Genomic DNA, 72,089 nt, shown 5'->3' on the forward strand with positions numbered 1-72,089 from the left:
AAACGGATGATCAGCAAAGCCACATGACATTTAGTTCATTACAACAACCAGTCAACCAGTCGGCTGCATGGGTTACAAGGCTCTGAGTGGGATTCTGCCTGGTGTCAGTCAAATCTCTAAACAGTGAACTTGACAGAGCAGAGGTCCAATGGTGGCTTATCCTTGGTGTCCAATGTCACCATTCCAATCCGGACAGCCTGATTTTTGGAGGAAAATTCACACCTCATTAATTCAGATAGATAAGTCAAATATTCATGTGCTACAAATTACGCGGTAATGAAATTTCAACAACTATTGAGCAGTGGTTAAAGTTTACAATTAGGTGCTTCCTGAATGCATTTCTTTGTTTTCCCATACGTAATGTCTGATGGGATATTTTACTTTTCTTTTTGCTCCATGAAGGAGCAGCGATGCCTCCCAGCACATCCCTCACTGCAAGGCGGAATCTAAACTCCTGTAACGGTGAACCTAAAATAGGTGGGATCTTTCTAAACGTTCCATTTTGATTTTTCAACACTTTTCTGAGTTGGAAAAGTTGAATATTCCATGATGAAGTTGTGAGTTAGCGACTTGCAGCCCTACTGAAGAGTAGCTTAATTCTCTGAAGTAAAGAATGAAATACAAACGAAGGGGTGATGATGAAGATGGGAACGAAGCTTCAGCAGCTCAGAGGCCCCCCAGGTGATTCCCTGCCTGGCCTTTTGTTTACCTGACGGGGTCTGAGCTCTTATTGGTTGGCTGTGTGATGAGCGGTGCAGGTGGGACTTCAGATGGACACCGGTTGCCCCAATGGGTCTTTCAGAGGCTTCATGTGATGGATGTAGTAAAGGAAGGAGGATAATGAGCAGAGGCTTCCTTTGACACCTTTGTTCCCTCATTTGATCCATCCATGCGTGTGTGTATGTTAGCCTGGTGCGACACACACATACGCACACGGCTCCTCAGTTTCAGCTGCAGGACTCATTAGTTTGTCAATGAATGAAATGGGCTAAGAAAACAAGAGCATGAGGTGAAAAAGAAAAAGTCTTCGCTTCCCTTCAAACCGAAGGGGAGGAGCAATCGATGAATAATAATGAAGATAATAATGCTGTAATGCTAACGATATGGATGCCAGTCAGACGTGTGTGTGCATGTGTGTTTGGTCGTTGTGTCTACATCTTGATTCCCTCCTGTTGGCTGAGCTGAGACAGAGTTTTCTTGATTCGCAGAGCGGTGAGCCGGGCGGCACTGTTGGCATACCAACACTCCCTCATTATCTTTGCCATCACCCGCAAGGCCTGCAGAGGACAGAGACGACACAAGATCAGAAAACTTCATTACAGCATCAAGTCGCAACAGTTGTAAGTGTTGTGCAGAATTAGCCTTTGTCTTCATATTTATTTGCTTACTTGAAGTCGTCCAGAAACCAGGCAGTAAAGACATTTAGAACACATAAGAGCCCATCATAAGGAATGCTGATAAATACCACATGTTCTCAGCTGCATCAGTGATGCTGATGATGTTCCAGGCCTAAACTGTTTGTCAGTCTGCTTTCACTCTGTTGTTCAGTTCATTTGGTCCAAAACAAGAGACAAAAAAAATGATACCTGAACAGACTTCACGATCAGCAGATTGTTTTATCATAAGTTTGTTTGAAATTGTTCTAAAATCACATATCTCCGATCATAAAATCCTGTGGTTGGTTCGTTTGCTTTCACACCACAAGCGAGCTGCACCAGAGTCCGCTTGACAGGAGACCAAGGCACACCTTTTCAGCCTGGTTGTTTGGTCTGCACCGGAGTCTGACAGCTTTCACACCCACCCAAACGAACGGCACTAACTGGGCAAATGCACCAGGATCCCTTTAACAGAACCAGGCAGGTTAGGTGTGAAAGCACCCAAAGACTGAACATTAATACACATGAATACTCACTGCTCTCCAGTCATGTCAACAACTTTTAGGCCACTGTTTAAAGAAGGAGAAATGCTTCAAGACAAAGGATGTTCCAATCTCAACTTTGATCAGTTATTTTGGTGTTTCTGTATACTGTCATAGATGGTTGTCTTTCTTTTTGAAGGAAAAAAGACGTGAAAAAGAGAAAGCTGGTCTCCTGAGTGTTCACTTAATCTGGCGGTTAATCATAAGCAGTGTTCAGTTTTTAATACTTTAGTATGAAGTGTAGGTGTCTTTAGGCTCTTCTTTTTAGGACTTGTCCAGTTTTCATTAAATTGTAGATGGAACATTATTTTGGGAAGAAAAATTCATTTTGGTGTTAACCAGGAGGTTTCACTGAGTACAGTCATACCACATTTGTTTCTATAGGTGTTTTTTCTGAATCCAATCCATACCATAAGGATTTAATAAGGTTGTGTTTAAATGATTAGGACTAGAGTCTTCTGATCTAAGAGATTTTATACTTCCAAGATATGAAACTGGTGAAAGTAAAAGTATTTCACCTGATATTCATCAGCTGTTTCCTGACACATCGACCTGTTTCTGATGACGGTTTTAAAGAAAAACCTGAAGCTTGAAACAGCTGAACTCTTTCACTCAATTCTCTTCCAGTTTTCTTTCCTTAATCATTGCTTGGTTTGATCTCGTACATTCTATGAAATGTGGTCAGATTTAACTTTTTTTTTTTTTTTTTGAAGACAGTCTTTGCTCTAGCCTCACTCAAGTGGTGACTACTGCTAATGGGCTTTGAGCCTCCAGAGTTTACACTAATTCTTTCGCCCTCGGCGAGGCTGTAAACAGCAACTGGTATGTATGAGTCAACATGTCTGTCTGTCTGTGTGTCTGTGTGTCTGTGTGTGTATGTGTGTGTGTGTGTGTGTATGTGTGTGTGTATGTGTTTGTGTGTGTGTATGTGTGTGTGTGTGTGTGTGTGTTTGTGTGTGTGTCAGCCTCAGTCTCTAACACTGCCAGTGCTTCATCTACGGAACTTCCTACAGTGCTCATTAACACAGACGACACATTCCAGTCGACCATTCATCAGGTGGATTAGTGCCAACCCTACACTGCCTTGGACAAGCAATCTGCCACACACATACACACACAGACACACACACATGCACGCACACAGGCCTCACATTACCACAGTCAGCGAGCTGAAGCTCATTTCTTATGTAAAGGCTCTCAGATTCAAATGCTTTCAGACACAGCTTCATTTACCTTCATCTGCCATTCTGATTTATGGGTTAAATGGTGGAGTGGTGAGCAGACTGAAAAAATCCCTCCTGAGACTGCCACTGTAAAAACCAACGCCTTGAACACAACACCTCTGCAAGACTTGACTCTGAATGAGTGCTTCTTACACTAGGGAACCCTTTCTGTCAAGGATCTTCAAATAGGCCCACTTTAAACCCAATGGAGTCTAATTTGACCACATTTAGTAATAAGACCCAGACTGTAACAGTTATTGGTAGGGGTGAGAGACATGGCCATAAATGTCAATTCAGGAAAGTAATTGTTCTGTAAATTCAATGATAAAATGGTTTAAAATAACCATACTACATCACATTTCATAATCTTTTTTTTTTTTTTGAACTTCCAAATATACAAAAACAACTGCCTGAGACAACACCGTTGAGATGATAACAAAAAGATTCACGACAGTAAAACAAACTCTCTGTCAAAATGGAAGCTTTAAGGTCACACTGCCCACCCCAAATATATAACAGACACACTAAAGCTATTTTCTCATATGAATTTTGGACAATATCCCCAGAAACATGTCTGGACATTGTCCATAAGTTGTCCTTTCACACATGCAGCACATTTGTCCGTGTTGAATGTCACTCAGCGGAAATACTCCATTCAGCTTAGGTAAGGGGTGGTGCCTGGGTAGAGCCTGCAGGAGGAGGACGAGGACTCCGCAAAAATGACTGCTACACTACACTACAGCTACACTTCATGCGGCGTCATCAGCCCGCCCACGTGCTTCCTGTGGAGCAGGACAGCAGCGCACACACTGTGAGTGACAGTGTATCAATACGGCTTAAGGGATTAGCTCCCGTGGTGAAAATGGTATTGCCAAATCTCTACCGCTGGACTAATTTGCACCGTTTCTACAGTACATACCATCACACTGCTCAACCCTGGTTATTTGTACAAGTGACAGCACAGTATAAACACTTGGAAACTGACCAGGGCTCTCTGAGGTCAGTGTCATCTACAGTCTACCAGTGGCTAGTTTGACACTGGGTGTGCATGCACACACTCTTGACTGCTTGGGTGCATGCACGCATGCAAGCTTAACTATTGTTCACCCTACTTGATATAGAATATAATATATGCATGTGGAGATACAGGAGGTGTGGGAGCAGGTACAGACATATCGGCATGCTTATAATGTCACAGCTAAACTCTGTGATTCTTCAATTTGGTCAAATATGCAGAGGGAAGCTGACTGCTACACACTCCATCATTTCCTATTATTGTGATAATAATATATTGAGCTTAGTTAACAAACACTCCCCAGGTCTGCATCTGCAGGTACTGCCAAGTTCCAACTTGTCAAACCTGTCGGTCTGTCTGGATGGGTATAATTGCTGCGGTCTGCGGCTCATTGTGCATCACTGTTGTGTGAACATGAGTGTCTCTTTTTGTGTGTATGATACATGTGAGTTTACCTCCAGACCAGACAGTGAAACCAGATCCCAGCCTGATAGACTGTCTGAGCAACAACACGTGACAGTATTGATGCAGAGGTTGGCCTGATGAGGACTGCAGGAAAAACCACAGGGTCTCCAAAGTCAACAGATATTTTCATTTTAAGAGAGTACATGCAGATAACACATTTAATGCCATTCAACCACTAAGCAGTCTCATCTGAAAATGCTCTGTATGACTACTGCCCCTCGATCCTCAAAAGAAAAAGGACACCCGACCCTTTACTGCTGCGCACAAAATGCAGGGGTGGGCCCAATGAAGCTGAATGAACCCATCTGAGGTTATCAGGAGCATGTTTTTTGTATGATAAGTTGTATTTCTACAACTAAGTAAGAAAAAACCTCATATTATTATACTATTCATCCTAAATAGCGCACACACACACCTGTGCGAATATATTAGCAAATACCGGTTATTGGGCTGATGGTGGACGGTTGGGAAATTTACAAAAACTGCCCAACCCTAGTGTGGATAAATGGTAGTTGTGGTTAAAAAAAAAAAAAAAAAAAGCCTTGTGTATTAAAATGAAAGACCAACCAAGATCTTTACCCTTCAAAGAAGACAGATCACAAGATGCAGCCAAACAAAAAAGGTGGCTCTGGTCAAAATAGACAACAGACTGTGAGTTCTAAAATGATATGATGGGCATTTATATCCATCCAAGAAGTGTGTGTGGGCAGCAGAGCTGGCTGCTCATAAGAGAGTCTGTGTTTATAAAGAAGTCTGGAGGGGCAGAGACTGTGTGGTCCACTCTGAGTCAAATTTGTGCACATTAATTACTCATTTGTGCTCTCAAATCAATTGTTTGTGCACTTAATGTCTACTGACGCCTTGAGGTGGGGAAAAAATCCAATTCACCGAAATCACTCAAGTAAAGTGATTTTTTTTTTTTTTTTTTTAACAATTCCTGAATCTATCCATCTGTGCAGTTTCCAGTGGCTCTATTCATTTTGGCCTAACATTTGATCTACTATTTTTGTTACTGCACAAACCTGATGAAGAGGAGCAGCTAAATGTTGCAGTTTACTTCTAAAAGTATTCTGTGTACCACTTCTATATGCAGTACAGCAATGATGCTGCTGAAATAAAACCCAGACAGACTGACTGACATGTGATGTGTGTTGTTTTTGGAAGTGTGACTCAGCATCTACAGTTTCTAGAAGTGCATGATTCAACTTTTTCCATGGTCAAGTGTCAAAAATAATAGAATATCGCTATGCTTATACAGTTGCACACAAATAATGTGATAGCATCAAATTGGGAGATCAACATACCTGCACAGCCCCACTGACACCTAAGACAACACAATGTTGTTTAATCCAAAGTACATCCACAAATCTGTCAAAAATCTGCATGAATCCAAACAGCTTGTCCATGGCCTGACAAACATTACTGTTCTGCACTGCATTAGGCTTCACTGCGGTTCACAGGCTGCAGCTGAAGCTGAGCAGTTCTACTGAATCTATGTGCAGTGTTCCATCATAACGACATACAAATACACAGGGACGAACGTTTGATAGCCTATGATATCAATATGAAACAGTGAATTCAGTATCATTAGCATTGATTCCAACACACAGCTGTAAGACACACTGTGTGCTACCCACCAGCTGATTAGAGAAGACAAATTTACCTGGAACTTCAGTTCCTCCATCTGCAGTAACTTGACAGTAATTCGAGAACACAATTCAATTGTTTCGATAAATTTTCAAAACTGACTCCAAACGCTGGCCGAGCCCGCAGGGGAGACGAAATAAGGGCTGTTTACAGAGAATCAGACACACTGGGCTCAGGTTAAAAGCACTGGGGTATTCAGTTGTTTTTTTGTGTTTATAGATTAAATAGTTCAATAGGTGGAGAGCTGTGCTTTTGAGACAGACACTGACTTGTATGGGGTGTATTTGAGGGGCAGAGTTAAGGCTACTTATCTGCAGAGCTAGAGCTTATCTCTGTTGGACCCTATCAAATAGTTTGTAACCATTAGCCACAAGTGGTGGTCTGCAGCCAACAGGAGATACCATCTCACGTTCACTGAGAACAGAGGAGGCAGCAATCACTTCCTGTGTGTCTGTTAAAATGAAGGAGCAACCTGCAGATACTCTCCAAACCTCATGGTCGCGTGTCTGCCTTCACAGCCTTCTACGGAAATTTAACCAAATCAGCGCAAACGTAATTGTAACAACTCCCACTGCAGTCAACAAACCAATACCGCAAGTGTGTATGTGAGTAGTGGCAAACCTGAAACCAGAGACAGTATGAGATACAACACACATGCTTTCTCCTCCCACACGCTGAGTAGTTGCTTCCTCTCTGGGGACTGTGGGAATGAGCATGTGTGTGTGTGTATGTGTGTGTATGTGTGTGTGTGTGTGTGTGTGTGTGTGTGTGTGTGTGTGTGTCATATGATAGAGCAGTGTTATTGAGAAGGACTCATCAGCTTCGAGGTTCAGACTTACTGCTGGATATAACTGGCCTTCCTAAGCTGAAAACAAAGACTGAAAGGGACTGTGGCTCTTTGCTGTTCTAGTTTTGGAACTAGTCTTTGACAGGCGGTGTGTGCCTCGACGCAGTACCAGTGCTTACTGATGGTAGCAGTCAAGTTAAAAGGTAATCTGGACGAGTGCTGCATCCGAAAATGTGTTTTCCTGCAACATCGTAGCATAGATTTCTTCTACATATGGCTGATTGGGCTGATTACTATCAGCTATTTTGATACAAAAATATTTTCATCATATTTTTCGAATAAGTTTGATTCATATTACTGTTTTTTTTCCAAGTCAAAATGGTGGAAAACCAACCATGGCAGACATGGCGGTTCAAGAGACTTTCTTGTGGAGCACATTGAGCTGGTGTCCCACGTCAATTGGACTTAACGGTGTGAAGGTCATTGCCTTTCTAAAGTTCACATTTTTGTGCCTTAATTGCAGCACCACCAATTGGCCAATTGGGCTCATATCTCTTGTCAGGCACTTGCACATCATTTCCAATTACTGATTTGAGTTTCAGGCAGAAAATAAATCAATACAGTGAAAAAATAACAACAATCATAAACGGGCACAAACACAATAGAGCTCTGCTGCTTCAGTGCTTGAAACCCAAATTATATCAAATAGAAAGAATATTCCAAACAACACTGCAGCTCTTTAAACTAAATAATGTGTAAGAAAGCAGACAATTCCCAAAAACATGTGGAATGTGCAGATCTGTTCATCACCAGGCCAAACGAACAAGTGAACAAATTAGTACTGAACATTGCTCAGACTAAATGTATTGCATTGTATTTGGTAGTAGGACTGTTCTTGCTAACACCACTGTGCTCCACGTGTCTACAGATGGGACATCAGCTGAGCAGGTCAGTCAAACCAAATTACTGGGGGTTAAATTGGAGAAATTACTGTCATGGCCTGACCATATTGATTGCATTGTCTCCACGATGAGTGATGCTCTTAGGTCACTTGTTCTGTCACATGTGGAGTACTGCCTGCTTATCTGCTCAAATGCTCCTGAAAAACATCTGAAGATGCTTCAGTCTGTAGAGCACAGAGTGCCAGATGAGATCCAATAAAGAATAAAGAATACATTTCAATTCCCACCATTCTTTGGGGGCTATAAACAGGAAATATAAGGTTGCCATGGTGTCAATTAGTTGGGAACTTCAGAAAACTGGAGTTATATGATCGCTTTTTTTCCTATGCTCTTTGAGTGGCTTTATGGACATATATTCATGACTGACTCAGCAGATCATGATTCTCAGGAGGTGTAAGTCACTTAAATAATCAACAATATGTCATATCCTATGTGTGGGTTCAGATTTTACTGACTAATGACTCAGATAAATATGATTTTGATGCAGCTTGTGACACTACAGGTTTTAAATGTCACAGCTGCATCCGCTGACTGTGCAGGCCACACCAGTGGGTCAACCTAAATAAGTTACTTCCTGTTGTTTTTAAAACACGAGCGTGCACCTGTCCCTTTAACATCATGCAGTATCTTTGCCCCCTGTGATTTATTGAAACAGTGCAACAGATTAGGCTTGTTCGGTATACCGGTACTAAATTGGTACCGGGGTACTGAGGCATTTAAAACGGTACTATACTGTGCTTGGATGGGACCGGTACTTTTTTTTTTTTTTTTTTTTTTTAGGTCGCCGCGTGACGTCACCGCATTGTAATTTCAGCCGAGGCGAGCGATCCGGCGAGTGAGCGAGCGACCGAGTGAGCAGCGTGAAGCTGCAAACGGAGCAGGAGTCTAAAGACAGAGAGAGATTGAAACCCGTTTATACGAAGACGATTGCGAATGAAAACGACAAAATATTTTATCGGAAGTGCCTTTCGTTTACACGGCGACGGCGCCGTCGAGGTCTGAAACCGCAAAAATCTGAAGACGCCTTCCAGAGTGCAGAGTTTTGAAGACGACTCGGGTTGCATCTCCGTCTAAACGGCAAGAAGCGCAAAACCACGTCGCGTCACGTCACGTCGCATAGCAACTACACCTTACGTCACACTCAACGCGCCAAGCCGGTAAAACAACAACAAACAATATGTTTGACTACGTGGATCCCACCGATGTTCAAGCTGTGCTAGCAGCTGTAGTCAACATACAAGAGTCATTTCAACAATTGTATAGAATGTATACGGATACTATAGGCGAACAGAGACGTGTATACAATTGCATGTGTCAAATTTTGGATGCCCCAACACGTCGTAGGCGCTCTATCACAGTACCACCTAGCGGCCTGGCATGCATATCCAATCGAATTTGCCCACTTTTGCGTCTTCGTATAAACAAACAATTCCTGCTGAGAACGCTCGTCTAAACGCGGATAAAAAATTGCATTGCATTAGAAAAGCATGTCTTTGTGGTATTTTATTTTATTTACTGATGCATAGTTAGATTTTCCAATAAAATAAAGTCAATAATGAAGTTTATTGTGTTTTCTTTTTATTTGGAAAAGTATCGAAAGTATCGAAAAGTATCGAAATACATTTTGGTACCGGTATCGATACCAAAATGTTGGTATCGTGACAACACTACAACAGATGATGTTATGTTGTGTCGCATCATTTTCATGTAGTTAGCATTTAACTACTGTAGGTAAGATCTATATGAAATGATCGCTGGTGGATTGATATATACATATATATGAAGAGTTCATTTGCACAAATGGATAAACATGATTCTTAAACAAATCAACATCTATTTGACTGCACAATTAAAAAAAACATTATTTATGGAAATAAGTATTAACAGATATGTTTATGCAAATGAATCCTCCATTTGTAGAGGACACAATCTGACAGATGGACTGAAGCCTATCCATAGTGTCAGGCATTTCCATTAAGGGGAAGCAGAATTGGAAAAAAACTGAAGCTCTTTCCACTGCGCTGAAAAGTCAGACTCAAATACAGTGACACTGGTCCTACCTCACAGCTCTGCCAGCGGTTGGGAATGTTGGGCCGAAGCTTCTGCTCACAAACCACCTTCCTCATCTCCTCCACTGATGGATCTGACTGAACCAGGTCATAGTAGGGCAGCTGGTAGTCCTCATGGATGCCTGAAAGAAGAATGATGTTAAAATGGTTCCACATTAAGGGGGTCTGCATGCCACATGTATGCATCATTTTGTCTGATCGTGCATCTTCCTTCCATCTATCCTTCCATCTAGATATAGTGGTATGTCAATATTTCCAGAATTAACTCTCTTCCTCTTTTGCTCCATTCATCCATCACGGGCCTCCATTAATCTGTCAACCTCCTCTTCTTCCAGCCAATGAATCCCCTGCCTTTGATCCTCACCTCCCATTGAGCAGCGGCTGGCAATCTCCCAGAAGACCAGGCCCATGGCGTAGATGTCAGCTCGCTTGAAAGACTCAAAGTGTTTCATGTTTATGGAGTCGTCCAAGACCTCTGGCGCCATATACCTGAGCAGAGAAATAATGGACAGTTATCAGACTATTTGTTAGTAATTCTGTCTAGGACTATATACTACAATCACGACCAGCAACGCTCTCTTTCAAGTGGTGCTTGATGCAAAATGAGTGATATTCAAAGGGTTAGGGTTAGGGTTAGGGTTAACCCTAGGGTCTAACGCAAACAAAAACATGAATTAAACAACTGCTGCATTGTGCCAAACTGTCGTGTTGCATGACCACTGACTGATTTCAGATGTGTCCGTTTCTATCATCATCATCCTCCCCTCACTCTTCTTGTCATGATCTGCTGTCACCAGATAGCAATAATCACAGTGATGACTTCAGCACTTTGATGGAGAAAGGTAGAAGCTACAAAATGCCTTTTTTTCAGTTGCATCAAAATAATGGGTCTTTATCTGTAACAGCCAAATTGATTAATCTCTTGTGTGAAAAGCCCCCGTTTTGTGTTCTGTTTTCAGTTTCCACATGTTCTTTTATGTTAGAGTGTGAATTTTTGACAGACAATGTGCTTTAAAAGTCAGATTTATAGTCTGTTAATGTGAGTCCTGCTGCAGGTGTTCATGAAGTTTGTGATTTGTAGTTGAGCATCAGATTTCATTCACTGATATCACCACTGCAACACTGCAGACAGTTCTTGCAGTCCCCATGTGGCATCTCCGCTGACGCTGTAGCCCCCTGTAACCTCTGAACCTATGCACATAGCCACTGTAGGTATGGCGTGGCCACTGAAAGCAGACGTTTAAATCCAGATTAATACAGAAATAATGACAGAACAACATACAAATGAAACTGTCACTGCTTGATTTGATGGTTAATTTACGATTAAGAGCAACATCTGTATCGAGCATCAGTCGATCGGATCAAAGTTTACTTTAAGATAAGTCACAATTGGCAGCCAGTGGAAAGCTCTGTTGACGGTAACTAAAGCTACATTCTCACACTGAATGATTTCAAGGATGAAATATTTCTGAGTTATTTAAATATTTGAGTTGCTTTAATACAAACACAATATAGAGCATCTTTGAAATCACAAACAGCCAACATTTAGAAGCTGCTTTTATGTGTCTGCTTTGGAAAACATTCATTTATCTCTAATAGTAATCACTATGGGAAAATGAGGGCCGTGTCTGACATCTGAGCCACATCACCTGAACTGACTATTCATTTCTTAATGAGTTTCAATCTCTGCTCACACAGAAAAACCACATAAATCCATAAGAACTAAACCTGATGGGCACACAGTCTCTGATGACTGTAATGAGATGAATTCAACAGTGTAATCAAATATCTCCCACTCTGGGCCAAAGAGAGCAAGTCTTAATTGAATTCCTCAACTGAGTGGTGTACAAATAATGAATAGAAGCCTCCATTCGCAAAATGTTGGCTGACATACATTAGAAAGAAAAAGCCTCATGCTGAAAACAAAAGGTATTCATCAATACTTGCTAAAAAGCTCAGAGGAAGTCAGGAGGTCAGGGAAAGTGTTGTATGTGGTTAACAGCAAGGGAGCAAGTTAATCAAATTAAAAAAGAACGCTGTCCTATACTCGACCTTAAAAAATCTGAACGTATAAAAGAGTTTGTGTTTGAACAAAATCAGCGCCTGAGCATGATCATGTATAGTGTAGCTTGAATTCATCACGCATTAGACCTGTGCTTCTCACACTGGATGACTACCACCTCTGGAGGCATAGAAACACTAATGAATGTCACTTGGAAAGCTACTGTATCTCTAAATGTACACGTACAAAATGGACCATGTGATACTCAGACCACTTTCACACCTGTAGACTGACGACATACAGTCCAAAGCTCCTCTTGGCTTGTAACCACTCATTACATACAAACCAGAGGGGGTTAACACACAGTCACATTGGCTGGCAGGTAGCTCAATCATTGGACTGTTTTGGTGATGTCATCCTGCATCATCAGTGCCAACATTGACCCACAGGAGGACATTAAATTAAGGTCAATGACAGCAAGTCATTCTGCACTTAACTGAACCTCAAGTGATTTGTTCGTGAGTGGTTAATGTTTCACATACTGTGTTCACATGGTTACCAGGCAATCTTGAATAATCATATACAACAAAGATTGAACACGTCCACACTCAGCAGATGGATTCAAACAGAATTTAGCTAATGAATTCATGTTACAATCACATATCTGCTATCAAAATCCATTTGCTTTGACAGCACAAACAAACCGCATCAGAGTCCCTTCAGTCGTGGGGTGAGACCCTCCTCTTCAAGTGGTCTGCAGCCAGTTACGTCTGCACCAGAGCTCGATTGATAGCTTTCACGCCATCCCAAATGAACCAAATCAATTTGGCAGAAACAAACAGGTGCGAAAGCACTCTAAGGCAAGGTGTCAGGACTAATCATCACAATACATTAACCTATTTCTTTGGAGAGCTACGCTCACTCTTGACCTTGGAAACAGCAGCTGAGGAAACTCTCTCTCAGCAACGTCCATTCAGATATGATTGAACGCTCCAGTGAAGCAACTACACTTTGAACCTCAGCTTTTAAGCAAAATGGAAAAGGACTCCTTCAGGTGCTCAGAGAAAAAAGGAAATCTGAACATCTACAATTTCACAATAATTGATCCAACTATGATGGAAAGCATTTGATATGATTTAAAGCTCCAAAACAGCTCCTGAAGGAACCTTGTTATGAGGCTCTCAGGAATTTCACTAGATTTTCTAACCATATCTAGTCTAGTGCAACTTTCTGTTTGGATTGACTCTTTGTTAGATGTCTGGCATAGTGGTAGAATTGAAAAAAATTGCTGGGATCAGATCATCAATATGTAACATGGATTTCAGGCCAGGCCAGAGCTTGTGTCTCCAGTGACCCGAGGCTTGCTGAATCATTTAGTGGCAGTCTAATTCGCCTGCAGCGTCGAACCACCACACAAAGGAGGAGGAAGAAGAAAGTCCTCACCCTCAAAACTAGAATTACTGCCTTAGGGGTGTATGCTTCAACCAATCAATCTGCAGTTTTTGTTACAATATATGTTGGAAGGACTTTGAAAGGATTCAATCAGGTTTTTGGTGAAATGGAAGTTTTTGCTATGCTGACATGTATGATTGCAGGGAATAATGTCCAGTGAGAAACATGCTGTCTTCACTTAGAAACTGTTTTTTCAGAGGAGTCCAGAGGACTGATAGAGAGCTTCATCACATGGTGCAACAACAATCGACTGAAGCTCAACATCAGCAGAACCAATGAGCCTGTGGTGGAACTACAATGATTCAAATATGGATGTTGATACAAAGAGTTTTGGTCAAAAACATGTTTTGTGGTTGTCAGAGGGACCTTTGACCACCAAAATCTGATCAGTTCACAACTGAATGAACAGGCAGACAAACATAATGCCTGGGGTCAGGGCTGCCACTGGAGCAGAGGCATAAAAAAAGAGGGAGAGAGAGAGAAACAGAGTGGGAAGAAAGCCATACTGGTATCACTGTGGGAAAGAGGAGGGGAAAGAGTGCCTCTATGTCCTGCTCACGTTCCAACCCTGCAGTTTGACAAGTCAACATGATAGAACAAGAAATGTGCGGACAGACACTTGCAAAGGAAAGTGAAAGAGGGAAGCTGCCTGCTGTCTGGACAAAAACTAGCTGCGTAGAAACAGAGGAAGTAACTCATATTTGCCAGTATCATTTATCAGCTTTGATTTAGAAAAAACTTTCAGTCAAAAATCAGACTATAATTCAAGCGTGGTTTTGTTTAACAGTTTCTGCAACGCTGTGCCAGAATCAAAGTTTCATGCTACAATTAAAACACCCAAATATTACATATATCATGTTATATTTTAACCACATTTTGCAAGTTTGTGGTTTTGAACAGTTGATTGGAAATGACTGAATGCAGCAAAGTGTCAGTGTTTGGTTTCACACCTGCATATACTGCATGTCTTCACACAAACACACACGCTGTGAGTTCTACTGGTCGTATCACGATAAGTCAAGTGAAATTCTAAATTTCTCGTATTGTTACAAATCCTAATGTGCAATTAGCAGAGGATTCATTTCAAAGCCTGTGATGTCCTCAGGTCCTGAGTAGCCTGGTCTGTCAGCATGAAGACAGTTCGAGCTGAGACTCTCTTTCGACTCTCTGGAATGACTCGGCAAACCAAAAGTGACAAGATGATTGATCTGAACCAAAGATGAAAACCTGATAAACCCGAAAGCTCCAATAGAGTCGCCCCTTTGAGTCTAAACAGCCTGTCAGTCTAATGGACCGACTTCTTTATTTACACCCCTGATTCACTGTGGTGACCTGTTTCAAAGCTCAGAGACATGCTGTGAAACACCATCAGCACTCGCTCACAGTGACAACATCGCACCTGCCCTGCACAGTGAAGCAGAGGAGAGATTATCCCAAAAGGATACTCATGTCAAAATGAAAGACAGCCAACATGGCCAATAGGGCTGAGCCAGAGGATTCAGGTTACCTCCTCAAAGAACCACAGTGGATAGAACAAGAAAAAGAAAAGGATATCCAATCCCGAGTGACCTGCTTGACATGACGAAAGCCTCTTTGCCTCCTGTGCATCACCCAGTTACCTTTTGGTTCCCACTCTGTGGTTTGGAGCGATGTCGATGGTGTCGGTGGCCGAGTCGTGGCGGACAGCTAGACCCAGGTCAGCGATGCAGCAGGTCCCGTTCTTCTTCACCAGAATGTTCTTTGACTTCAGGTCTCTGTGGGCAATAGCTGGCTTCCCTGGAGACAGAGCGCATGCATTTAACAAAAGCGCCACACTCACTGGAACTTAACACGAAGAACTGAGCATTTGATATGTGAGGCATACGTATGTGAGAATACTGAAGATAAAAAAGAAAAGGGATGAAGAGGATAAGGATTTGACTTTGACACTTGAATATCATAACATAGCTCCTTCTGAATCAGGGCTGAGTATGATGTCAAATTTCCATCGTCGCATCTTTTTGAATTTCCGTTTATGACTGTGTTGAGCAATTACAAGCAGCAACAAACTATTAGCACTAGATATGCATTATTCCTGTACCTAAGGCTACACTCAGGTCAACAGCAGCCCTGTGTTTAAGACGCAGACCTTGCATTAATATGAGGCAGTCCGTTGGTGCAGTGGGACTCGCTCCCACTTTATTGTTCAGTTTAGTTTTCTTAAGATGCAAATCTTCTTGTCAAATAAGGTGATATTTATTGAAGTGTATTATTAGTATTATTGACAGAAAAACATTAAAACTATCAAATGAGAATATGTGTGTGTGTGTGCCTCACCTTGCGTGCCGACTATCTCCATGTGGAGGTGGGCAAGGCCGCTGGCTGTGGACAGGGACAGTTTGATCATGCCCTCCACAGTGACGGTGTAGCGGTTCAGGTAGTCGAACAGGGAGCCGTGTTCGTGGTAATCGGACACGAGCCACAGCTGAGTCCACGTCCCGTTGTCTACACACAGAAGAGCAGGAGACAAAGCTTTTGTTTTGGTTCTGCTTATTCCAGAAATAAATGGTCTCTCTCATGTCAGAGCCTCTACATGTCTTAGTTTAGCATAGCACACACTGTTGTTTTCAGAATGATGTCGGCTGCTCAGATATGCCATCGATGTGGCGACATGAAAAAACTTTGTATTGTATGGTATTTTTTATTTTTTTGCCTGTAGGTCCACAGGTATTCAAAACAAATGCGTGCATATGAAGAGACAGAGAAGACACATTCTGAACTTCAGCACTGTCACAAAACAGACTCATGGTGTAATACTCAAACAAACAAACAAAACAAGCAGCAGTTAATACTCAAGGTTCGGACAAAAACACTCTACAAACGTTGTGAGGGTGTTTTTGAAGGTTGCATCACGACATCATATCTTAACACCACATGTAGATTTAGACCTGCAAAAGCTCAAGGTTTACAGTCAAACTGTAACGAACACTCAAAATCAATTTGTTCCTGGGCCACAGTGCTCCTCTGTGTGTGTGTGTGTGTGTGTGTGTGTGTGTGTGTGTGTGTGTGTGCTGCTGTTAGACTGTGTGGTAACGGCCTTCACTGTGAGCAGCCACTCCTCCACACTGTCTACCAGCCTGTCTATTCACCGTAAACACCCGCCTGCACTATCAGCTGCAGAGCCGCTTTTTTGCTCTGACAGCTCAAGGTTCACTTGTAATTAGAACAGACCACAGTCATTTGCACATAATAAGCTCAGCCTGATGAAGATCTCCCTTACAGAGTTTAGACTTGATATGCTTTATCAAAATTGAATTCTCACTCGAGCCTCTGCTTTCATCACACTTTCATTTATTTCTTCGTGCTGTTTGTCTTCTTCCTGCCGGCTCCAGTGTGATTTATATTCTAATCTTCCACGCTATATGCTAACCTTAACCCTGCTCCCTCGTGTATATGTGCAGCCTTATCTTAATCCTGCCTCTCAGGGCTCTTCTGGAGATTTCTCACCTTTGTTGTCAGCGGCAATGAAGCCCAGAATGTTCTCGTGTCTCAGCATCACAGTCTGGTAGATCTCCGCCTCGCGGAACCAGGAGCGTTCCTCGCGGGAGGAGAAGATCTTCACCGCCACCTCCTCGCCACGCCATTTACCCCGCCACACCTCCCCAAAACGCCCCTTTCCGATGCTCTCTTGGAGGATGATGGTCCTGGCAATGGTCCTCTGCACCAGCAGCGGCAGGCCTGCAGAAGAACAGACAGAAAGAAAGCTGACAGCAATGCAAATGGTTTATTTAGGGAAAAACCCTAAAAGAAGGAAGGTGGAAAGAGGGATAAGAGGAAGAACTATGGAGAATGGAAAATGTCACAGTGTGAGTGTGTGTGTGTGAAGTGCTGAATGTGGCATGTGTTGTAAATTGCCTTGAGCGGCTGACTAGAAAAGCCATATATAACCGCAGTCCATTTACCATTTAGCTCTAATGTGTTGTATAGGAGGCAGAAGACTCAGGAGCCAAAAACCTCAGGTTAAACCTGAAATGCTGAATCAGCAGGGCTCTGAAAACTCATAATACTCGTAGAATGCAGTTGGAATTTTTCAAGAATAAAACTGAAGCAATATGAGAAGATATATTCTATTCAAAATATTCTGAATCAATTATTAAAAGGAAAAGGTTTGAGCTGTGAATACAAAAGTTCAAATGAACTGATAATCCAGAACATCAACACCTGCAATAAAAAAGTCATTAGAAATCCAATCGAATGATATTGAGTAGCAGATATCAAAGGCAGTGAGATCCTGTGTCTTCCCATGAGTCATCATGAATAACACGAACAGCACAGGAGAGAAGGAGAGCGCCGTGTGCACATTCTGTCTCCACCGGTTCATTCTACATGCTTCTCATCCTTAACTCTCAAAATGGACGACTTTATGGCCACAACACTGCAACTGCATTCTCAACAGCTAAAGAGCAATGTCACTCCCTCTATCACGACAGGTGTTTCAGCCTTATCAAAGCCTAATTAATACACTGTGCAGTCATCCACAATGTAATGCTTCCTTGTACTTCTGGGACTGATTATTGTCAAATTCCGCCTACAGGGTGACAACATTTTTCTCAGGAAAAAGGCAAACAACTACAGTGAGAATGAACACGAGGACCAGAAAATAATATAATTGACAACATATGTCACCGTTTAATATCACATTATCAGCATTACTGCTTCTTCCTCATAACATTCTGACTTTGTTATGACAGTTTTCCAAATCTCCCTTTTCCCTTGTATCAACTGTGGTCCTAATGCATATTTATTATTCTGCCATTACATGGATTAAACCACAGATGTTCTGGTGGGAAGATGCTCCACTCTTTCTACCAATGCACTGGTGCTTTATCTCACACTTTCCTGAGCGGTGCATTTCCTCAGGATATTTACGACTCTAGTAGAGATAGCAAAGTTTTTATCTTCTGCTCAATAACTCCAACAACATCACATTCTGAACCAAAGCCACTCTGCAAGTTTGTTTAAAGTCCAGCAGAGTTCTCCTGCAAATGTATTTGGCCAGTTACATTTCCGACAAGTAAACACGTGAGATGCTGTCACTACTGAAACTGTCAGCTCCCTAGTTTGGCAAACTGCTGATGAGGAAAACAGAAAATTACAGTGGAATGAAAATCCTCCTCCAATTTCAACAGGCACCACACACATATTCTGACTCAGCAAAGTGATTAAAACAGCCCACACATTTCTGCCGACACACACAACACAAACACAAACACTGTATCAGTCACACACACAATTGCATATTGCTCAATATGGTGTAAATAGCTAGAAAACTGAATCCAAGCCTTTCCTTGGCAGCGTGGTGGAAGTGCCAGTCTCCACAGAGAGGTGCTAATTTATAGCTAGCATCAAGAGCCGCTTTTGCCATTGCAGTGTGCGTGCGTGCGTGCATGCAAGCGCGTGTGTGTGCGCGAGCATTCATACAGTTATGGAGCCTGAATCTGGGCCAGCCTGTCATTATTAGACTTCTACTTTAAGATGAGTGCAGCTGCAGGGTCTGTACATGTATGCACACACAAACAGGAAGAGGACGGTGTGTGCTTTCAAATCTGGTTACATACTCACACAAACTCGACAACTCTGACAAAAAACTATTCATCAAAGTCAATTTGCAACATGGAAAGATACAAGCCTAACGGGTATAAACACAAACCCTGCATCATGACTACAGTAAAAACATTGCAGAATTTTTTTTTGTAAGACTCACACAAGTGAAACCTTCAACTTTTGTGAGAGTAAAAGGACCCCAGGGCGCAGCATCGTACCTGATCCAGAGCCTGAGGTGGTCATGTCGTAGATGAGGTCCTTCAGCGTTGTTCCAACAGTGATGAAGGGGTGGTCCATGGAGGGGTCCTCTTCATTGGGCACCCTGTGGTGGTGGTGATGATGGGCCCCGGCACCCCCGGCACCCAGACCCCTGTGGCTGTGGCAAACATAGAATGCCAATACCAGCAGCAGGCAGAGCACACACACCGGGCAGGCGATCACCGCTGCGAGAGCAACAGGGCCGAGAGGAGGAGTCTTTACTGTGGGGACTGCAGGACAGAAAGGAGACAGAGGGTGCAGAGTAGATTAGAAACTATGACAGACCTAAAGTTATATGTGTCCTGTGAGAGTAGAGAGTTATATCTGGCTCTGAGATCAACATGTGAGCGAAAGTTATCAACATGTGAGGACGCAGGTCGTTGGAAAGGTCAACTTTGAGCATACTGATGGCTGGCGAGTGGTAGGGCTTAAGTGCTAGCCACGAGCAAGGACACTAACTGGCCAAGTGCAGGGGCACATTCAATCTGCTTGGCTGATGGGAAATTTGGCCTGTAGCAAACACACGACACACTCACAGAGAGAGAGAGAGAGAGAGAGAGAGAGAGAGAGAGAGAGAGAGAGAGAGAGAGAGAGAGAGAGAGACACACACACACACACACACACACACACACACACACAGTAACTACAATGCCTTCATCTATCCACTGAAGTTAACATATGTGATGGGATCTGGGAAAACCAGTCACATGTCGAAATTTTACCTTTTGGAGATTTTAATATCACCTAGAAGCCTATTTCAAACTCTTTTCAAAGCTGTTTTCATTATTTTTATATCTGGTTTGCATCAAGTGTTATGATCACTCAAAGTCAGCTGATCAGTCGGATTTTTTGGAGCAGAATTTTGAGGAAAAACAGGTTTAAAGGCAAGGACACAGCATTGCTTCCAGCGTTTAGTAAACTGGCGGACAGAAAACAGTTTCAGACGGTGTCTAAAAAACTTATGTTACAGTTGTCGTTCTGTTTATTTGTCTCCAAGTAGTAACTTCCCTATAGAAGCTAAATCAAAAGCACAAGTAAAACATGCACTCTGTAACTTTGCTGGCTTCATCTACGGCACCTTTTCAAGCAGTGGCCCTGAAAAGATGTTGCGTAATGGCTCAGATCAAAAAAAATGACAGGGCCGTTACAGAAAGAGCTGCCATGCCTCTGTGATATTTGGTGTTTGGAGTGGTGGCACTTCTGCTGCTACTGTCTATCACAAGCAAGAAAAACACTTAACACCTTGACAATAAATGTTTGACTTTTAAATACTTTTAAGCCTTCTTTTTTGGAAGAAACTGAATTCAACACTTTTTGAAGATCTGCAAATATTCTGCCAAGGCTTTTTCTCCTCTTTTGTCCAACACCTGCAAGATGAAAAGCATAATTTAAAACACATTTTGAAACACAAAGAATATCTTCCATGCTTCCAAATGGTCCAATTTCTTCTTTTGCACATAGGATAATAAAATGAAAGTAACAAAATGCTTTCACAAAGTACCTTTTCGTTCATTTCTTTAACTGTGTACTGCTGTAGCTTCTACCTTAATGTGAAGAAATGTAGAGGAAAAGAAATCTTCTGAGCCATGGAACGGAGAGTGGAGAGATGAAGGATGTACTGTAACGGTAATCTGGCAACATATCAGTGTTTATTTAAAAATAGTGAAAACCATATTCTAAAAATTAATAATTGGTCAGTGATTTGAATTTTGTCTGAAACATGTATGTGGTTAATTTTAATTTTTCATCCCCACCGTCTTGAGCTCCTGAACTGCTCACAGTAGGAGGTTGTCCCAAACAGAAACTCAAACTTCAGTGCATGGAAAATCCTCAGGATGAACATTCAGTTCGTAGAACTTGAGCAGAGGGAGGTTGTTGCACCTGGCTTTGAGCTTGTTGTTGCTTTGCAGCTCATTGATTTCATGTTGCAGGTTGTCAGACACATCAGCTGGTTCAACATTACACAGCGCAGCAAATATCTTCAGTTCCTTTTGTTCACTTTTCATGTCCTGAAACCTCTCGCCAAATGCCTGAAGGGGTTTTAACACTCAGCAGCATATTCAGATGTCATAGGAGGCTGCGTTATTGCAGAGTAGGAAAATGCGTAGTGTTGCCCTTTTCAAGTTGCACTTGGCAGAGCTGTAATTTCACATTTGAAAGCAGAGAGCTGAGAAGCTCACTGAGACCTTGGAGCTTGAGCTTCAGCTCTGAGGGGTACTTGGTAATGTCCACCAGGAGGGCCAAATCACACACACACTTGCTTGCTTGCTGTCCAGACTCTGGATACAATGTGGATATGCCAAAAAATGAATTTGGGGTGAGAGCCTGAACAAGGGTTAATTGCACTGTGATGCGTAATGTCATTTTATTTTTGTTTAAATGGATTTTTATAAAATTGGTATTGAAAAAAGTACTGCTCAGGAATCAGTATCAAGGTAAGGTATCAATATTGGTATTGAAAATTTTTGAACAATACCTAGCACTCTAATATTGATATCAATATGGTGGCCTCTAAAATCCAGTCCTGGTCAGGCTCTGGTCAGGCACTTTCTTAGCTTAAGACCAACGCAGTGACGAAACAGTGTGTGCAGTCCAGTCTGGACCAATGTATCAGCCAGGAGAAACATGCATGCACTCTGGTAACCCAATATACTCAACAAGCAGCATATTCCTTTCAACTAATGTCCATTTTTGTCATTTAACTCCTGCTGAATATGTCCCTGGACAACAACAATTAAAACCTATGGTTCACTTATAACCAGGGGTGCATATAACTTTTATAGTCAGGCACTAAGGTGAGTACCAGGAGATGGCTTTAGGCACTCCCTCTATACAAAGCATGGTCTTCATAAACACAATCAATGCTGCCAAGCATTTTCCTGTTCACTTTAAATGCATCCATTCTGTCACAGTCTTTGTCAAGTTGCAAGGTGTTTTATGTGATGTCCTCTGATCCATCAAAGAGATCCAAAAAAAGATACAGATGACTGCAACGTTGCTCTTGACTCACTGATCACTGATAGTTTGTGCAATGCTCTGCATGGTATGGACATGAAATTCACACCTAGCTGCTTCAATAATGCAAAATCCTCAGCATATGAAACCAAGGATGTGTGTTTTGCCTCATGAAATGCTAGTAAAAAAAATCAATACAGCAATTACATTAACAATAGCTTGTGGCAGATCTGTGTGGGACTTACTCTTTCCGTGTTCATCAAATAATGGATGATTGAAATTCTTTGAGTATAAATCAGACCTGTTTTGACTGCTAGATGTGAACATCAATGATACGTCTTGCTCCAGATTCCGACGCACTCAGCGTTACCTTCAAGTCACAACACATCTTGGAGCTACTTCTTACTTGGAGCACAAAAATTTGCTCAGGTCTGGTTTGACCACTAATGTCTGTTTTTTGTGGGCTTCTCTCACAATAGGTTACTTCATTAGGTGTATTGATGACCAATGACAGTTGCTGCAGTCTTCTTCTGCTGACTTTTGTGGCGGCTGGCATCCATTAGTGTTGCATCACCATCATCTGCAGGATTGTAACAGCTTCACAGTGCTAATTATTCACAGAGTCCATCCAAAGTGATCCCAGTCAAAACAGGATGGATGGAAATCTGTCAAACTTCTGAAGAACACATTTCATACAATCAAAACTGACTAAAAAGCTGGACACAGATGGCTATTGAGTGACTTTAAACTGGCTAATGTTTGCCAAATGTCAACTAGCACACGCTATGCAAACATTGCCAATAATGAACAATTGCCAATAATGTAAAAAAATTATTCACATGCCAATAATGCAGTACCTAGCCCTCAACGTAGATATCTGTGTAACTGTGTACTGCTCAAATGTTCATCACATCATAAATGTATTATCATCTCATTTTTGTCACAACCAGGCGCTCACTTAAAGACAGATGCCAATGTTCGGTCCATTCTTCTTATTTTCAAGTACCTATTTTGGTGTCCTTGACAGCAACACTTGAGAACCAGGTAAAAAGAAGCCAGACTAAGATGTGCTCTCGTATAAACTCCCTGTAATACACAGTACCTTTATCAAACTTCAAATGATCAATGTTGGTTGTGCAAAAAGTGCTAAAAGGAAAGGGGTTGACTATTTATTTTTATTTTTGCCTGTAGTTTGTTCTACAGTAAGGTGATTAAAGTAGTGATCTCACTAAATATTACTGGTCTATACAGTATGTTCCACACATACTGACCATACAGATCAACAGCAGAGAATTGGAATATGGTGAAAGAGTGATTTGAGAAGTCTGGATTTGTGATTTGCGTTTTTTTTTTTTTTCTTTTAAACTCAACATTGAAATCACTATTAAAATTCACTGGAAATGCTGTGACTTCAGCTGCCATCAGCAATGAAACTTGTTATTTGTTATTATTTGTTACATTTGTAGAACCTTGGGGTGTAAAGCTGTATAGATACATACTGGAAAACAAACACAGCAGTCAGAGATGTGTTTACATCAATACGCAACCATAGATCCAATTCAAATTCTTAGTCAAATTTGACAAAATATACGTGTCTGTATCGCTCATTTCCTGCTGTCCAGTGTCGCTACATATATTCCTGCAAGTCGCTTCTTGAAAAAATCCCACACTGTAAGAAATGTCAGACTCTACTGTGTCCACTACCTGAAATCTTCAAACTGTACCAGAAGTATGAAGAATGTCCAGTGGCATGTGCAACGTTTCTCAACTGTGCAGAAGTATGGGAAGCGTTCTTCGTAGTGCGTGGTCTTTCTTTCTCCTAATGCCACTTGTTAGTGATGTTTATGTACAATCCAAGCGCTTTGGGAGAAGTCAGACGGAGTGAAGCCCTCACAAGTACATTAAAACAAGTGTGTGTGTGTGTGTGTGTGTGTGTGTGTGTGTGTGTGTGTGTGTGTGTTTTTTTTTCTTACCTGGGAAGATTCCAAGGTTAGGCTCTTTGTTGCAGTAGTCCGTGGTACAGCACATCGGGTAAATGCCGGTGTCATGTTTGACAGACGGGGCACAGATGAAGGGCCGGTCTCGTGGGATCAGTTCGTTTTCGTGTACACACTGGCGCTGTTCTGTGGTCAGCCGGGTGCCTGACTTGCGGATGGCGACGAAACAGACACCATCAGTCGTGCAGCTGGAGTTGGCAATGCAGCGGTCACAGTAACACTGGAGGGCTGGAGGAAGAAGGGAAGAGGCGTTAAAGCGTTAGAACTGAGGCTTGCAAATGTCAAACAATAGGTTGCGTAGGGTTACAGTGTTTTTCCTGTACTTTTGTCCCATTTTAAAGACAAATCAGTAAAAAGCACTACAGATGACTCTTCTTTTCCATTTCTGATGTCTGAAATTTGTTTTTATACAAAGTCAATTGTCATTTTTTTATGACATACACTTAACTGATCCATGAAAGGCTCCAGCCTGAGTGCTGCCTTTTCACACTGTGCTGAGCTCAGAGTTACAAACATTTTCTCATACACATTACATTTCTTTTATTTACTGTGTGACAAAATGAAACCACTGGGCAATCATTTCAGAAATAACCAACTTAATGTGCACTTTTCACTGAATTCCAAAACGCAGGCTTCTTAACTCCACAGTTCACTGCTTCCGACCCGATGTGTGTGTTTGTGTGTATGTCTGAATTTGTGTGGGTATTAGGGTGGGAACTCTGCCTCAGGGAATATGAGAAGCCACATCTTTCCAGTCACACTTTAACACACACGCTGACTGACTCAGTTTTCTCCAGAAGTTTGCTTTGTTACTGGCAGGAGAGACAGGCGGACACAGACACACACACACACACACACGGCTGACATCAGAAACTTCACAAGAATTTGATGTTTTAACTGAAAGTGAGGCTCAGGCCCTTCAGTGATCCTTTCCATAAAATTCTCCCAGGTCTTAATATGAATTATTAATATTAATCTACTTGCTCTTAACAACAGACAGCCGAAGTCCTGTCCAATTTCTTGGCTAGACTTTGTCAGAAAATGTGCAGAGTTTTCTTTAAATAGCTACATTTAGTCAAGTGCTACACTATGTGCTATCAGTGAAATCCTAAGAACAATACAGTTACCTTGCTGGATTAACACAGAGTTAACTTCTGAGCATGCATATCATAACAATGTTTGATATATCCGTGCACCATTTAAACCTAATGCTGCAGTATCCTCGTCTTTGCAGACATCAAACTGTCCCAGGTGAACAGGGGCCACTTTACTAGATGTAAAAGCTTATGTCTGCTTATCTCACATTTACAGTTTCATTCATGCATTTTATTCCAGTAGTAATGGAAATGTCACACTGTGGGGAGCCAAACAACAAACACTGTGGCTATTGTGAGCTACGTCTTATATTTTCATTTCAGTCACCGTAACATTTTCTCTTCCAAGCAGACATTGACAACCTGTCAAATGTTTAACAACAGCCTTGAAGCCAGCTGTCATTCCAACAGTTTATAACATAACATTCATACTCCTATCCGACATTATCTCAGCTCAATACAATTTCCTCTCCTGCATTGCTGATGATAGCTAACTACTACACTTGAGCATCCCACAGTTCGAGTGATGCTACTAACAGTCAGGTAGACAAAAACATCCTTCAGGGGGTAGAAATGTAGATTAAAATGTTCAGAACTCATTTAAAGACATTTAGAGAATGTGAAGCATGTGTTGTTACCATGGCTGTTTTTTTTTTTGTTTTTTTTTTCTTCTACAGATGTTGGAGCCACAGGTTAGGCCGTCTTTAATCACCTTTCAACACTTAGAAATAGCAGGCCAGACACTAGCAGAGTCAGGAATGTGCTTAATGTAAGGAAGTCTGCTCAGCAATCCCTTAGGCTTCAAACCATTAGCAATGATGCTACGGAGTGCTATGAACAAATGAGGTCACACTCTCTCTTTTTATTTTTACTGCAGGACAAAAGACAAAACAGCATGAGGAAGACAACAGTGAATACAGGCTGTTTACCAGAATTCCACAGGTAATAGCAGAACAGGGTTCTGTTAGCTGTTGTGTGTTGTGTTGGCTTGATGTTGGTGTATGCAGGTGTGTCTGTGTGTGCGTTCTGAACACTCACTCTGTGTGGTGGATAGATGAAAGAAAGAGGGGATGTTGTAGGAAGGGAAATAGGTAAAAAAAAAAAAAAAAAGAAAAAAGCAATAGTTGCGAGCAGTAATCTACTGTTTGCATTATTCAGGTTGATTGTGGTCTCCCAGTAAGCAGAGCGTGGGGCATAATGGGATGTGGCAGCCCAGGAAGACAAGAAGACAAACAGTGTCTCTGATTTCTTTCCAAAAGTGTTTAACAGGTGTGCAGTGCCAGGTGGTGTGAATATAGCAAGAGCTCCGTGCGCAATTTGCACAGAGTGATGGATAGGTCTTGTTCTCATTTTATTGACGGTGTGGGCAGCGTTTTGTAAAACTGTGATATTATTCTGTTTTTGTGTGTGTTTGTGTGTGTGTGTGGGGGGACGATCTAGGTTGGTGACTGTCATGTCACATTTTGTCTGAATGGCTGATTTAACTTTCAGATATTCCAGAAATTGCTTGTTCCTGAAGGTCACTCTCTCTCCACAGTGCCCTCACCCCCAACACAGAGGAGAGAGCTGCGAGCCTGGTGTCATTATGCAGCTCAGAAACACATCACGCATGGCTGACCAGGTTAAAGCAACACACACCTTCTAAGACAAGATGTCTGAATAATTAACAGGGCAGACACACAGCGTGGAGTTAAGGCACTGAGAGTGTCTGACATCTACACACAAAAACAGATGGTATTAACAGTATGAAAGGTACACCAGTGGAAAGCTGCCCTATGATGCAACATCTTCACAGTGGTAGTGTAAGGATTTACACACCATAAATTAGTCAGTAAATGCCAGTAAAAGTGTCCATTACATTATTACATAGAAATACACGAGCGGTCTGAGAATGTTATAACATTGCCCAAGTTTTAATGTAATAGCAAGCCTTCTTGCCAGTGGAATTCATGGAATTGTCTGGAGGTGAATTCCAGACAAAGTCAAGGAGGCGCAAATAATTACAACAGCAAAAGCGTGTGTGTGAGTGTGTGTTTGTGTGGAATGCAAGTGGTGGTGGTGTTTCAGGAAGAAGGAAAAACATACACAACAGATCAGTGGATGACAGCAGACGGCTTAATAAAAGCCAGCTGACACAGGTCTCCTCTGACTCAACCTCAGAAGTCAGACAAGTCTGCCCCACACGCACTGTCTCAACTACTCAAAATTCCCCATATATTGTAATATGTATTCAAAAGTACCTTCTAACAGGAATTGTTGGTTCAATGTCCTGCTGTATGTCTGTAACATAATGGTTATACTCACTGACCCAGTCTATACATTGAAGGAGCTTTGGAAGGCCATAATCCTAATCAAAGTCATCTACCCAGAGAGAGCACTTGTACCAGGTACATCCTTTGTGCTTTGAGCTAAATGCTATCATCAGTATGCTAACAAGCACACAGCAACAACGCTAAGTGGGTGTACCCGCTGATGGGAATGTCATTAATTTTGCTAATAGCTACTTTCCAAAAGTATCACAAAACACAGATTTTTAAGCAATGATGACACCAAAATGATTACAATTCATCTCCAGAGTAACATGAATGTTTGTGACATATTTCACAGTAATTCGTCTTAACCCATAAATGCCAGCGTCACGGTGGCGTTAGAGGAAAAGTCAGAAAGCTTTAAGGAACAACAAGTAAAAGTCATGTATGTCTGAATGACTCAGAGTCATCACATCGGTGGCTTGAGGAAGTCGCTGTCAGATATTCCATGTCTGGTCTCATCTTGTCCTCTTCAACAGTGGGACAGGAAAAGGCCTGTGTGGATCTCTGGGAAAGATGCACAACAAAAAGCTTCACAACACAGACAGGATGGAACACGCACATTGCAGTGATGACTGATAAAGGCTGGACCTGATTAGGGCTCTTCCAGCAGATCATGAATCAGTGTGTAAAGAAGACACGAACCAGACTGGCAGGTCTCTAGATGCAGACAGCGGCTGTCGGTTTGAGTCAACAACACAGACCAGTCAGTGATAATGGAAAACAAAAAAAAAAAAACCAAACACGCACATTACTTCCAATGTTTGAACCAATTATTCCGGCTTCCTCTCTTTTTCTGTTTCTCTTCCATCATCAAGTTGACAGAAGTGCAGCTGCAGAGTTTTCAGGATTTTTCTATTAAAGGGCAGTCACCTGCAGAGACTTCAAATTTCAAAGCCCAGCCACAGTCCAACTGAATGCTTTTATGAAACAACTGAACAATAATTCAAATAATAATGTCCCCTGTCCCCCGAGGCTGCAGTCTCCTCCTTTTTATTAAAGCCTGGTCCAAAGCTACACGGGTATTTTTTAAAATATAGTCTTTTCCTCCTTTGTTCAAAATAAAAAAAACTAAATAAATCCACACAAGCAGTGTTTGCAAAAAAAAAAAAAAAATGTCCGTCCATATGACAACGCAAAAACACAATTTAGGTGCTATCAAGAACATGTCAAACCAACAGGCGGCGGCATGATCCTAACCCCAAACCCACGCTAGCCAATGAGACGCCTGGAAAAAAGCTATTACTGGTAGGTCACCTGCAACCAGAGGTGCATCAGCGATGATGGTGACAGGGTCTGTGCTGTGGGAGTGTTGGGTTATGTAGCCGTGACTCCATAATGCACTCTGATGCCTCTGTTCCTCAACCACCACAAACCGATCACTTCCTCCTTCTGTTGAAGTGAACAGTTGTGTCAAATTTGAAGAAATTCCCTCAATGTGTTCCTGAGATATCAGATGCAATAGTGGGTTTGTGAGCTTATCTGTGAGTGAGGTGAATCACTGGTGCATTGCTACTCTACTACATGGTTGTAGTCTATCTCGTGTTTAAAAGTCATGTCCCTGGCTATGTAGAATCAATGCATTCAACATCAATCCCCACAATCCTTTGGACATGGCCACCATATTGGTACAGGGAAGCTGTGCCTTCCAATGCATGTTGACGCTGGTCTGTCCATGATTAAAATCATTATAACTCGCTGAATTTTCTCTGATTTTCAAGCAATCTGGATTGTGACAAATGCCAATGCCAGATTTATCCATGATACAGGAAACTTGGTTAAATTAAAAATGCGGGTTTTCATCCCAAAAAGGTTCATCTGCTGTAGACAGTAACAGTAATATTTCTATAGTGTAACTTGGTTTACAGAAAAGATTTATTAAATAAAATAACAACAAATAGACTTAATTACAACAAACACTAAAGCTAATTTCTGACAGGCTTCACAGTTGTGTTTTTAATTACACGTATAGTGAAACATTCATATTTTGCTCATTTAGATTTTAGTCACACATTGTGTACAAGAAACATACAGTGTGCTGAGTTAAACACTGTGGTAAAATAATATTACAGTTTCATAAAAGTCCAAAAAAATGACTCAGGGCTGCACGTTCACATGAACAAGATGAACAATATAAATTCAGCTCTAATCTCAAATACAGTCAATGGGTTAAAAGACTGATGATGACAGATAAATATCCTTTTCAGTGATATATAACTTTAATAAAAATGTTTTTTAGCATAGCTTAGTATCAGGACAGTCATGTTAGCTTAAAATAAGAATAAGTTACTGTTTGTGTAAATCCCTAGTAACAAAAAACCATAGTAATGGTCATTTGAAGTGTAATATATGGATGTTTTGTATTGTAAGAGGTGTTATGTCCCTGCAATTTACCATTATCATTAAGTAATCATTATCATTACGGCCAAATACAGAAAATGACCCTGTGTTCAACGCTTATGTTCATCAGTCACATGCCTGTTTAAGTGATGAATTGCACGACTTGTGGTTGTTTTTAGAGATGATAACAGATGTTTTACACTCATGCTAAAATTCTGTGGGCTCTTTCAGCTTCTTTTGCACCAGTGCTATGTACAAAACAAGTAATATACAGTCCTGTTAAACATGCAATCGTGTATTATCATGTTGTCTGAAATGAGGATCATCTGGGAGAAAAATGTGTGTTGCATGATAGAACATCCATATTGAGGACACTGTGCTTCTAATTAAGTCCTATAAATCTACAAGATTTGACACTTGAAGACATAGGACTATGTTGTAATAAGGACAGTTAGTGTTAAATTGGGCACTGGAACACACACACACACACACACACACACACACACACACACACACACACACACACACACAGTGTGTCTGATATGACAGGCACAAGGCCAGGCTTTTGCAATATGGTCAGACAGAATGTGGACGACTAATCTGAGATGCTACTTAGAACGACGCCAGACAGACTAAACAACACAACATGGACCAATAGCCAGTCTCATTGTTCCCAAGGCTGCTCTGGCCTATTTTAATATGAAGAGTGTTTGCATGTGTGTGTGTGTGTGTGTGTGTGTGTGTGTGTGTGTGTGTGGAGTAGAGCTGTAGTTAGTTACACAGCAAGTATCTGAGTTTCTGACTATCAACGGGTCAGTGAAGTGTGAAGGCAGAGTGCTTGTCACTGTGCGTGTGTGTGTGTGTGTGTGTCCAGTATGCCCATGTATTACTCAAGTTGTGGGGACAAAATACAGGTCCCCACAATTTAAATCATGGCATTTTAGGGTAAAGACTGAGGATGGGGTTACGGGTTAGGTAAGGTAGCAAATAGTGGTTGTGGTTATGGTTATGGTTAGGGTAAGTCTCCAGGAAATGAATGTAAGTCTATGTAATGTCCCCAAAAGTGATGAAAACACCGTGTGTGTGTGTGTGTGTGTGTGTGTGTGTGTGTGTGTGTGAACAGAATTACGCAAGCATGGAATTTGAGTCATACATGTCAATATACATGTCAACTCAACGAAATCTCCACTGTTTGCTGCCCTGGCTTCACGATGGTAGAAGAGCTCTCCATTGACATCAATACAACAGAAACTCATCTTCCATCACAGACTGAAAACTCACCTGTTCAGACTGAACTGTGGCACATGAAAAACAAATCAAGCATGTTTAGTGAAGCAGACGTACTTGCATGATTGTCACAGTTTCAGAGTCATACCTCCTGTTTGAATGCACTTATTGTAAGTCACTTAAAAAGATAAAGCAGCTAATGTAATGTCACAAAAACATTTTAAAGCAGACACAATTACAGCTGTTGCAGTGTTTTAATCAGGTCAATGCTGATCAACCTCAAGCTGCCCGAGTCAGCCACAAAATGCAGCATTCAGGTCATGTATTGTGGTTGACTGAGCCTCATACATCTGATCAACACCAAGTTACCGGGGTGTTTATTAATAAGGCCATTTACAATAAACTCTGAAGAAACAGCAAAGAGGCTTATAGGTCTGGGCGTGCAGGACAGCACCTTTGGCACTGTACACTTTCAAATCGGTAGGACAGGCTGAAGATGTCAAAAGAAGGAAACAAACGAGAGGACAGTACTTATCCCTGCACACTAGCCTTCACAGATTTTTATCCCAGAATTAAACGGAACCGAATTTGGACTTCGCTGTTGGGATTTCTCGCATCATTGTCTAACTTGCCATCTCCATCTTTTGCCGTGGCAGGTCGGACCTCCACCCACAGCGACTGACCTGGCATTTGCAAACAGAAGCCTTTGAAAACATGCATAATTCTATTTTGAATCCAGTGTTCTAGAGGCTAAAGCTTACAACATGCCAGACTGAGCCTTTTTGCCAGCTACTATCTCCTCTTCATGTTCAAAGTTCACTAGGCTGTGAAATACACTAGTGCAAAAAAAAAAAGTGGCATTGGCGAAAATGGGAAAGTAGGCCACTTGTTCATTCTTCAAGTGAAAGCCAGAGAACTTCAAACAATTCAGCAAATGGCTCTATCTTCACTTCATTTAGAATCCTGAAGCTAACAGCCATTTTCTACAGGAAGACCAAATATTACTTCAGGCTAAAATTCTATCAGCTGACATAGTTTTACCAGTGTCCATGAACACCTTATAGCCCATTTTACTGGGCTGTGTTAATATTGTTGATACGAATACATCTGTGCCAACATTCAACAGGTTTACTGCCCATTACTCGCTTTCTTTGTATAAAAACAATGCTCTTTCACACTGTTGGACCAAGTGCGGGTGGTATGGCTCAGACGTACAGTTCAGAGTTTGAAAACAAGGACTGATGGCAATCATTGATGTGCTTATAGAGGCCATATTATGTTCATACTCATGTTCATACTTTACATGTATCTTTACAGGTTTACATGCTTTAATAAAAACAACATATTTTCCTCATACTGCTCTCTCTGACTGAATTGCTATTTTAGCTCTGCTGACCCGTTTACATCCATGTCTGGCCAGACTAATAATATATGTTGTGAAGACTTTGGAGGAATTAAATAAAAGAGATTGAAAGTATTTTTGGTGAAATGGAAGTTATCGCTGTATTGACATGTATGACTCACTGACAGTGAATAATGTCCAGTGAGAAACATGCTGTCTTCACTTAGAGACTGTTTTGATAGAGAGCTTCATCACATGGCGCAACAACAATCACCTGAAGCTCAACATCAGCAGAACCAATGAGCTTGAGGTGGAACGACAACGGTTCAAATATGGATGTTGCTGTGAAGAAGCTACAAAGGTTAAAATTTGGATGCTTCATACACATCTTCAACCCGGCAGCACAGGAGATCTTTACAATCAGCACAGTTTGAAAGTTTGAAGGAGGACACCCAAGATGAGTGTCAACAATTTAGCATCTGAACAAATCTCTGTTCCCAGTGCTGGTCCTGAATAATGGGCAGGAAAGTGTTTTTGCAGATGATGTCAGAATGATGTTGACCTGACCTTTTGGATACAAAATGTCATCACGTCATCATTGTATCCAATTTGACATTTGTGCGAAATTTTGTCATAATTAGAGTGTGAATTCTTGAGTTAGGGCCAAAAGTGTTTTTGTGTGGCAACAGTGACCTTTGACCACTGAAATCTAAGCCGCTCATGCTTGAGTGTGCCAAATGTGAAGAAATTCTGTCAAGGCATTCCTGAGATATTGTGTTCATGAGAATGGGATGGACAGACACACGGATGAACATCCTGAAAACCATAATGAGTACATGTCAAAATATCTTTGGGCAAGATACTGAACCCAAACCTGTCCCCAATGCTGTGCCATCGGTGTGTGAGCGTGTGTGAATGAGTCGAATTAGCTGAAGTGGTTGATAGCTTGTAATGAGCTTTGAACGGTTACAAAAAAGCTATTGACAGACTAAAGGAGAGAGAAAACCCCAAAATGCATAATATGGCCTCTTCACGTGTAAGCAGCATTTAAATGTTCCACATAGTTCAGATGGTGACAGGCCGGTGTACTTCAAACACAATATAGCTGATTAATCATTTATTTCACTGACAAAAAAAAAATCGACTCAACAATTTTGATGGATCGTTGTTTAGGCCATTTATCAAGAAAAGGTGCTCAAGGTGCTTATTATTGAGGATTTGCTTCTTTTCATTGTTTTACGCACAATTTAAATATCCTTGAGTTTTGGACTGTTGGTCAAGCAAAGCAACAAAACATGCCACTTGACAAAATGCTAAGAAGTTAATGAGTTAATGAAGAAACATTAACTAAACAGTCAATTTCCACTTGATTCCAGAGCTTTCAGGCTTCTTGTGGCCTTCATCCCTGGATGAAACTGGGCAACTACATAAATGACAGCGCAAATGCTACATGATGATGCGTGTCATGAGAAATCTAGTAACTGATCCTTGAGTCAAGGATTTTTTGTCAAACTAGTTTTTCCACAGCAAGCATGAACCTTTAAGACAAAGAATATTTAATGTTACTAATTATAATCTAGTCAATTAACTGTAAAATATCATATATCAAACATCTTTTTGTAATCTCATTTTTGAGTCAACATGGAATCCATAGAACATGGATTTGAAAGCAAATCAACTGAAGGCTCAGTCTATGTGGAACCCGTATAGCAAGCCAGCGCTGCCTCTCATCATGTCCACCACATTGATCCATGAAACACCATTTTATAGTCATGTTATGCATTGTGCATTGTTGGCTGTGTAGTAGCCAGGCAACAGAGGAACAATACATTATAAAGGCGCTAGTCAGCAGTTCGGGGCCGAACCACTCCCTCCATCATTCCTTTTTCTTTTTACTTCCTCTCCTCCCCTCCTCTGAACCCCTTCCTCCATCTCTCTCATTCTTATAATAGAAGGGAAAACGCTGAGGCAAGCTTCAAAAGTAAATAGAATAAAGGAATCTACAGATGCAGACCGCGCGAGTCAATATTTCAGGATACAAGCATGAAATAAAGTCAGTGTAATCTACCTGGCTGTGGTTATGCTTTGCACCACAGACTGCTGTGGGATTGAAACAGTGTGTGCTTAAATCGAGTAGGCAAAGACATTATTCTGGGAGGCTGTGTTAGCACCTAAGAAGTTCATGCAAATCACTTTCTGCAGTGACTGACGCTGGGAGATGCAATGCTGTATTTTTAGTGGACTACTAATTTCAGAGCAGTGGGCCTTAGGAGCAATGTTCACCACTTTCCAGAATATAATGGTCGATCAGACTATTGAATGTTTGGAATACTGGGCCGTCAGAACACTGTCATGGCACCACCTTGAGGGGGACTGATGAGTGATTGATTACCAGAGACATTCTTTCAAGCACAATGTCATCTTTATGGCTGCTTTATTGAATCAAGCTCAATCTCAATAAAACCAGTGAGCTTGCAGTGGACTGCGATGCTTCAAATATGGACGTTGCCACCTAGAAGCAACACTTTCTACAACATGGAGGCTTCACACACTTTCTACCAACAGCACAGAAGATCAATGCAATCACCGCAGTTTCATGGTTGACACCCAAGATTGGTGTCACCAATACAGTAATCGATAAATAGTGGTTTTTGCAGAACATTATGATGTCACAGTGAAGCTGATCTTTGACTTTTTCGATTAAAAACTGTCATTATTTTATCCTATTAAGCATTTGTGTGGACTTTTGTCAGAATTCGTGTCGGGCTACTTGAGCTTCTGCTGTCAGTCAACCTCCAATCTATATTAGACGATACACCTACACTAACTAATATAGAAAAAAACTGCAAATCTGGCTGCATCTGGAAGTTGTGGTGCAATAGCAGCAGGTGCATCAGCACGTGTATCTGCTGAAAAAGAACAGACTGATTTAGATGCTCCATTTCTCAAAAACTAAAACACATAGCCAGCCATGTGTCACATAACATCAATTAAAAACTATATATTGTTCATGGTACCAGAACTCAACTTACACTTTTCGCACATGATGCAAAACAAACATCTGAATATGAAATGCCACCCAGCTCCACAAACTGCAGTTTCCCATTAACTGTTAAGGTGTCTCTCTGTGAAATCTTCATTTTCAGACTACTTGACACATCACGGGAACTAGTTCCTGCTCTGGAGACAACGAAGTGAAACCAAATTATTCTAAAAAGGGCTGCTCTTATCTTGCCTTTTCCCAGCTGGCTCTCCCTCTGGCTTTTGCTCACACACTTTTCATTAGTCTTATCAGGGCAACTTCAAGAGCTCTTTTAATGATTATCATACCTCTGTGCAGGTCACTCCAATCTGCTTCAAATAAGGCAGAACAACTCATGACAGTTTTTCTCCACAGGACTCTATCTTGAAGCACGAATACTGAGGAGCAATTGATTTTAAAGGTTTGCCTGTTGCATTTTAAACTTCATAGGAGGTTTGACGACAGTAATTAGAGCTGTGACCCACAAGAATTTGTTTCAGTCTAAAGTGAACATGTCAGTAAATTTCTTCTGCTATCATGAGAACAATTCTGTCTGTAATTTAGTGCTAAATAAAGTGAAGTACAGCCGCCACACTGAGCCTCATCTTTTGTGTTGGTTGATATCTTTCAATTGTACAACACAAATGGAATAAGAGCACTGATGAAAGCCTGAAACTCATTACAAATTTTCATTGTGAGATTTGCTCCTATGGTTTATACATCCTGATCTTAAGATCCAGCCAAAATATCAGACAGTAAAAATGATCATAAGGGACTTCAGCTTGAGAATCCAAAAAGGCTTGCCTCCACTGTCATATGCAAATGCTACCAGCGCTACAACCACTTGGGAAGGCAGTGACACATTTTATATTACTAAGGGCCACATGTGCTACACCCCCACTACATCCTACATTATGTGGTAACACATTCGAACCTCAGGCGTCCCTTGCTTTTCCCAGAGCTTTCGACTGGCAGTTTAGATTCCCACAGTCGTTTTCAACTGTACAGCCCTATGATTTCCACAATTAAGAAAACACGTATGGAATGATGGAATTTAACAATAAAAACAGAATCGCAAAAATGCAATGAGAGAGAAAGAAAGACAGACAGAGAGAGAGAGAGAGAGAGAGAGAGAGAGAGAGAGAGAGAGAGAGAGAGAGTTTAATATGTTGAAAGTTACAATGCAATGTTTAATATGTAAACCTACTCCTGCTTTGGCAACAACATGTCCTTGTTCATGCCAATAAAGCAATTTGAATTTTAATTTGAATTTGAGAGAGAGATTTCGAAAACGCCTTCATAAGCACGCTTCAGAGAGCTCATAGCAACTCTCGGAAGTGCAACCACATCAAGAGATGCAAGACGTGAGGTTGTTGACGACTTTGTGGCTGTATGTGCCTCGTCAGGTGTTCTGGTGCATTTGCAAAAATACTGAATCTTAAAACAAAGAACTCAGAAAAATGAAACCGGAAAAAACACAGAGTTTGAGAAGTCCCCATCTCTCTGCCATGCATTAACTAAGAGTAAATTTACCGTGAGTCTACCCCGTCTGTGGCACTCAGGCCCAAGCCAATTGCTTTCTACATTTTACATCCTAAGATGTAAAACTTTTAGAAGCAGCCTACAAATGGACAACAATGGAGCTGTGTGGCACAGAGGAACAAGACATATGTTATCATACAATTGTACTTTCATTATTGGTTTATTATATTGAAGATAATATGCAAAATTAACATTTTTATATTGTAAGTATAAGCCATGGCAGCATTTTATCACTTTATCACAGACCCAGATTCCCAGAGCACCATAGTTTTAACACGCTATAGGAGCTACTGCAGAGACAATGCAACTAAATATGGTGTAAATCAGAATTATTATACACAACACTAATTATCTGTTCAGCAATATAACTCATTTGCTGTAGTTCACCAGGCCTGGTTCTACTTGAGCTTTCTGCCTGTTAAAAGGAAATGTTTCCTCGCCATTATCGCCGAGAGTTTGCTCATGAGGTAACTGTTGAGTCTCTGTAGATACAGAGTATGGTCTGTATCTGCTCTATATGGAAATTGTCCTGAAACAATTTCTCCTGTGATTTGGTGCAGTATAAAGAAAACTGAATTGAGTTGAATCTAATTTTAAGAGTATCTTATGAACAAATTAACTTTAGGAAAGAATCACCTTGAATTTACATAAAATGAAGAAAAAGGAATCGGCATGCGGAGGTAACTGGAGGATGCAGAAGACAAGGCATCAACTTTGTAGATAAACATTATTTATGACACTACTGGGAAGCAGAGCATGTGAGCAGAGTGGAACGGTGACAATTTGCGATCCTCGCACGTGGAGCTGTTCATTCCCTCCACTCCCCCACTGAAAGCCACTGTGCTCAGCATCACTCCACATTCAACTCAGATTTCACTCGCTCCACTTAAATCGCTCGTCGTTCACTCGAAAAAAAGAAATAAGATGCATTCATTCGCGAATAAAACACAAGCCTGGCACATTTATCATTTCATTGAAAAAACCACAGCCCAACAACAATCAAACTTTTCATTAATTTTATTTTTAAGTGAGAAAAAAAACAAACCATATGTTATTAATTGAAAAGGTTATTTATGCTTAAACAACAAAATTGTTTAACCCACCCACGAACAGAATAATAAATGCAGAAAAAATAAAATCGCATTATGGTCATGTGACTCCACCATCCAGTCAAGTTGCATTTACAGAGCCTGTTTGTAGAGCCTGCTGCATTACCCTACCAAATAATAAATCATCAACACATTTTTGCCACAACTATCTGTCTGCCAGTTATCACTCTTATACTGTACAATGGAGGTCATCAGCATGTAATGTGGAGGCAGTACAGCATTATGGCAGAAGGATCTGTGGGCTATGCTGCAGTTTGTATTAAATCAACTGTATTACTAACTATTATACTGCTACTGGAAAGCTTCACATGTTTCAACAGGATTTACTTCAGAATCCATTATAAGACAAAAACTGGTCAGTACAAGCTGACAGAGTCAGAGGAGGGTACGCCCTGACCTGAAATAAACCTGCTGCTGCAAACAGAAACCAGCTTCAGACCATCAGTACTCATGTTAAAGCATGGTGTCAAACATTGACACTAACCTTCGAGCCAAATGGTAAGCACTGTAACAGAGAATGTGCTCGGTCTAAAACCAAGAAAACTGTCATACATGAGCTCAACAGTAATGCAACTGAATAGGCCGCAATACTTTTTGTGACACTCACAATGTTCCACTTTATTGACACTGTCAGTGGTACTGATTCCAATCTATCTGGTGTATTTGATAGCTCAATGTGCAGGGTCAGAGCATGCCTCAGATCAAGCACAGCAGCTCTCCATAGATAATGTTTTGGAGTGGTTTTCATAGTATCAAGGTTGGTGACCTCTGGTGTATTATAAAGAGATATCATTTTTAAAAGATGGGCTATCAGCTTACCTTAATTCAAAGAGGAAAATCGTGTACAATATGTCAGCAATACAGAGAAGGCATAAGACTCAAGACTTCAAATACCGACTCAATAGTGATTCAAATTATTAAAAAGGTGAAAATGTTGAGGTATATTTTAGAAAAATCTACTAGAAATAAGCCATGAAAAGGGGTGCAGCTGCCCCAGTGATTTCTGTCGATTTTCACCACTGCGCAGCAGAGGTATGGTGACTGACCTCCATACAGCCAACCTGTGGGTTCCACTATTTTAATCACTCAAATACTTCCAACACATCTGAGCTTTGCCAAGGCACTGCTTCTTGCAATCTTGGTGGTTCCATCACTCTGTAGAGGTATTGTTCTTATTTCAAATTAAAAAGCCTACACATCCCTCCTGATGTAAATATCAGCAGTTTGACAATAATCTTTGTCCATTTTCACTTTAAGTAACCAGGAGACCATAATGCTCCCTTACAGCGGAGCGACACTGTAAGAGCTTGACTAACTGTGGGAAGCTGACAGGAACACAACAGCTGCCAAAACGTCCGAGCTAAAATTTGTGTTTCTGCTTCTGTTCTGGACATGAAATACTTGGACATAGACTAATTTGACATTAACTGACTTAACTTTGTGATTTGCATGTGCTTCCACTATGCACACGTTTGTCATTGTTACCATGAAATTTCCTGTATTTATCCCTGTGTGTGTGTGTGTGTGTGTGTGTGTGTGTGTGTGTGTGTGTGTTGAGGGGGGGGCTGGTCTATGGCTGGTGGTGACAATTTTAGGAGCACTAGGACAAAATTTAAGAACTCCACTTAAGTGAATGTGTAGTGTGATGCATTCATTTTTTCCACTTTAACTGTATTACTGATAAATGTGTGTGTGATTTGATGATATGTCTTGATTCTAAACTAGACCTGGGTAGTAGAGCTTCCATACGTCTTGTGTATGGAATGGCTGTATCCTCACTACGCTGCTTTTTCAGAAACCATTGGTCACCTCTCTCATTCGCGTTCAGGCTCTCCCTCTTCCTCTCCTTGGGGCAGATCAGGTCTCAAAGGTAAAGTAACCAAAATGCTGTATAGCAACAACAACCACATACATATTGAGGAAATGGATCAGATCATTGATTGCAGGATGCTTTGTTTTCTTCTGCGATTACTTTTTAAATTGCTGTGGCAGCCCACTATGACATTAGCAGCGGAAACACAACTCCATGTTTACATGATATGGTGATTAGTTAGAAAATTGAAGTCAAACCGTCTCCAAAAATGATCTTAAAATGTAACCTCATGGCAACAGTCTGAAGCGCTGCTGGGAGGCATGTAGTCTGCCATCACTGACCATCTATAATTCCTCTAAATGAACCTGATGCCATTCTGGACAATCTGATTAGGGCTAAATAAGCCATTATCCTAACATTGTTGTGAGAGGGACAAGGGAAGAGAAAAAGTGAAGGAAAAAAAGACAGATTACTGTGGCCAGGCTTTATGCGGCTACAGCCTAGCATGGAGGAAGCCCCATGGCCCCGGGAGATGCTCAAATGAAAAGAGAGGATAACGTTTAATCTAATACATCGACTCACAGCAGAGGGCAGGAGGGAGAGAGAAACGGCAAAAGACAATGGCTTTATACTGCACAAATCAATAGCGATTAAATTCCACAACCCCTACGCAAAAATGATAAAGTTACACATACCTGGGCAAACACACACTCACAGCCTTGAAATGTCCAAGGCAGTAATTGAATTATCTACCATTCAGCTCTGAGTCTGTATGCAGCACAAAGAGAGGAGGATGAAGTTCTGCACAGGAAAACAGAAGGTCAATGATCATCGGTCCAGTCATTCAAATCCTGGTGTAAGCACAAGTTTGCTCATACCAGAATTTCAATCGCAGAGCAATTACTCACGTTTTTATTATCAGCGCTTAAGTTAATTTGAGTCAGATCTACAGAAAGCTAATCTCTGTATTGAAAGTAGCCAAAATGGCAACAATGGAAACTCCAGTGGGCACAATTCACCAATGTGCTTCAGACAGCAGGCCAGTGAGGTAGCTAGGCACCATCTACATGATCCAGCCATGACAAATTATGAGACTGTGGGAAAAAAAACACCACAAAAACAAAATTTCAGTGTTTAGGAACAACTAACAAACTGGACGTCGCTGTCTCTTGGAGGAGAAATTAAAGTAAAACTCCCTTGAAACAGAGGCTGTGCCCAGTTGGCATCCATCTCTGGGTCTGGTAAACATATTAAAAACAAACAATCATCGTGAAAAAAACAGATTTTACACTGTTACTACTACTATACAATTTTCTCTCTCCATGATTAAGCTATTTACAACTAAAGTGGTCGACTTGTCCTTCTGTGTGGAGGAAACTTGTTTGTGGTGATAAATCTTAAGAAATGTGCCATCAATGAAACAGAATGGAGTCTGCACGCTGTAGTGAGTGAGTGGGCTCCACTCGCAGTAGAAGCTGGGACTGTACTCTGCGAGCCTTTCTGCTGCCAGACATACAGTATGTGCATGTCTGAAGTGGATTCTCAGCAGACCGAATGCTGGAAGGTGTGGGAGTCTCGCCATGTGGTGTCAAACCACAACGGTCAGCAAAGTCACTTCAGCTACTTTAATTCTGTTGAAACCAGGAGTGAGACCAATCACACATTTGTTCCACCATCAGTTAGTTACTGCACACTCAAAGTTCTGCCATTTGCCCCCCCCAGTGTTTCCCACCAATTAAGGAGACTGTGGCGGCCCTCCACAGTCTCGTTTGGGCCCGCCACAGTCTCGTCCCCACCCCCCCCACCCCCCCGCTTTCCACCCTCCTCCCCACCTAAAAAATAATAATAATAACCAGATCCGTCAGTCAGCCGATTACACAGCTGTAGCCTACTCTGCTCTATAGCCCGCGAGCGCGCCAACAGGTCGCGTTCATAGACGGTCCTACTGTCTGCTGCATTTGGCACGATCCGCATCCATACAGTCTATGATCCATACATGACAGCAGGCCGGGACGGCATTTCAAGATTGTGTGAGGTAAGTGTAACTTCCCTTTTGGGCAGGTATCAAGTTCGATAACGGAGCAGTGTCGGCCATGTTGCTGATCTCATTGCACCAGTCAACTTCTAACATACCAAACAGAGTCTAACTTTCCGCTATCCCTCGTGCTGATTTCCCGGTAGCTAGCTACTTGTCCGCTATTTCTCCCTCTCCCGCTCGCGCTATTTCTCTCTCTCATCCCTCTGACGTTTGTGCTCTCTCTCTACCCGTTTATAAAAATTAACATGAAATTAATTATTTAATATCTCTCGTCGGCGAGAAAGAAAAAGAAAAGAAAAAGAAAAGAGGGATCCGACAGCACTGAGTCAGTGACTCTGCCACAGCCTTATCGGTGAAGAGGGGTGAGGTTATGGCTTAAAAGCTGTGGGGGGGCAGAGGGTGCGGCTGCCCCGGGCCCACGGTTATGAGGGGGCCCATCGCAAGGCTGATGCCGAAAAAACAAAAAGGGAAAGTCGGTCTCTTACTGCTGTATTTGTAAAGATATAAGTGTAAAAAAAAAAAAAAAAAAAAAAACGGGGAGAAAACAGTCTGAATCAGAGCGTTTCTGAAGATTAAGAGGACATGCCACCTCTCTTGCACTGTCTGGCGATCTCTCTCTCTCTCTCTCTCTCTCTCTCTCTCTCTCGCTCGTTCTCTCGCTCTCTCTCTCTCTCTCTCTCTCTCGCTGTGCGTGTGTGTGCATCTGACAGAAAGTGACATCTGATTGAAGTGCGGGCGTCTGACCCAGGTTTGAGCAAATTATTGGTAAAATCCACGGCGCTGACCATGGTGCAGAGTGTGTCAGTAGTGTCACAATAGTGTGACACTCAGTGTCAAGCTGCCTGAGTCTTAGCTGACTATTGGTGCAGCATACATGTGCCAAGGTTATGGACAGCAAGTGTTCTTTGTTCATCGTTTTGTTTGACAGTGAAGATTGTTCACATGATTGATGTTAAGTTTTGTATGCTCTAAATGAATGAACGAGTGAGTGAATGAACAAATGAACAATTGATTGAATGAGTGAGTGAATGAATTAATGACTTTGTGTCATGGTTTTTTTTTCAAGATTAAATTTGAAATATTCCTGATATGCCTTTGTATGTTCTTAAGGATGATACCAACCTGTTATGTTCATATACAGCAATTTATATTACATTCAGTGGTCTCAAAATGCCCTAAAGAGATACATCAGGCTTGAAAACGTACACACACACCCAACCCCGAGGGTCAGAGACCCTCCCACCACAGTCTCCTAAAATCCTGTGGGAAACACTGCCCCCCCTTCATCAAATTTGAATGAATGTTGGTGTGTATGTTCAAGAGGTAGTGGAGGATCTCTCCAGTCACTTTAATCAGGATTGCTAAAAGGCATCTTGAGTACTACAGTATATCTTGAGTATGTGACACACCCACTGATACCAATCAATACGGCCCTTCAGGTTTTGGTTAATACTTGCCTATTGGTGAAATTCTATATGAAGATATGTGCCCAGATTTCTGATAAATGGACAAACCGTAAATGAGTCCATGTCTAAATCGCTTTTGACCAATGTCGCTCATTTATGAAAGAAATGTGTATCTCACAATGCTGTGTACCCTTTTCACAATACACACATAACTGGTTTTCAGTTTGTGCTTGAAAAAAAATCCATCACAGCAGACTTTCATGGTCCAAGAGGCTTTTTTCTACAGCACACTGTGCTGCACTTGTATGTCAAATTTCAATTGGTCAATTGATGTGAGGGACATGGCCTTTGCAAAAATTAATTTTTGGGGCATAATTTCAGCTCAACCATCTGGCCGATTGCTCTCATATTTCTTGGGAAGCACTTGCACATCATTTCCATTTATTGGGCTGAGTTTCATGATTCCAGCTCACGGCAATTTGACTCGCTGCAGCAGACAAGTAATAATAATAAACTGGCACAAACACAGTGCCCAGAGGGACCAAACCCTCAGCACATACAGCCACAAAGCCTTCAATGAAGACTTTAACAGAGATCATGTCGAACATCTGCTGATGTGGAGAGAGAGAGAGAGAGAGAGAGAGAGAGAGAGAGAGAAAGAAAGAAAGAAAGAGAGAAACTGGTCATCAATGTCCATTTTCCACAGCTCCCGACACAGAGAGAGCACCCAGCTCATGCTTAGCACTGCTCTTTACTAAAACCTTGTCATTCATCAGTGCGGACGCTCACATCTTCATCATTATTGCTAAAGTTACCATTCTTGTGTCGACTGCCCTTCAGTCTTTGTCATTCGTGTGTCTGACAAAGAAGGCAACATCCTCTCCTCATGTGATCTCATTCTTGCTTCAACCGTTTCGCCTACATGGTAACAGTCAAAGTAAAACACACAGACCTTCTCTTTCAGAATTAATGTAGGCTTTATACTCGAAGTCACGGGGTGAAAGACTAAAACTGGGATTTCAGTAGGGGTCCACTTCACACTTTAACCAGTCTCAAACCTGTCTGGTTGAGGGTGATGTAATTTCAAGGAAACAAATACTCTACATTTTCGAGCACTAAGACACCTCACCTCCCTCCGGGGAGAATGTTTCTCTGTGTCAGTTTGGAACAAAGTCCAGGCTCCACAAACACAGCCCAAGCTTGACATTAGGCACGCTGAAGGAGAATCAACATGCTCAGTGCTTTGCTTTCCCTGGGATCTGTAAGAGCTCTGCTGTTAGACATTTCAAACGCCTGTCCTGAATTAAACAACAGTCCCAACTGAACTGTCACCCAGCTCACATCACAGCCTCACTTCGTCTGACTGGGACGCCTCTGAAGTTGACAAATCTTTTGAGGAACACATCTCCCTTGTGATGAAGATGCTGTCATGGACATCTTTGTGAAATGGAATGAAAAACAAACTTGCTGGGTTTTTTAAAATATATATTACTATTAAAAAATAGAAAGAAAACAAATCAGGGAGGCAAATTTCCGTCAAAGGACACAAGGGAGTAATTTTATCACATTTATTAAACATAGAATGGTAGACTGAATGCCCTGAAAAAACATTTTAACCTTTTTAAAGTGAATGTAAACTGTCCCAAAATCAAAATGTTGTTTCTTTACCATATACTATCATGGTTGTTAGCCGATAGTGACATAGCTTATGTAAAGCAATTTGTAATCAATAAGAGCTAATTCAGTTTTTGTTATCAAAGTACAAGTACCTGAGCAGCAGCAGCTTCAGTACAGAACTGGAGTAAATGTACCTGCTTACTTTCATCTCCGACAGAAGTTTGGTCCAATATTAACACTGATGTTAAGAGTTTCTAAAATTCAATTGAAACTCAAAGTACTTTTAACTCCAAACTGTACAAGTTCATTCACGGTAAACTTGCTGTGTTGTCACACTTAACTACAGTTCACGGTTTAATGTTGTACTGTTTCATCTCTCATCCCTACTGCGTGTTTAGTTTTGTTAGCTGTTAGCGGCAAGCTCTATTAGCTCTAGTCATCCCAAACACAAACACGTTACTTGAGCCCTGACCTGAGGTACACAATGTCATTACCTTAACTTCCATGCAAAACGGTGATGTGCGTCCTTGCATGTCTGGTGGAGGCAGCCCAGCCATCTGCCACCATAACAGCCAAACTCCACTGATAATGATAGCTTGTAAAACATCCTACCCCCTAATGTACATGTCATCTTAGACACCTGCTTATGTGTTTACATGGCCAAGAAAATGTCTTTCCCCAAACGCAATCTAGCTATCTAATCTATCTCAGGTTTTTCTAATCCACAATTACAGAAACAAGATTTGTCATTTACATCACCTCCAATCACCTTACTGGAGAAAGGTGAACACAATGAAAGATGCTGTCTGGTCAAATAATTGGCACGTGGCACACTGGGCCAACTACTGTGTGTAACTGACGGATTGTGTAACGTGTCAGTCATTTGCTGAGTGTGGTGGATGAGGATCCTAATGACAAAGGCATAATGATGTCTTTAAGAAAAACGAGGGGAAAGGTGCAGAGCCTCACCTTTCTTTAATTCTCTGCCCCCTACCAACAACAATCTAATTCACCTCAGGCATGCTATTATCTGCTTCACAAGCAACACCTTGGTGAATGTGCAGTCATATGAACACATCACACCTCTCTCCTCACCCCAGTCGTGCTCTGAATTAACTACTTTTATCACCATGGCAACCATAGTCTCTGCGAATACATTGCTCTCTTGTATGGCATTAGGCTTAAAAAATCATGTTGTTATTACTACTGGTATTATTCTTGGATTGAAATTTAAATTGTAACACTGTGGAAGCCTGATTTAATAATAACTGATAGGCTCACTGTTTACAGGTTTGTTTCTACCTTTCCAATCTTCCTGTGATGAGATCACTCAAGAAAATCTGCAACAAAGGTGAAAAGATTACCTCTACATCGTGTAAACTTCCACACATTCTCCTGTTTCTTTGAAACAGCAGCACTGCTTCCCAGAATCACAGGAACTGACCGTGCATTTGACTGCATCTGTCTCATTGATTGTGAGGTTGACAGTAAGACGAGCACACAGCTATACTATAAAGGCTGCAAGGAATTCTACGTGGTACTTTGGCATTTAATTGGACAATGAGGTGCACTGCTAAATATCATTGATAAACTCTGTTGCAACGCTATTTGTAACTGAGTGCCTCATGAATGAGACAACTTTCTGATGCAGCATTATTGTCATTCTGAACACAGTCATTGTCAAAGAGAGTCTATAGTGGTACCTAACCCTTGATAATTCATTTGCAACAATGTAGTCAAGTCACCTCCACAAATAGAATGGAATTCTGTGGGAAAACCTGAGTATGTACATGTAATTTTTATTTTAATACGTGCATTAACACATTTTAAACATATTATCTTGCTACTGCAACAAATTAATTTCCCAAAAGTAAACAACAGTGATCCATCCTTATGAGCAACAGCAGGTTCTGCATAAATATCACACATTTCCGTTTAACGCAATTTTGTTAATGCTAAAGGCCAAAAGGAAAGCGAATACACCAACACACACACACACACCCCCATAGGGGTACATGTTACCATCCACATGTTGCCCTTCCCCCACTCCATTCCTTAGATCTTTGTGTGTGTGTGTGTGTGTGTGTGTGTGTGTGTGTGTGTGTGTGTGTGTGTGTGTGTGTGCGTGCGTGCGTGTATGTGTACTTGAGCGAGGCCAATTTTGGAAAGTGAGAACATTTTGGCCAGCCCTCTGAGGGCCATTTGAAAGTTAAGACTTGGTTTTAAGGGTTAGGTAAGAATTTGATTTAGGTTAGGGTTAGTCTTTTAGTTGTGGTGGTTATGGTTAGGGTAAGGGGCCAGGGAATGCTTTATGTCAATAAGTGTCCTCACAAGGCTAAAAGTACAAGTGTGTGTGTGTGTGAGAGAGAGAGAGAGAGAGAGAGAGAGAGAGAGAGAGAGAGAGAGAGAGAGAGAGAGATGTGTGATGTGTGCTGACTCCCCCTTATTCAGCGGGACCTTTCAGCTCCCAGAGTCATTTCCATAGGTCATGGCCCCATCCGCCCCATCCACCCTAGCCCCCATCCACCCATCTCGTTCCATTATGGCTGGCCCTTTGTCCATACCAGATGTGCTCTCTGTATGTGTGTGTTGGATGAAGGGGCCCACTGCCTCAGACCCAGATGAACCTCCCTTCATACAAGCACAGAGCAGACCAGAAAGGTTGCCATCTGCCCTGCTGAATTATTTGTCCTTGCAGGTTGAAGCTGGAGTCACAGCTCAGCGACATGGTGTAAACCAAACTGTGGCTCACACTATAACAGATAACACGCTGTCCTTGACATTGGGCAAACTGGATATCAATCGCCATTTTTGGAACTGGAACTTAGCTAGGAGAATGTAGAGGTATCCTGAAAGCTTGACAGGGAAGTAAAGCAACATGCCACACTTTCAGTACAGTCTGCATTAAGCCGAGTTTCAGAAAGGCAGGAGCAATGATGCCAAAACTCTGTGCTGAAAATGTAGAAAATGGCTGTAGCACACTGGGCCATAGCTGCTTTTACTGTGTTGCATTTGCAGAACATTTGGACATATGTATTTCCTGACAGTTGCATTGACTGCAACTCGGCCATATGAAAACAATGCATGCGCCCTGCTACTGGTCTGTTTCTATCACATTAAATGAAATGAAAGCTGAGGCAGCTTTTTGTTCCTACAAAACAAAGAGGAAGGTATGGATGGCCATACAGAATTAGAATGGGAGGAGGAGGAGGAGGAGAAGGCAGTACATCTGTCTAAGCTGCTGGTCTTATACATATGCAGCATCTTGATCTAAAGGTTAAACACCCTGTCCGCACCCTGGCAGCTGCTCCAACCCAGACACACGCATGCACACATGCATGCACGCACACACACAATAAGAGAGTTAAAGGATATCAACTGCCAAAAAAATGATATTTGTGAAAACACTGTAACAAAGCAGACATATCTGAAAACATTCTATTAATATATATTATGACATGGGAAGTGTCTGCAGGTACAACAACAGAATTCATGAATTCATGTTCAATGCAGTGATTTGTGTTCCGTTATGCTTAGCTTAATAACTCATTTCATTTTAATGGCAAATTAGTCATTTATTCCACACCCTAAGACCGGTTGTTCTTTGTTTAGTCTTGCCCATCAGCTTCCTTTTCCTGTCTTCGTATTGTTTCTCAGTCATCGGGTGGATTACACTGACAAACAAACACGTAGCTACCCTTTTCAATCCATTTTTGCTGAGACAAGGCAAAAGAGGATCAAGGAGCTCTAACGGTTTCATCTTCATTTGTTTATGTTGTTTAGTTTCTGAAGCACAAGTTGATTCCAATGATATAGTTTGGTCATATTTCAATTCTGGCAAAACCACTGAGCACACAGAGGGAATTTGGGTTGATGACGATAATGAATATGGACATCACTGTCCTCACAACCCAGCATGCATTTCTCCTTTTACACAGCATTGTCTATGCTGGACAGTCCCAACAGCAGGGCAGTCTCAGATAAATGCCTACGTCACTTCCAAGGCACGCACACACACACACACATGTAGAGAGAGAAACCCTCCTGAGTGAAACAGGGATAGTGGAAGAGGCGGGGGTGGAAGTTAATGGAGGCCAGTGAGGGGATTGCTGTTTGAAGCAGCTGACTCACCGCTCAGACTCAACCGGCTGACTGTCTGGTTGGCTGCTCCAGTGCCTGGCCCCCCGTCCTACATCCACAGCACGGCTGATTATTACAGGCTGCTCGGCTACACCACCAAAGGCTACATCCAAATCACCCCTGTGAGAACCATTTCATAATGTGTTTGCTGTTCAATTTTACTTTCCTGTGCTCCATGTTAAACATTTAATTAATGACTCGGAAATGCCAAAACATGAAGTAAACGCAGTATGAAATAAGAAAATTATGGGAGAAATGTGAGGTGTAAAAACATAAAGGGCCCTATGAAATCTGTTTTATTTCCCACACGTCCAAATTATGTGTGTAACTTTTTAAATGTTTCTGCATTTTTGTGTTTTTACGATTTAGGCACATTTTGGAATCAGAAAGAGTGTCTTTTGTGTGGCAGATGAATAAAATTTCAACAATTCAATATTTCAAAAATTTAATGAATACCAATGCAACCGATGTAACACTACATTGTACTGTTTTTTTTTACCAAACAGATCTTGTGCAGGATACTCTCCACATGCAGCTCGAACACACAGTGTAAGTGGGTCTGATGGAGGCTGGGGGAAATGCTCCTCCTTGTTTACAGTGCTTAACCAGAAAGGGGCATCGCTTTTTCATTTTTCCCCAAGAGAGTATCTGACTCCGTGCAGTGGCTGCACTTCTGAGAGTTTGTTGAAGTGATGAGCTCTTGCTAGCGCATTGCCTTTCTCTCAGAGGACCTCTTCCAAAATGACTGTGTGTGTGTACGTGTGTGTATGACACCAAAACACAGCAGCATTGTTTGTTTCTGCTCATTTGGTGAGACAAAAAAAAGCTTACGTTGGTAGGGAAAACCCTGATTTTTATTAACTGCACCAACATTTTGGCAACTGATGTGATATTCTGTGTTTTACACTTGGTTCCATTTTTATTATCAAATTCCACAATTCAGCCCTTGTTTTCTGCATTGCAGGACCCTACATGACTGGACGTATGAAGGACAACTGCCGCCAGCTAAAGCTGTTAAATCATAACGGGAAGACAGTGATGCTAATGATGCTTGATTAGTCTTTCTACCTACTTTATCAATACCAAGATGTCCCAACAGCTATTGGTGATACAAAAGTTTGAGCAGTATCACATTGAAAGCCATGATGTTTACCAGAATGAAAAACGTGCATCTGACATTATTTGTACAACAAATATTTGATATTTTAGACATGTACAACAGGTATAGATCTCAAAGATCACAAGGCTGAAACATCAAGCTTTAAAACTTTTCAAGAAAACTTTGGAATTTTTGCTTTTGCAGAGTGTCATCCCTTTCCTTTAAAACACGGGATGTAGGTTTGCCTTTTTGGGCAACACCTCCCTCAAATGTTGCATTTGAATTCAGTCGAATTTGAACTGTTCACAGATTCCGTTTGTGTGGAACTGTCTCTGTGGTGCTCAAAAAGCTTGAAATGAGACCATCTGTTTTGTTTTAAAAGGTCTCAGCTTTGGCAGATAAGACTGTTGATGCACCAAATCACCTGGCTCATTTGCTTTTCCTGGGAAAAGTCATTAAGATTTACCTGGCTTCACAAACACCATGATTCCATCAACACCGACATGCCTGTATCTAAATCCTGCACAACAGAGTTTCTGTGAGATAAGATCTGTTTGTATTTTGGCATGCATTTGATATACATATAAAAAATGCTGTGTGTACTTGTCCTTCACAGTACCAATCAAAATGAACTGATTTTATTTGGCATCAAAATGAATCTGGATGTATTCCTTAAATCAGACCACTTGACCAGACACTTTCTGCGAAGCTGCATTCTGAATCATTAAACCTGTATTTTTCATCAGACAACAATGAGACGACGGAAAGACTAAAATGTCAGCTTTCATTGACTAAAACTAGACTACAATAGTTAGTTTTCTTGGACTAAGATAAGACTAAAATGCCATGGCTTTTAGTCAACTAATGAGGGTGACTAAATATGATCAAAACTAACAAGGATATTTGACACAGGACTTCATGTGGCACCTCAGAAAAGCTGTTAGTGCAGAAAGCCTCAAATAACCAGAAAACTTGCTAGTGCCATGGTAGGCAAAGCACCTCATGGGTCAAATATATTGTTGTTGGCCTGTATTAAACAGTGCTGAAATAATGATCCAAAGTCACCAAGTGCAACAGTGCCAGAGAAGAGCAGAAATCATTACCTTTACAGAAATACAGACACTGGCTTCCTCTCTGCTTTCAATGTGGTCTCCTCATTAGAGAGTCCTTTTCAAAATACATCCACTTTACTGAAATCGCTGCACAGACACACCATATATAACTACATGATGACATTCGGTGAAAGCTACATGTCTTTGGGAGAAGCAAACGACAGAGCAACATGGTGTGCTCTGGCTTGGTGGAGGAGGTTTGGGTGGAAGGTACATATTTGTGATGCAGGCCCTTTTTTCACACAAAGAAAGGAATAGTCCAAAGGCTTGTCCTTTGAGGTACTTCTCATGCACTATCCTCTACAGTCTTTTCATATAGCAATTTTATATCAACCACCAGGGCCTTATTTACAATTCTTATCAGTTTTTTACCTTTCTTTTTGACATACTGACATGAATGGATATTTTTTTAATTATGTGGGATCTTAATATTCAGGTTAATGACAAATGCGAGCCACTGCAGCCAGAAAATTGCACAGCAAAGAAACCGCTTTGACAGAAGTGGTAAATGATTTACTTCTTGCTTCAGACTCTGGCTCAGGTTCAATATTAGTGCTCCTACATCTCAGTGCAGCTTGATGGATCACATTCTATTACATCACCCAAAAAGTTATATTGGTGCCACTGGCACTGCTCTCTCTAGTGGTTTAAATCATATTTCTCTGACAAATCTTTGTTTTACAAAACAACTGTTCATCCGACCATAAGAGGGTCAGTTGTGGTGTACCACAGGGATCTCTGCTCACTCCTCTTCTTTTTTTCTATTTACATGTTGCCCCATGGTACATTAATTAGCTTCCACTTAGCTTCCATTTCTGTGCAGATGATACTCAGTTTTACATGTCTATTTAGCCTGATGCCTGTCAACAGTTGGTCAAAGTGGAAAAATGCATATCAGAAATCAACAACTGTGATGTAATTCCCGTCTTTTAAATGCTGAGAAAACTGAAATGCCAAATCTTGGTCTAAAGCAGATTAGAAACAAATTCTGTGATCTCACTCTGAACATTGCTGGTTCCACTATCTCACAAAATCTTGGTGTCTTATCTGATCCTAATCTCTCCTTTGACGAAGATATCAATATTACAAAGACTGCGTATTTCCACTCACAAAACATTGCCTAGATTACATTTTCCATGGCTGATGATGAAAAACTTAAGGTCTCATTGAGATTTGTCTCATCAAGGCTTGAATACTGTGGCACTATTTCTTCTGGCTTATCATCTATTTACAAACTGCAACTTGTATAAAATATTGCTGTTAGCATGTAATGTCAACCAAAACTAGAAATTTTGATGATATTGCCTCGGTACATATGGTAAGCACAGTGTACACCAGTATGTTTGTGGGAAGAACTGGTTACCTCATGCAGACAAATACTACAAGAAAATACTGTTCGCCTCAGCTTTTCTTCAAAATTAGTTTCTGAAGGTATCTTTAAGGTTTGTACATGAAAATAACAAAAGGTGATCAGGAGAAACCAGTCTACTGAGATTAAATACTAATGTTTGGATTTGTAAGTCATTCTAACTCTTATTTCCATCTGACACATGCAAGCATACCATTTCCCTCTGACAAACATAGAATCAGCAGTAGAGCTTGTGATTCCCTGGCCTCCCCACGAAGGAGAGCAGAGTGGGGGGCCATTAATTAACGGATTGGTGCCTTTGAATCCGATGGGCACTGGCATGGCTACAACCTCTCAAATTAGTCGTGGTTCCTTGGGCCAGGACAACGGGCGTCCAGGGTCACCCTCATGCCTGGCATTCCTCTGCTGCTAGTACTGACAGCAGCAGCACACAGCACCCAGAAAAACAACACCACACAAGCATTCTGTAGAAACACAACAGAAACAAAAAATGGCCCCCAGCAGCTGGGATGAAGGGTAAGAAGAGATGAAAGTAGCGCAAAATATCAACTCAAAAGTAAGTGCAAAATATTAACTCTGCAGTCTCAGTGGAATTTCTAGAGTATCAGTAACGCTGCGATAAAAAAGAAAAAAAAAAACATATCTGTTGAACCATACAGAAAAGAAGAAGCAGCGCTCCCACAGTAGCCTTGATGAAAGAGCCCATGACTATTGCCTCGCTGAAAAATAGTCCTTCCTCATTTGTTATTCTAAAGAGGTGACCACTCTGGCTTTAACCTCACTTGGGCTATATTGTGACATTTTTAGCACACAGGACACTTTTAAACCAGTCCTAACCAGCTTCGAGTGGTCGTAGAAAACTTTGATAATTAAGAATGCTTCAGAACACCAGTGTGTAGACTAACATTGTCTCAAGCCATTCATTTCTATCACCCATGTCACATTCTGGCACAACATATCATGTCACCCACCCTTAGTGCACATGCGAACAGTCTCACTAAAAATGCTCAGAGCTGAAAGAGTGGACAAGTTGTGGACACAAGTGAGACAGCTCCTGTGCCAGCTCTCAAACCAAGCAAATAAAGCCATAATTCTCAACAAAAATTCTAAAAAGTATTCTAATGACGCAGTTTGTCACAGTTTCAGTTCATGCCTTGTGTCACTTCCTGTTAATTTCCTGCATTCCAACTGCCAAACATTGTAACTTCCCAAATACACAGTATAAAAATCGGACACACTGTGGGCTACACCTCTCTAACTTTCAAGTTATTTCAGGAATTTCATGACCGGTAGCAACCCTGGAGCAAGACAAGATGAGAGAACATGCTGAAATGATTCCCCACATCCTCTGTAGTCAGGGACAGCCACGATTGATTTGGAGTCTCCTTTAACAGTGGCTCGCATTTGACTCTGAGTGCTGACACAACACTCATCCTTTATACCAGCCACTCCAGCTTAATGTGGTCCGTTTACTTACTATGCCTAAAGGGGGCAGGGGGAGAAGCACAAGACTCGGAGCAGACAAATGAAACTGGGGGGGTGGGAGGGCTGAAGGGGCAAGAGGGAGAAACGAGTGACAGAGCATGAGAACAGAGCCTATTAGGTGGTAGGATGACTGAGACTGGTAGGATGAGGAGAGTAATAGTGACACTACCTAATTTAGCCCACTGCCAGCACTCGGATGTGTGCGGGTGCCTTTGTGTGTTGTACGCTGCTGTTTGTGAATGCTGCTAAAGCAAGTGTGTGTGAGCTGCAGGGGTGTGGTCCTGAATGCTGAACATCAACGTGACACGTGAAGGTGTCAGTGAAGGTCTTCCCTGGTTAAATCATATCTATGCTTTTGTGATAGTCTATGTATGTAAAATCTAATATACAATCTTGATGTTGGTGTGACTCACATAAAAGCTGCTATGTGTGCTGGTGCACTTTTTTTCTAATCTGCTGGGTCAGATTATCTGCACCTAAAATATTGGATTCTATTCTGATGTAAATGATGCAGCTCATGCCGTGGACCCACGCCATGACAATCCTATTGCTGGACAAAGAAAGCCGAATTCCCACCCTTCTTGTGTGTCCCTCAGCCAACATATCAATTTAATAACCAGTCTGCATCGGAGGCAGCGATGGGGTATATGAGGACACGACGGTGCTTTTGGCATGACTGGGTTCTGATGGGATCTTAATGTATGCTGTTTAAAAAGCATGCTCCTCCACTCATGATCAGGCTCTCTCTCCCTCTCTCCACACAAAGGAATGTCACACAAAGGAAACGCGTGAGTCTGCAGTCAATAGGAAAAAAAACACACTATCGGCTGTTTGTATCTGTGAGAAAAGCCTTCTCCTTTTGCAATAAGCTGACCACTGAAACAAAGGGAAAACGTTCCGATGCAAAGGGGAAATAAAAATCTCAGCGGAACGAGAGCAAGCATCAATTGTAGCAGCGGTGGTGATCAATGGTATTCTCTCATGAGGGGCTAGAAATGCGAATCCAGTTCACGGGTCTTGCGGTGTAGTTCAATACTGCTGATCGGTAACCACCAACCATTAAACATTACTCAAGATTCATCGGAGTGTCTTTATGAGACTCTTCTCCACACGGCATTAATAAACAACGCCAAGGATGTTTCTTAAACATCTCTACTGCAGTCTCCACTGTAAGTATCATTGCAAAGCTATTTTCAAAGTCCAGTTTTAGTGAAATGCTGCGCCGTTTAGAAATGTGTAAACCAAATGCACCAGGAGACTTGACAACTCGTCAACAAATGGTTAAAGACTCCGACAGTACAACGCAGCTTTAAACTGGTACATTTTGAATGGAGTTTGGCGTACCCGGTGCGCTGTGCACTGTTAAACTGGGAGAATGACAAGTACGGAAGAAATTGTTTCTCATCTTCTGACAGCAAGCTGTTAAACCACGATGTCTACGGGGCAAAATCCTTCTAAGCCGTATGTCTGAAAATGCCATCACAAGAAAAACTGTCATTTCCCAGACACTAAACCGTCGTAAAGGTACAGCGAAACAAGAAACGGAAAAATGTCTGAACTCTGTGCTATAACTAGTTCAACACTGCTATCTGCGGCAGCTAAAAGCTAACAGGCGAACGTGATGGTGCTGAGGAATATCTGTCACACAGCTATTAGCGTTAAATAGAAAGTTAAACCACCAGTTAACACTCAAAGTGTCTCATTTACTAAACAGAGTGTAGACACGATAGAAAACACATTTACAAGACTACACAACAAATGTCATCCCGAGGGAAAAAAAAGTCATCAATTTAGTCACTTCAGGAGTCCAAACGTCCACTCAAAACTATTGAGAGCAGGGACGTTCCTGTCATGACGTCTGCGGTGAGAAAACAGTCACTGAGGTGCCAACACGGAGAGATAACGGTCACCTGGAACACGACAGCCATCCAGCCCTGAGCCAAAATCAACTTACACAGTTCAACTAACGCGACATGCTCCTAAAAATCTGCCATGGGACAAGCTCCCACCTCAAGGTAAATGAACAACCAGTGCTTGACAAAAAGCAAACATCGAAGTTACAGAGCGATGCTGCCAACTTCGTATTTGCGAAACTAAGGACTGTTCCTCCGGACAGACTCCGGTGCTCTTTGTTGGGAAAGCAGAATCAAAAACCTGTGACCAAATCTAGCCGAAGAGAGCCCAGCTTTGATCCTGAGCTACAGCCGTCGGCTCTTTTAAGCCCGATGTGACTTTTAGCTCCCTGCTCTTTTTTTCCCAGACAATAAACATTCCTCAGACAGGCAGCAGAACGCTGGCCACCGACCCTGCGCCATCTTAGTTAGAGACACTGCTTCTTCAGGCTTCTTGAACAAAGAGCTTTTCTAGCGAAACTAGCCAGACACGGGAGTGTAACTTTCGAGAAACACGTGAGAAACACAAAACACAAGTCCATGTTGTCCATTTAGGGGCACTTACCGGTATTATATTGTATCCTTGTCCAGAACAGGAGGACGAGCAGAAGGCATGGTATTGCATCCATCGTGGCTACGGACCAGACTGGCTGTCGACTGCTAACTTCTCCAAGCGCTGAGGAAGGTAGACGCTGATTGGCTAATAGAGCCACAAGTCCCGCCTCTCGAGTGGTTGCACGGCGAAAGAGCGATGGTGATTGGTATAGAGACCTGCCACACCCCGCCCCAATGGAGCAACTCTGTCACTGCTGTAAACAAACACTGTTGCTATTCACTATGATGCCAAAATATCACTTTTGTCAGGTTACTTTCATATTAGTTCTGTGAAAAGAGGAGTCAGTATGAAATGAATAACTAGTTCAAGCATAATCTTTTAATAAACGCCATATAAACAAAACTAATAACTTATCATTGCACATAACTTTCATACTTTCAACTATTTCTGTCAGAGATTTGCTGCATTTCAGTCTGAGCATGGAGGAAAACTCCAGAATTGTCAAAAGCTAAACATATGGCATATGTAGGCAGATGATTTCTCAACACATTTCTAAGCTCAGATTGAAATAGAAACCTCTACAGAAAAGTCCATCTTTGTGAGGGGAAAACTCTTTTGTGCCAGACAAAGACAGAGAGGAAGGTGACCCTCGTGATTTTAAAAGAAAGAACGTGTCACCGTGGCTCTGACTGAGAGATCATAACAATAACATCAGCAAAAAGAGATAATATTCTCACTGCTGCCACTCTTCCCAGATAAGGTATCCCAAATGACATGCTGTGGCTAGACTTGTGCGCATTGGCCATATGCCAGTCTTTGACACACATGCACACTGACACAAACATACCCCTCTGCATTGTTCTGAAGCCCGTAACACTTCCTTTGTCTCGTCCACATTTACTCCATCTCCTCAGTAGACACACCCACACACACGCACTTGACCTGGCCCCTGTTCCCCCTCCTTCCAATGCATACAGGCACACACACTCACACACACACATACACACACCCTCCCTAGTCCCCTGAGAGTGTGACAGAGATTGATGATGGCCTCTTATTTGATGTCCAACTGAGTCCTGCACAGCCTGCACATGCACGCACACACGCACACACACACACACACACACACACACACACACACACACACACACACACACACAGAGCAAGAGAGGGGGAGAGAGGGAGAGAGAGAGAGAGAGAGAGAGAGAGAGAGAGAGAGAGAGACTGGTACGCTCATTTATTATTGTAGTTATGCCTAAAAGATGGAGAATAAGAATTGTGTGGCTGGCTAACATACAGATAGTTCAGTCATGTGATTCAAAATGGACAAAATATGAGGGATTTTATTTAAAATCCTAAACATTATATTCACTTAAACAGATGCCGAATGCAGAGGTAACTCTGATACCCCAAAACACACATGCACTCAGACACACACTCACACAAAGGCACCACCTGCTCTTAGCAGTAATCAAATGCTGTTCATGTTTTAGTGCTTGTACCTGTCTCATTTGCATTTACAATTTTGGCATTTAGCTGCCACATTCATCCAAAGTGACTTGCAATGTGTGGAGGAATAGAAAAAACAGATTTTTAATCACAAAATTACAAGCAAACAACACAATAAGTAGTGGAAAGGTCAGCGACGATATTGCAACGAAAAGAGAATGATGTTGCAAAAAACTTTGTCCGAGGAAAGGAAGTGAAGGACAGAGATAGACAATGTTTTGTTTTGTTTTATTTTGTTTTGAGAACAAAATCAGTGATTGGAGATTCAGTTAGGGGGTAAAGGTCAAAGGTCTCTCCATCATTGGCAAGGCCAGGCAAGTGACTAATGCTCCATTTCATTAGTCATTTTAATAAGTTCTCATTCACTTCCCTTTGGCACTCTCATTAAGGAGAATCTCTGCTGCCATCTTAAGTGCTGTTCCATTAGTCTGAAACCTCGGCTCAACTTACTGAGAGATCCAACCTTCAACTGGCAAAGTGTATGAATCAAACACAGTGTAGCAGCTGATGGTGAATCAATGCATTCATACACTATTCATTTATTATTTCTATCTTATATAGAATGTATTAAAGCACATCTGCAATATCCTATCACAGAATATACGCTGATTATCAGTTACTCTTATTGTTACCTGTTATGGTGTATATATATATATGGTTGGTTTTTGATTGTACATGTGTGCAATAACATTAATGTTAGCAGTTCTAGCAGTTTCTGTTTGGCAGTTCCTACAAGTGGATGGTGTCGGTGGCGACTGACAGACTCTTAATTTCAACAATGAGATTGCTAACGTGGTGGAGGACATTGTGATGCCAAACACAGGGGACAATGAGTATGGGGGAGGGGGGTAGCTTCTACTGCCATAGCTGTCATCTCTGGAAAGAAACCTGGTGGTCCTGTGGATTCAAGCCAAAATCCAGCTGAGGAGCTGAGGCAACCTCAATTAAAGTCTTTATTTGGATCTAAATCAAGGGGTTTTAACAACTCTTCAAACAATATCCATGGCTAGAATACTTGCTTTCAGCAGCTTTCTGCTATGTGTGTAGACATTGTTTTCCACCATGGACCGGGTCATATCAGAAAAAGCTTCACCCATGCTGGGTGTCATCAAAACCGGAGAAAATGACCAGAGAAAGTGGCCCAACACAATGCAAGTGTTTCCTATAAACTAGCCATGGAAGCATGTTGTGAATTCAAAGTGTGGTCGAAAAGATCCATCTGCTGACACCGTATAAAAAGGCCAGCATCTCACCAAGTATTTGTCCAAATGACTGTTCACCTTCATGGTAACACTGAGACTCTGAGATCAACTTGGTATTGTGATATTCTTTCCTTGTCTGCTTCCTGCCTTCCAGTTTTTTGTGCCCAAGTGCCTACCCTCGTACTCCAGCCTATGCCCTGTCAGTCTGTTGTTGTGAGTAATTTGGAACTGGCCTTTCACCTGGCCTGTCCACTCTCAGTTGACTCTCGAGCCTTTTTGTGTGGATCTTCTTGTCTGTTGCACATTCTGTTTAAGCAATCCATTAAACTGTTGCATTTTAGATATCCCTGTCTCCAAGTCTGAAATTCAGCATTTGGGTCTGTTTATTCAGTACAAAATTCTAACAACAGCTTGCCAAACAACAGGTCCACAAGGATACAGGGAGTACATGCAATCCACTGGCAGAGGCAATTTCCTTGAACAGTTAAATATGCTTTGAAAGTTTGACAGTACAGTCTCAAAGAAGTTAGCTAGTGGACCTGGCAGTGCTAAATATGGACACCATAACATTCAGAATGAAATGATTGACATCATAGCTAACATGAAAGGGGGCAAGTAAGGTTAAGGTGGGAGAACACGTTGCTTTAATGGTTGATGAAACCAAACTCATAAGCAAGAAAGCTTTATCTAAACAATGACAACATTCATGAAGAATTCTTGGACTTTGTTCTGGCAGATGGCTTAGATGCACAATCTTTACTCAAGTCAGGTCAACAGACACTGGGTAAGTGTAACATAGACAAAAACACATGGATGGTCCAATGCTGCTACGGGGCATTTGTTATGTCTGTGTGCAAGAGCAGCGTCTAAAAAAATTTTTTGCCAAGAATGTGAATGAAGAATGTGCATAATGTGAAACCAGTCACAGAATGTTAACAACAATGCAAATGCTCTCCAACTTTCTATGCTGGGTCTGTCATTCACAAACTGTTTATAGCAACAACAACAGTGGGTTGTGCAACTGAACAGATTATTTGACACATGATGAATCTTCTACATTGTATGTAATTAAAAGGGATCACCCTGCTATTTCAGTGACTTGCGCAGATATGAATAGACAGTCAAATGCTCATGGGGCGGCTGAAGGAAAATCACTGATTGGACTGATGATGGACGGTTTGTAATGCACGCCACCATGCGGAAGCATATTCAGCCTTGCAAAAACCTGATCCAGTCATTTACAGGCCACAGATGAGGATCCGGCATCTTCTAATGATCTGGTTTGTTCAGTTGTCTATACCCTAAATGAAAAACGCAAGTGTGGAATGCACTCTGGGAGTGTGCCAGTCACTAGCGTGCCTCGGTGGGAAATGAAATGCAATGACCACAGGTGAGGAGAAAAGCACAGACTCACCATCTGTAGGAGTTCATGGTGGACAGCCCATCATATGTACAGTGCCTTGCAAAAGTATTCACCCCCCTTGGCTTTTTACCTATTTTGTTACATTACAACCTATAATTTAAAGGTTTTTTAAATCTGAATTTTATGTCATGGATCTGTACAAAATAGTCTAAGTTGGTGAAATGAAATGAGAAAGATATATTTAAAAAATATATTTAAAAAAAATAAAAAACTGAAAATTGGCATATGTATTCAGCCCCTTTGCTATGAAGCCCCTAAAAAGTTCTGGTGCAACCAATTACCTTCAGAAGTCACATAATTAGTGAAATGAAGTCCACCTGTGTGCAATCTAAGTGTCACATGATCTGTCAGTATAACACACCTTTTCCAAAAGGCCCCAGAGGCTGCAACACCGCTAAGCAAGAGGTATCACAACATGAAGACCAAGGAGCTCTCCAAACAAGTCAGGGACAAAGTTGTTGAGAAGGGTTGGGTTGTAAAAAAATATCCAAATCTTTGATGATCCCCGGGGCACCATCAAATCCATCATCTTCAAATGAAAAGAACATGGTACCACAACAAACCTGCCAAGAGAGGGCCACCCACCAAAATTCACAGACCGGGCAAGGAGGGCATTAATCAGAGAGGCAGCACAGAGACCAAAGGTAACCCTGAAGGAGTTAGGGCTTTATGGAAGAGTGGCCAGAAAAAAGCCATTACTTACTGTTAAAAATAAGGAGGCACATTTTGAGTTTGCCAAGAGGCATGTGGACAACTCCCCAAATACATGGAGGAAGGTGCTCTGGTCAGATGAGACTAAAATTGAACGTTTTGGGCACCAAGGAAAACGCTATGTCTGGCACAAACCCAACACATCCCATCACCCCAAGAGCATCCCCACAGCATGATGCTGCCACCACCATGTTTCACCGTGGGGATGTTTTTCAGCAGCAGGGACTGGGAAACTGGTCCGAGTCGAGGGAAAGATGGATGGTGCTAAACACAGGGACATTCTTGAGCAAAGTCTGCCAGTGATTTGAGACTGGGATGGAGGTTCACCTTCCAGCAGGACAATGACCCAAAGCATACTGCTAAAGCAACACTCGAGTGGTTTAAAGGGAAACATTTAAATGTGTTGGAATGGACTAGTCGAAGTCCAGACCTCAATCCAATTGAGAATCAGTGGTCAGACTTGAAGATTGCTGTTCACAAGTGAAAACCGTTTCACATGAAGGAACTGGAGCAGTTTTGCCTTGAGGAATTTTAATTCCAGGTTGTGAGGCAACAAAACATGAAAAATGCCAAGAGGGATGAATACTTTTGCAAGCCACTGTATATGTAACATATATGTTTGTTCCCAGTAATCAACCGATTATTAATTGAGCTGATGTTTTTCATCTGAAAGCTATCACACTCTGAGAGAAGCAGCATCCCTCAACCCCAAACACACCAATACTTTCATGGACAAAGATTACCTTTTGCAAATGGCTAAATTCTATGGGGTAATCAAGGAAAACCCTTCTGCAGAACTCCTCCAGACAAAGCAACTTACTGAAAGAAAAAAAAAAAACAAAGTGGGGATATTGTTAACGATCCATGATGTACTGGTATAAAGGCCATTAAGGCCATACAAGGTTGCATTTGTTGATTTAAACAAACTTGAGTGCATCTCCATGACACTGCCCATCACATCAGCAGCGTGTGAGAGGAGCTTTTCTTGCTTATCGCTAGTTAAAAATCTATCTGAGTAATAGTAGTGGAGATACTCGAACCAGCAACTGGGTCTGCTGACAATCAGTTCCAGAAGGACAAAGAATTGGATGTCAACAGAGTGACTGATCGCTTTGCTGCAAATCACAACAGGCAGATTGTTCTCCAGTGACTGGTGAGTATACCAGTCTTTATTGACATGCAGGTTTAAAGGGCTTATTAATGTTTGTCTAAGTTGATAGAACTATCAGGATTTAGCCTATGTCTGTTTGAGTTCAGTGTTATTGGAGGAGGGGGATAAATTATGTTTTGTAAGAGTACAGAACTGGGCTGGGTGATAAGGCCAAAAAAAACACAACAACAATTTTCATATCAGTCGATAGCGATAATTATTACAATAAATGTCAAATCATTACTTCTTTCAAGTTTAAAGACTGACTTTTGGTCCTGTGTGGAAGTTGAAGAAACCAGGTGGTTATTTGTGGTTTTCATTTGTTATGGACAAAACAAGACAAATACTGTCCAAACAGCTGAACAATTAACAATCTCAGGTAGAATATTCATTACAAAGTGATTAAATCTTTGTAAATATTTGTGAACACCAAAATATGCACAAGTAAAATTTAAATAAAAATACTTTTTCAGTCTTTTCTCCTCAACAAAATAAATATCAGAAAAGAAAAATTAAGTGCTGCAGTGTGATACAGCACATATGTAAAATAAGTGTAACTCTGATCATTTTCTGCAGCACCTCACTTGTAGACTATTGGTAGATGCTTCAATTTACTTGCAGGCAACTGCTTCTGATACTGTATGTGTCTATGATTTTTTCCAGCCCAGTTTTGACAAAACCACGGCCACTTCTGTATGACGAAAGTCTCGATGGCTGCTTTCCCAGACCCCCAGCTGGTCGCTCTTCCTCCATACCCTAAATGGGGAGCATTTGATTCAAGCATAGAGACTATATTATGTGTAGCTCTGGTTGAGTCTGTTTTTTGTTTTTTTTTTCAGTTGTATAAAACAAACAGGCAGTGCCAGTGCTGATATAGTGGACTGTGAGCTGTAGTTTCCCCAGTAAACACACCTCTTTGGCTGTTGCAGTCCTTCTTGCCCAGCCAGCTGCTGCTCATCTGGGGGCCAATGCCAGCGGCGACACTGGTCGGTTTGCCAGGGCATTTGGCTGACCCGCAGTCGCCATATTACTTGGTCTGCTGTCAGAGCAAACCACAGCTTCGATAGCCGAAGAGGACAGGATGTTTACTGGGGAAACTAGAGCTCATAATCTGCTGACTCAGCACTGCCACTGGCTGTTTGCCAACCAAATGCAAGGAAAACACAGGCACAATCAAATAATACAGCCTCTATGACTCAAACTCATTGTCCTTCAGAATTAATGTTTTCCATTACCGAACACTGATAAATAGTAACTTTAAATTCAGCAAATTTAGTGAACCGTGTTTCCTATTATGGCTCCGCAGGCGGAGTGACCCACGTACGGGCAGTTTCCATGGTAACACAGCCATTGAGGCATTCGCCATGTGGTCGTGGGTGTGGTTTCATCTAAACTGGTTTGAAAAAACAATAGACGCCAACTGATAGACAATTGTTATATCCAAAGACTCCGCAGTGGAGGCTATAGCAAAAACATAAGGCTGCTGTTTCTATATATATATATATATATATATATATATATATATATGAATTAAGACACTCACATGAGAACTTCGCACCAGCAGAGTGCTGAATATCTTTTGAATATATAAATGATTCTCTGTCAAAATTAGCAGAGAGGGCTTGTAGAAATAGCTGTTTCAGCATGCCGTGTGCCGCACACGCAGTCCCTATGCACAACAGACAGTCCTGTCCATGGTTTTGAAACAACAGCTTGTCACTGTCTGAACAAGCTGTATACATCTAGTTATGTAGCTAGCTACAGCTGGCAAGCAGGTGCTATTCACATTTAAGTCATGTCTGGGGACATTTGTGCCCTTTGTTCTTACCTTTGCCACCTGATCCAGAGGGACTTTTCTTCCTTCTAAAGTTCTAATTCGTCTTTTTCTTTTCTTAATTTTACAAGCCCGGTTAATGCAAAAGACTTGTCCAGCTAACGACAAGTCTTTCCAAGTTATCTAGTGAACAGTAACGTGTTAAGAACAGTAACGTGAATGGCGTTATGCCATCACCTGCTTCAGGCCTACTTTGGCCCCTGTAATGACAGGATGAAGGAGGATTTGAACCTCAAATCCCACTATGTCCTGAACCTGCACCCCATGACTAGTAGTAATCTAGATTATCGTGTCACACCCATGCACCTCAGCCATTCCACAATTACATGATCTTGCTGCACTGGGTTTAGCAAAACAAAGGCAACCCCATGCTCAGCAGGCAGAGCACACTACAATCTTGAGTCTCAACACTATCCTTGTCCACAGAGCTGGCTTCTGGTGGTAAACTACATGGCTCAGCCATACACCTTTCCCAAAGTAATTGGCCTGCTAAGGGACAGGAACTGTCTCTGCTCCAGGGAACTGACCAGGGCTGAGTACTCAAGATATGAGTCAAACCATTCCTCCACGGATCCCACCTGAAGCTGGTTCAAATGAGACAAAGGAGAGATTGATACACATTTCAGGACAGATACTCACGGGACAGACAATAGCAAAGACCGCCTCATTAGAACTCTTCTGAGAAGGACAGACAAGAAGACAGCAACTGGTGAGCCTCTTAATGGAAGACCACTAACACTAGTGGTAAATCTAAAACATCTGTCATAGCCAAGAAGTACATGAAACCATCAAGCATTTTTTCAGTGACACATCTAAGGAGAAAAGCAAAAAGGCAGATATCTTCTCAATACCCGTAGTACTCCTACCAAGAAGCACTACACACGCCAACCCCTTCAGCCAGCCCAACAAGGTGGTTGAAGGGGCTTCTTCTGGGTCACAGTGGACCAAACTAACCCTAACCCTAAACCTGGGTTGTACAATTTACTCAAAAGACATGTCCCTTAATGAAGATGCCCTAATCATCAAGGTCAGATCTCCCTAACATTTTTTATGCCACCTTACCAAGAAAGGGGATGCATGGAAATTCTGTCCATGAAAATTAATGATACTCTTATACACAATGCACCTCCAGATACAGTTGCAGACATCACCTTGATGTTGTTGGTACTGTTCAATAAGCTGCGAACAATAGTATGTAGGTCAAACAAGGCCCTGAAACTTCAGTCCTGCTCCTTGGATGTTCAACTGTATGCCCCTCATAAGTAGCACATTGACAGCTATGTTGGTGGTGCAATTTACTATTGGACCAAAAAGCCTCCTCTGCCCAGTGTATGTGTCCCCCCTTTATGCCATTTCCCTTATCATTGGCAAAGATCTCCTTAACCAATTTGAACCAGAGTTTGACTTTAAATGCTTCAAGATTTGGGCAAAGTCTCCAAAATCTCCCCTCGCCAAAACACTGGAGCTTGGTGCTGTCATTCAGTCAACAGACTGATACCGTGGCTCAAGTTGCTCCACCAGATCAACCAGGAAATACTACAACTACTAACTAACAATTCAAATACTGACACTTTATCAGTGGTCTTGTGTCCACTAAAAGAACTTCTGGCCTAACAAGGGACTTTCGGGTGTGCACTGCAGAGAAATAAAGCCTGCAGGTAATAAACAGCATCAGACTCAATGTTGCCAGTGTTGGTGATGTGATACTGGGACCACAACACTGATCCTGGTAGTAGGGTGCATTGCCCCTTCATTGTTCCCTGATGCACAGGCAGCCTACACCAAACCAATAAAGTCTATTGCGTCTTTCCTGGTATGACTTTTGACACTGCAGCGAAAACGGTGGACCAGTAGGAGGCAGTCTTCCCTTCTAACACAAATCCCAATACCTCAGTGCTGTGGTGGGAACACTGTGTTACAGTGAGTCAGGGCCTTGCTTTAAACATCAATATGAGGTATAGGGGTGGCATCTCCTATAGCACAGCGTCCCCATCACTGCACTGAGGCACTGGTATTTTCACTATGACCAGTGGGAAAATTGCCACCTGCCCACCAACACTATTTCCAGCAGCAACTCAGTTTTTATCCAGAAGTATCCAAGCACTAGCCAAGCTCACACCTGCTGAGTTTCAGTCATTCAGCACAAACGGGGCACATGTTGGTTTGGCTCCTGACCAAGGTAGGACTGAGGTGAATTATGAGGGCCTCCTTGTAGAGGCAGAAGGTGTAAAACCACAAGTAACTCTTGTCCAGGATGTTACCACCATCAAGGCACCAATAAATGTTTCCAAATTTCACAGCCTCTTGAGAGTATGCAACATGTGAATCAGAATTCTGCTGATTTGGCCAAGCCACTAATAGACTGTTGGTCATGGTATGAGCAGTCAAACACTTCTGGGAATATTTTGATGGTAAAGCGATTGTCGAAACCCACCACCAACCAATTACCTTCCTCGACAATCAGTGTAGAGAGAGCGTAGTAACCAGTCCACATGTGGCCGCTTTGTAGATGGCCCTGCAGAGTTTTGATATGTATGTGCGCTATGTTCCAGAACCCAAAAACTCCCTTGGGCACACAACTTGCAACCTGCCAGCAATGCTCTGACAGCAATCCTGCCAGGCCCCCTCTGGTCTGAGACCTGCTACCACCTGAACCACTTTTATGCCACCACTACTTTGACCAGAACGTCTGCAAAGACATGGTCACTCCACATGAGGATGGCTGCTCCTTTCACCACACACATATGCTCATTCAGAAGAAGAATATGTGAAGGATTGCCTTGTTGAAGCTGTGGAGCTGCTAGCACTGAAACAAAGTTAAAAGTGTTCCTAAGTGTCTGGAATAATTCATAGAGATGAAGGAAAAATCTGACATGCGAATTCTGTGATAGCAAGTGTCTGTGTGATTTGACCACCATGGTGGACATTACCATGTACCTCTTTGAGCTGAACCTCTGACAGCTCTGGCAAGCGCAACTGGAAAGAGGAGACACTGGACATTTTCCTACTCTGCACAAACAAAAGCCTGCTATGACATCTGTATGCAAGCCAGTGTGAAAACTCCTTTAGGCATTTGGTGAGAGGTTTCAGGAGATGTAAAGCAAACAAAAGGAATTGAACATATTTACTATACCATTTAATATGGAACCATCTGATGTGCCTGACAACCAACAGCATGGAATCACTGAGGTGAAAAGATTAGCCTACTAGCAGTTATTTTCAAAACCGAGTCTTGCAAAACTGGATTTCACTCAAGACTGACTGATGCAACCCTGGAAAACCACCATAGAAGCAATTCCAGTCATTGCAGAGGTTAGTGTGATATATGTGTCAATATATGTGTTCAATAATTGACACAATTGCTAATTGCTGCCCCCTCGAGCAGGGTTTGCCACTTGTCATTTTATATTAAGAAAAGTTCTTTGCTAAATATAGATGACAATGTAGATAGAATCCAGAGCTCATAGAAATGAAACAAAACACTTTCCATCTTATAAAGGGGAAGATGCTGGACCAGCTTTTAAATTCCACTCTAACTTAAAACAATATTAGATTATTAACACACCTCAACTGCCAGCCCACAGCTCCATACATGTAAATAATTACATTTATTTAATAAGACAGCGAGAATGTGAATGTCTAAACCAAGACAATATGAAACATCAGTTGAACACTCAGACCCATTTCTCTCCAGGGAGCAGTAGAGACTATGGGTCAGAAGAATCTCATCAAGCACCAGCACAACACATACAATAACATTATAAATCTCCCAAGAACATGTGAGAAAAATGGGACAAGGACAAGGACAAGGAGACAGCACTGCCAAAACCAATGTCAGAATACTGAACGTTATGCTCACCAATTCCATGTGTTAATCTTTGTCTGGAAAGTTCAACAAATGCCCACATTCATATGCATAACAATATATGGAGAGATTTCTTCAGTCAGAGGAGACCAGGAAGGTAGCTCCCTAGGGTGTGAAGCTTTTTCCAGGAAGACTGCAAATCCTTTGGTTGTTTGAATTCTCAGGACAAAGGCAATTCCCCTCTCCTTAAGCTGCTGTTAAGCCAAGTAAAATTGTAGTTGCATCTTTACATCACTGGGGCACTGATATATGACAGACACTACACTTTCCTTGCTGTTTGCATGATCCAGACTTTATCCTGAACGTTGTGCACCTTTAAAAAAAGAGTGGGGCCACTATCCAGAGAGGGCATGGTGGGTGAGAGCAGGGTGGCAGCATTCCCCTCTTTTGAAGGGGTCGCTAGTCTATAAGTTGGTGCATATGGTGCATGGTGGAGAGAAGTTACAGCAGACATCATCATTAAAATCAGCCTTAGCAGTCAGCTCATCCTCATCCAAATACTGTACCTGCAAAACTAATGCCATCCCCATCAGCCTCAGCTGTACTCTGTGTTTAGTAATAGTTGGCAAATTTTAGCATGCTAACATGCTAAACTATAAGATGGTGACCATGGTAAATACTTGCTGAACATCAGCATGTTAGTATTGTCATTTTGAGCATGTCTACATACTCTTTTGTTGCCTACATGTTTATGCTAACTGCTTTCCTGCTCTTTTTCAGTGAATATGAAACTGACCTTTGTCGGTAGATCTCAAGAGGTGTACTTTGATGAGATGTCACAGATTATTCAATTAAATACTTCTTCTTTGCCTTGTGTATTTTAAGCTCCATGGACCTGCTCCTGCACAGGACAAGACCAAGAGCTGGCATCATTTGCCTCGCACATGCAGTGCATATTTGATTCACCAAATGCTCCAGCTGGAGACACAGACATATTTAATGAAAAATTAATATATACACTGAAATACATACACTGCAATGGTTAGCGGATGATGAGAACTGGAGAAATTTCAAGTCAAAGGCAGGGGATTTGATGTTAATTAAAAACATTAAAACATCAATTCCATGTTAGGTCCTGCAGTGTCCCCTCCTTTGCCCTAATGTGCCTTTGTGTTTCCCTTCCTCTCTGGCTCCTGTTTCTCCCCTGTATATGTCTGTATAACAGCAGGGTGTGGCAGTCAGTCAATCAAGACTCACCCACTTCCACAGTATAAAAGCACCAGCCTTCCATCCAGTATTTGTTGAATTGTCTGTTCATCCTCATGGTAACAACTGAGACTCCAGAGATCACATAAGTATTATGATGCTATTTTTACCTTCCTGACTCCTGTGTTTTTGTGCTCAGGTGCCTCACCTTTTGCTCCAGCCTATGCCCTGTCAGTCTGTGTCATGAGTACTCTGGAACTGGACTCTCTCCCGGCCTGTTCATTCTCAGTTGACTTGCCAGCCTCAGTATGTGGATCATCAAGATTTGTCTGCTGCACATTTTTGAACCATTTCTTTAAACTATACCTTTTATGCATACTCCTGTCTCTGTGTCAATCATACGTTTAGCCACTGTTGGAGCCTTGGCATGAATGAATAAATAAATGAGGAGTACCACTGTTGCATGCTCTATTTCATCCTGACTAGTTCATGTGTTTAATTGCAATGCTTTCATTGCAAGCATCAAAGTAAACATGTGGCTTAACCATTTATTTTTTTAATTTACATTTTTTTGATTACCAAGAAAATCATCATTAGTTTTTTTTGTACTCTGCAGTTTAATCTGCAGCTAATTTATATTTTTCAATTCAAATCTGTCACAAGATGATTTGAAATAAAAAAATATAATTGTTGTTGAATATAGGAATCAAAATAACTGAACAGAACACAATCCAACACTGGACTGTATTCTGTTGATGGAGCAGGCTTTCATCAAATACAGAAAATGCTGTTTCATCTTTAAAAAAAGAAATCTTTGAACAGCAAAAACAAACGGCAGCTTTATGGAGTACCAATCTTGGTCACAGTGGAATGCCTCTGATAGATAGTGATGAAAATTCAATCAAGGAATGAATGAAGATGTCAGATGAATAGATAACTCCACATGTCAAACAGCTAAAATTCTTCTGAAGAACCTCATAAATCTTTTGTCCCCTCTGTCCTCCCAGAGTAATTTTAGAATATTTTTAACTGCAGTCTGCAGTCGTGCGTCTCCTCTGCTTTTATTTTAGACTCAGACTTGACCCTACAAAAGACTCTGACATCAGCTTTTTCCAAACACTAAGAAACAAATGAGATATCCTGGTCATTGCTAGAACTGAGTGTTCTTCTACTGAGCTAGAAACTGAGCAGTTGTTGGATACTTGCAGTCAGCAGAGATATGAGTAATAAGTAATGCAACTTTATCTTGGATGCTAATTTTAATCTACCCTTTTCTCTATTTTTATTGGAATCGTCTAGTTTTTGAAGGGTGTTTGAATATATATTATATATAATATTATACATAAGGCTACATAAGTGACTGCCAATGACGTTACACACAAATCCGTCTGTATGAGGCTGAACATGTTCCCAAGTCACATCACATGGTAGCACATGCACTGGTGATTGGACAGCGCCTGAGAAGCTTATTATGCATATGGGATGCAGGGAGGGCAGCAATTACATCAGGGTGGCCTTGCCCCCCAGCTGCCTGCTTTGTGGCACCCCCGGCCATATTAAATTATTGAACACGTATCACATTAACATCAGCAATGGCTGGAACTACTTCTCTTTTGTAAGGCATCTGATCACAGATAGCAGTTATGATGATGCTTTTGTTTACTTTTCATGGCCTGAGAACAAATGTCCAAAGGAGTTGTGCAACCTGACCAGCATATTTAGATGTCATATCATAAAATGTACAGTGTCTCCTCTTTCCAGTTGCACTTGCCACAGCTTTAATTTTGCTTCAGGTGATTTCACATTTGAAAGCAGAGAGCTAAAAAGCTGGCTGGAGCTTGAGGTTCAGCTCTGAGAGGTACTTGGTGATGTCCACAAAGAAGGCTAAAGCATACAGACACCTGCTATCACTGTTTCCACGTCAGGTTTTCCCTTCAGTCTATGGATTATTCCTGACAATCTGACATTTTGGAATAATTTTACTTTGAGGTTTCAGCCTTTAGCTATTAGCTCACATACCATAAAACATGCCCACATAACACTGTCTCTGTCAGAGTGTGCTCTTGTGAAAGCTGCTTGTTGGGTATCCAAACTCCAAAAAAAGAGCATTAACTTTATCCAGGTACTGAAATGAAGAAGCACACATTATAATGGCACACTGGCAAAAATCAAACAGTAATCATAAACACGATCACAACAGACTACTCACTTTGGGAAACACACGGAAGTATGCCAGAGAGATGAGGACAATCTGGCAACAGGTAGCAAGGGTAGCCTCCCTTTAATCCTGTGCTCTTTTATCCTGTGAGTGCACAGGTGAATGCACACCAGGTCAAAGTGCATTTTTGGCTTTTTTTGTCAACAGTATTGCATGTTGATATAGTCACAGTTAGTGTTTAATAAC

General features: G+C 41.6%; 1 protein-coding gene across 1 annotated transcript; it reads right to left on the bottom strand.

The window, feature by feature from the left end:
- Nucleotides 1–391: 391 nt before the first annotated feature.
- tgfbr1b (transforming growth factor, beta receptor 1 b) lies at nucleotides 392–56,931 on the bottom strand. Its single transcript, XM_076761137.1, has 9 exons — nucleotides 56,855–56,931; nucleotides 24,310–24,561; nucleotides 19,342–19,611; nucleotides 17,027–17,257; nucleotides 15,857–16,024; nucleotides 15,160–15,316; nucleotides 10,451–10,575; nucleotides 10,078–10,208; nucleotides 392–1,277 (listed from the first exon to the last, which is right to left on the bottom strand). The coding sequence occupies exons 1-9, from the start codon at nucleotides 56,916–56,918 to the stop codon at nucleotides 1,152–1,154; spliced, it is 1,524 nt and encodes a 507-aa protein (XP_076617252.1). The 5' UTR covers nucleotides 56,919–56,931; the 3' UTR covers nucleotides 392–1,151.
- Between the last annotated feature and the right edge of the window lie 15,158 nt (nucleotides 56,932–72,089).

Source organism: Chaetodon auriga, chromosome 21, assembly GCF_051107435.1.
Source record: "Chaetodon auriga isolate fChaAug3 chromosome 21, fChaAug3.hap1, whole genome shotgun sequence".
NCBI classification, from domain to species: Eukaryota; Metazoa; Chordata; class Actinopteri; order Chaetodontiformes; family Chaetodontidae; genus Chaetodon; species Chaetodon auriga.

Coding starts and splice junctions, on each gene's coding strand:
- tgfbr1b (XM_076761137.1), bottom strand. CDS start 56,918: ATGGATGCAATACCATGCCTTCTGCTCGTCCTCCTGTTCTGGACAAGG. Junction 19,612..24,309: donor TAACCTTGGAATCTTCCCAG/GTAAGAAAAAAA, acceptor TCTGTCCTGCAG/TCCCCACAGTAAAGACTCCT. Junction 10,576..15,159: donor CACAGAGTGGGAACCAAAAG/GTAACTGGGTGA, acceptor TTCTCTGCTCAG/GTATATGGCGCCAGAGGTCT.